General features: G+C 35.3%; 3 protein-coding genes, 1 long non-coding RNA gene and 1 other non-coding gene across 9 annotated transcripts; all 5 read right to left on the reverse strand.

Moving 5' to 3' along the window:
* Positions 1-1,590: 1,590 nt before the first annotated feature.
* On the reverse strand, positions 1,591-4,239 carry LOC136206417 (uncharacterized). The gene is made up of 3 exons (XM_065997454.1): positions 3,779-4,239; positions 2,853-3,000; positions 1,591-2,128 (listed from the first exon to the last, which is right to left on the reverse strand). Exons 1-3 carry the CDS (start codon positions 4,169-4,171, stop codon positions 1,899-1,901), a joined length of 771 nt encoding a protein of 256 aa, XP_065853526.1. The 5' UTR covers positions 4,172-4,239; the 3' UTR covers positions 1,591-1,898.
* Positions 4,240-6,884: 2,645 nt separating this feature from the next.
* Positions 6,885-11,253, reverse strand: LOC136206078 (magnesium-protoporphyrin IX monomethyl ester [oxidative] cyclase, chloroplastic). Its single transcript, XM_065996997.1, has 5 exons — positions 10,737-11,253; positions 9,274-9,338; positions 8,842-9,169; positions 8,377-8,475; positions 6,885-7,292 (listed from the first exon to the last, which is right to left on the reverse strand). The coding sequence occupies exons 1-5, from the start codon at positions 11,202-11,204 to the stop codon at positions 7,029-7,031; spliced, it is 1,224 nt and encodes a 407-aa protein (XP_065853069.1). The 5' UTR covers positions 11,205-11,253; the 3' UTR covers positions 6,885-7,028.
* A 1,635-nt stretch (positions 11,254-12,888) lies between these two features.
* Positions 12,889-16,685, reverse strand: LOC136205393 (uncharacterized). The gene is made up of 3 exons (XR_010675928.1): positions 16,349-16,685; positions 13,440-13,542; positions 12,889-13,117 (listed from the first exon to the last, which is right to left on the reverse strand). It is a non-coding gene; the product is annotated as an uncharacterized lncRNA (long non-coding RNA).
* Positions 16,686-21,914: 5,229 nt separating this feature from the next.
* LOC136205659 (protein argonaute 4A-like) lies at positions 21,915-32,816 on the reverse strand. 5 transcript variants are annotated; one of them, XM_065996346.1, is made up of 23 exons: positions 32,379-32,816; positions 28,726-28,972; positions 28,436-28,641; positions 28,138-28,353; positions 27,922-28,058; positions 27,742-27,839; positions 27,559-27,656; positions 27,254-27,419; positions 27,040-27,156; positions 26,483-26,590; positions 26,319-26,381; positions 26,136-26,249; positions 25,873-26,041; positions 25,634-25,749; positions 25,381-25,518; positions 25,084-25,211; positions 24,895-24,960; positions 24,390-24,453; positions 24,166-24,277; positions 24,004-24,077; positions 23,229-23,323; positions 23,115-23,146; positions 21,915-22,306 (listed from the first exon to the last, which is right to left on the reverse strand). In XM_065996346.1, exons 2-23 carry the CDS (start codon positions 28,963-28,965, stop codon positions 22,125-22,127), a joined length of 2,739 nt encoding a protein of 912 aa, XP_065852418.1. In that variant the 5' UTR covers positions 28,966-28,972; positions 32,379-32,816; the 3' UTR covers positions 21,915-22,124. The 5 variants fall into 5 exon arrangements, with proteins under 5 accessions (XP_065852418.1, XP_065852417.1, XP_065852419.1 ...); XM_065996345.1 differs by lacking the exon at positions 32,379-32,816 and adding an exon at positions 30,506-30,631; XM_065996347.1 differs by lacking the exon at positions 32,379-32,816 and adding an exon at positions 30,232-30,330.
* A 21,231-nt stretch (positions 32,817-54,047) lies between these two features.
* Positions 54,048-54,154, reverse strand: LOC136207599 (small nucleolar RNA R71). Its single transcript, XR_010676732.1, has one exon. It is a non-coding gene; the product is annotated as a small nucleolar RNA R71 (small nucleolar RNA).
* Between the last annotated feature and the right edge of the window lie 17,935 nt (positions 54,155-72,089).

Raw genomic sequence — 72,089 nt, forward strand, 5'->3', positions numbered from 1 at the left:
TATATGTGAGTTATATTGCTATGAACTGATTTCTTTTGTATACCTTAGTCAGACATGAATATGTGTATGCAGCATGATCATGTTTATGATTGATGTTCTGTTTATGGTTGAATAGGTATGAACTGATTTTGTTTGTATACCTTAGCCATACATGAGTATGTGTATGAAGCATGATCCTGTTTATGGTTGAATATGTATGAACTGATTTCATTTGTATACCTTAGTCAGACATGAGTATGTGTATGAAGCATGATCCTGTTTATGATTGATGTTCTGTTTAAGGTTGAATGGGTATGAACTGATTGGCCATGCCCGTATATTTTATATGTTCATTGAGTATGCGTATGAAGCATAATCCTACGAGTTATATTGGTATATGAACTGACTAAGCTTGTATGTTTGTTTGACATATATGTGAGTTATATTGCTATGAACTGATTTCGTTTGTATACCTCAATCAGACATGAGTATGTGTATGAAACACGATCTTGTTTATGGTTGAATAGGTATGAACTGATTGACCATGCTCTTGTACTTTATATGTTCATTGAGTATGTGTATGAAACATGATCCTACGAATTATAATGGTATATGAACTAACTAAGTATGGACATGCTCTGAATGAATGGCTCTATCAGCATTGCATAAATATGCCGCAACTTTACTCATGACCCTTTACAACTTCACTCATGACCTAGAGGGTAAAATTATATAAATCCCAACTAAAACTAATAGGACAGAAGTATAAAGGAGTGTTAAAATAGTACAAAACATTAAAAAAACGGAATGAGGGACAAAGCATGAAAATTAACAAAAGGGAATGAGAATGACGATCTAGAAACTTACATACCCACGCCTTAACTGATTAGTAATTCTCAAATTCTCAAATTCCAACTTAATATGAAATAAGGCGTCCCCACGCTTTAACTAATATTGACTTCTAGTTTACTTACGTTTTTTGTTTCATTTTTTTGTAATCAAATGAACATTTTATTAGATTGGATAATCTTTTTCAATAAAAAAATAGCACCTTTAAAGGTCTGTTTGTTTTACTTACTATTTGTTGTTTCTGTTTGCTGTTAGAAAATACTGTTTTTCCAAAAAGCATGGATTATCTGTTTTTGGTAAAAGACTATTTTTCAGGGATAAAATGCAAACAGGATGTCACTAACCAAACGTCCAAAACTTTCCCTTTTAAAATTGGAAAGGCGAACATGAACATGAAAATGAGCTACCAAACACCCCCTAATATTCGATTATATGATTCTCTTTTAATAATATATATATATATATATATATATATATATATATATATATATATGTGTGTGTGTGTGTTTGGGTAGAATAGGCAGAGGATATGGTAATTATTTATAGGGTAAAGATTAAAAATAACATTGTAATTATTAAGAGAGATCATTTTAATATGAAAATTCGCCTAACGTTAGATTTAAAGTTTCAAATGTTAGAGCTTTTTAATTGCTCCAAATCGTTCTATTTTGAGATAAATAGTTACGATAATAACTTTTGATAAAACGACTAAGTTTGTAAACTTCATAAAGTATATACTCATATTTGCAAACTTTTAAACCACGCTCATCACAATATTTATTTTTATATACTTTTCTCAACATAAAAATCTATAGAATTTCCTTTTTTTTTTTTAATTTCGTGTTACATTGTGTGAAATACAAACTATTTCCTCCGAGTTTTGTTGTTCCTTTGTTTCCAACTCTAAATGTACAGAATTGGAAACAACCGTGTTAACCTTGGAGACCGATCAGACTTTTTTTTATTGCAGCTCTCTCTGCCCTAATCGCTTTCAATGCAACGATTCCACCCACGACACAACCTTAAGTAATAAGTTTTTTCTGAGTCTGTAATGCATGTTACAATTTAAACTAGATTTCCAAAAGATGTTGATTAGTAGCCTGAAGAATGGGAAGCTTAACTCTAGGAGGATCAACAGAAGAGGAAGAGGAAGATGTTTGAGGGCAAAATACAATGTAAATGCGCATACCATTTACAGTATCAATTTCTAGACTGTACAAAACCTGTCCTGCTCCATATTCTCCAAGAAGTTGGTAAGATCTCTCTGATTGATCCATCGTCACGCATAAATCATCCGAACCTGCAATTCAACAAAATCAATCAATCCCAACTAAGTAAAGAAGTATTGACGGATTCAGAATTCACTGACAGAGAATGTTTCAATGGTTATGGGTGCTCAATTGAATTATTTTCCGTGTTTTTACCCTAAACTATCAAACCTATATACAAAGGTCGGCTAAATGCACCATCGGCGTATTTTTATGGTTGTCTTAAAATAGTAACTCAATTTCAATTTGTCCAAATAAAATCATTAAACTTAATTTTATCTTAATTAAGTCGCTCGGGCCTCTTCAAGAACAAAAAAACATTGAAAATATGACGTCTGTCAACTTTCATCACTCACTAAAACGACACGTAACTTCCACCTAGCTGGCTGAAACGATGTGTGGCTGCCATCTAACCGACACATGTCGTTTCGATCAGCTAGGTGGCCGTCACTTTTTATCTATATGTGGCATTTACGTGTCGTTGAAGTCAACAGTTGACTACTGTTTATGTGACAGCCACATCACTTTTCTGGTGTCTTTTTGTTCTTAAAATGACTTAATTCAAAATTAAACGATCTTATTGATACAAAATTAAGGTTTAGTGACTATTTTAACGGCTATGAAAATTTAGTGGCCAATAATGCATTTAAACTACAAAGGTCTAATGGAGTTTTTCGTTGCGATAAATGGATACTCGAGCCTCCATCCGACCCGTCAGTCAAAAAAGGATTTGAATCCCAGCAAAAAAGTACTTACAAGCAGCATGTTCAATCTGAGTTTGATAAATAAATTGAAGAACAGCTGAAATTTCCTGCTCAAATTGATGAAAAGGACCACTTTGGAAATCCAGCTTTCTAAGCTTACATACTCCTTCTCCTAGTTCCATCATTGCTCCTTTATGGTTCTGCATGTATATACAATAGGGTAGCAAATTAGCTATTCGGGTTAGTGTGTCGTAATTGTTGTGTTATGTTATCTACATATTCTAGGCAATTATGTATTATATAGAAGTATCAAAAGTGGTAATTGGTTAAACAAGTTATGTAAATCGGATTGTCTAGTGTGAGAAATTAACGCAGCATAAACATCACAAATGTGTTGATTCGCGCACGAATACCTATTACTCAATCTTCAAAATTAAAAGAATTCTTAAAAATACAAATTTAGTATTATGAAATATCAAAAGCACTTTATACATCTAAAATATTTCCTAAATAGCAAAAATGAAATCATAAACCATTTCTTACAGAATATGAAAACTCTTTAGAACATAAAACACTTTAGAAATAAATAAAAAAAAACATAAAAGAATGGTAAATTGCATTTTTTGGAAGCCTAGATTGAAGGTTGGGACAAATGTTACACCACGTATGTAATTTATCCGCATTTAATGTTATGTATTTTTCATTTTCCAAAATCTAATTATTGATTTACACTTATAAACAGAAATCCAAAAACTTAATTTCTAAATCTAATTATTGATTTACAGCTATGTTCAATCGCAAACATTTCTTATTAGTTTACAAGAGTTTCCTTTCGCACATCTGCTGGAAACGATAGAAACATTTCTTATCAGTTTCCAAGAGTTTCCTTTGACACATCTGCCGGAAACAGTGAAACGCATGTCAGAATGATTTTGCTTGCATCATAGATTTAAAGTATAAGCATTGCAGAGAACCAACCTGGTTGAAGAGATGATGAAATCCAACAGCACATTGCAAGATCCCATGAACAAGAGTTCTTGTAGGATCTTCTGATTTAATCCAAATAGATTCAAGAAAGTCATGGCACTTATAATATTCCCTCTTGTTAAAAAGAGCTACTGCTTCTTCAAAGCTATAATCTTCTTCTTCTTCTTCTTCATCTTCATCATCATCTTCTGCACTGTGATTGTATCTGTACGGAATGCGAAACCTAAAACTTGTTTGACTGCTCAGTTGCTGCTTCCATGGAGGTTTTAAACACTTGGTATTACTATTATTCAGGATGCTAAGCACATTAGGAGATTTCTGGTTTTGTGATTGGAGAAAGAGAGCAGGTGAATTTGAGGGAAGTAATTTTATGCTAAGTGCCATTATTCATGATACATGATAGATGATATGGTTTTTGAGAGAAGAAGATTTTCTGAATTTTCTTTGGATTTTATTTTCATTATTTGTGATAATGGTTTTTTCTTTTTATTATTCAATTTTTGTGGTCCTGGACTCCTAAAATCTCCATTGTGCTTCGTCTCATTTGCTTAATACATTCTGAACTTGTCCATTGTAGTAGATTGACTCTCTGAATTTTGCAAGTATCTGACCAGCTTCCTAGACTTGCTTATTTCGTATCACCGGCTTCCTAAACTTGTCCATAAAAATTGATTAACTCTCTGAACTTTACAAGCGTCTCACCAGCTTCTTAAACTTGCTTATTTTGTAACAACTAAATATAAAAATTATAATACTAACTCGGATTAAGGAGCAAAAAAACCCCTAACATTTTGGGTCTGGAGTAATGTTACCCCTAACTGCAATTTTACCCCTAACATTGGAAACTAATAGCAATTTTATCCCTAACATTGATAAATTGGGTTAATTTGACAAATAATTCATCAAACTGTATTCTCGGTCATGAATCTTGTCATCTACACTTCACATGTGCGTCATTTTATCAGTAACAAATCACAAACATATGTTGGGATGTGAAAAAAAAAATAAAAAAATATATACTGACTTTTGTACGAATTGGACAAAAAATTTTAAAAAATTCACCAAATTTATAAATTTGATCTTGGCTACTAATGTTAGGAGTAAAATTGCACCATTTTAGACATTAGGGGTAAAAATACTCCTGATCCAAAACCTTAGAGGTATTTTTGCACCTTAATCCGAGTTAGTATTATGATTTTTATATTTAGTTGTTACGGAATAAGCAAGTTTAGAGAGCTGGTGATATATTTGCAAAGTTCAGAGAGCTAGTGATACGAAATAAGCAAATTTAAGGAAGACACTTGTAAAATCCAGGGAATCAATATATTATCATGGAAAAGTTATGGGGTGATGTATTAGGCCTTTAAAATTATAGGAAAATGCATGGTGGATTCTTTAACTCTTTTTTTGTGCTGTGTTAAATGAAAAATTTGACCAATTCATTAAAAAAAATTAATACTTTCATACTTTAACTTGATTTTTTACCGTAATAAAAATAAATTAATTAGATATTATATAATGATAATAATATAAAATTAGGTTTCTTAAGACTCTTAAACCGTTACACTCTAAATATTTTTTGAATAAATTAACGTTCATTTAATTTTTAAGATAAATAATTTATTAGTCCTCATCTTTTTACGTAACACATTGTTTAGTCTTTCTATTTTGAAAAACACCTTATAAGGTCATTATCCTTTGTCACTGTTAACCCTTTGGTTCGTTTGTCTTTTTTTTTTTTTTAGATTTTTAACAAAACATATTTTAGCTTTCAAGACATCATAGTGCGATACAAAATGACTGTGTTAATCTATTATTTTTTTTATCTTTCTGTTTATGCCGAATATAACCGTTAAAAATCTAAAAAAATACAAAATGATGAAAAGGTTAATAGCTACAAAGAATATAGACTTTATAATATGTTTTTTAAAATAGAGGGGTTGAACAGAATGTTAGATAAAATCCTAATTTTTATAATAAAAAAATTATAGATATTATATAATAAAAATGGTGTTGATATTTACCGCCCCCATTTTGCTTTTACCGCCCTCATTTGGACAATTTTACCCTTTTAATAAAAAAATTTGAATTTTTTAAAAAAAAGGCCTAGGCGGATGTTTCACCCGCTCAAGCCATAGGCTGGGCAGATCCATCACCCGCCCAGACAATGGTTTGAGAGGGTGAAACATCCGCCCATGCCAATGGCTGTGCGAGTGTTTCGCCCGCTCAAGCCATTGGATGGGCGGGTCAGCCACTCGCCTAGGCCAAAATTGGGCCTAGGCACAAATTTAATATTTTTAGTGAGGAAAAATATTAAATCGTTCAATTTTTTGTTACGAAAAATATAAAATTCTCTAATTTTTTGTGACGAAAAATGTAAAATCGTCACGGAAAATATGCATTATGGTAATGATTTTTTTGAAAAAAAAATGTAAATTTTAATGTTTCCGACTCATAATCATCTATTTTCGGAGTTCGGGTTGTCACATATCAATTATTTTCATAATTTTAATTATTGTTATTCGGGTTTGTGATTTTAGAGAGAGAATTTTTAGTTTTTGATCAAAATTATAAGAAAAAAAAAAATCTAAATGTGAGCGGTAACTAGTAAAAAGGAGCAGTAACTAGCAATTCACAAAAAAAAAAAAGCGCCACTTTAAATTCAGGGCAGGTGCAGGACACCTGTTCGAACTTTCACCGAGTTGGTCCAAGAGAGGAATCTTTGACAGTATGGACACTAAAGTGGATACTGCAAAACATTATTTCTAACAGGTAAATAGTATGGTTCTTGGTTTTTTTCTATTGATTAAGTTTTTGATCTTTTATTTTATTTGGACGTATTATTTAATCTTGTTAAAATATGTTATTCATTCAAATTAAACTAACGTTTTTATAATCTTCCTATAACTACATTACACATAAAAAATTCCAACTGAAATGAATAACAAAGAGTTTTATATTCAAAGCGCAGTTTATTGTGAAAAAAATGAGTGCCTTATAATGCTTTTAGCATTTCTAAACATAGACACAAAATGGATACGAGCACAAATACAAACCCAGTTGAGATGTTTTGACATCAATATGATTTTCAAGTCAGTTGAATGAGAATCGAATATGATTTAGAGAAGCAGAAAAGAGTAATTTTACATCTCAATATTACACTTGTCATGAAAATGTTTTCATTTGATGATCCTACTAAAGCTGAAGAAGCAACAGAAATTATACAAACAAAAGTATAAAATCAGTAAACAAGTTTAGGTTCAAACTCAGCAAAATCAACAGAACCAGATTCAATAGGAGGCATCAAATAAGCAGCCAAGATTTCAGAAACCAAAGCAGCCACAAGTGGAATCCTCTTCAAGTTTTTCACAAATGAATTGTCTTCTGTCTCTCCTACAGCAAGTAGCTTCTCGTTAATGACTACCATTCTGTCCAACTTCCTCTTGAACTCTGGGTTCTCCACATCCAACACTGCTGGAAATATTCTTGCTGTTGTTCTGTTTGTCTGCAAATGCATATGTCAGAGTGTGTCAAACTATATACATATCCAAGTAAATCATTTGTAAATATTCACGGCAAAAAATGTCGCAAATTAATATAAGATTTATGATTGGACCTTAACTACAACTTGAGTTTTTAGTTCAAATGGTTCCATGACATGATATCAAAATACACTGTGAAGTGGGGGTCACAGATTAATATAAAATCTATGATTGGACTTTAACTATTAGCTTTAGCTTACATGGCTGATCATTTTGATTTTGGTGAACAGGGGTGCAGATAGGGGAGCCAGAGGGGCGGTCCCCAGATTAATATAAAATCTATAATTAGACTTTATCTATTAGCTTTAGCTTACACGGCTGAGCATTTTGATTTTGATGAACAGGGTGTCGACAGGGGAGCCAGAGGGGCGGCCCCCAGTCTCCTGAACCACCCTTATCAGAGGGGTGGTTCTGACTCCCCTGTTTCCATCAAATTGGGGATTGGGGTGCAAGATGCACCCCAAATTTATCTTCCGAGAAAAATGTCACTCGGAAAGCTGTAAATTTGAAAAAAGAAAATTGATCCAGAAAGGTGTCGTTAAATTACTCGGGGGGGGGGGGGGGGGGGGGAAAAAAACAATTTGACCCGTCGGTAAGGGTCAAAAATACCACTGTTATATTCGGGGAAGTGCAATTTTACTCTTGAAGTTTTAAAAGAATTTCATCTTTAAATCCATCTAATCAAAATTTGTTTGTAATTTGCACTTCAATACTGATTTTTGCTGCAATATTGCGGCAGAGAATGACGCAACAGAGATAGTTTAGTAATACTACTCCTTCAAATTCAAAAAGGTTGCATGGATAGAATGGTCCGAATATGTTTTTTATTTATGAAAGTGACTGTTACGTCAAAAAAATTGATTTTGCGATAAAAATTAGTGTCCTTTGCACTTCCCCAATTATGTTAGGGGTATTTTGACATTTCCCCTTCTCGAATAACACATGTCAGCATTAGAAATTAACACGAGCTATTCATTGACGTGTCACTTCCGAACTAATTTAACCAAAAATGTTAAATTGTGTACTAAATAATAACCAAAGTCTCACCTCAATAATGACATGCATGTCAAATTCTTTTGTATCCAAGCCAATGCCCTCATAGAAAGCTGTTCTCTGGCAATCATTGAGGTACATTGTCACATAAACCTGCAAGTTCAATAATACAGAATTATATTATATAAAAAAAAAAATAATAATACAGAGTTAGGTTCCGTTCTTTTTTATTGAAAAAAACTGAACTGAACTGAATGCTATTGAACTGAACTGAATTCTATTGAAACTGAAATAATGATATAATCCTTTAAAAATAGCAATAATTAAAATAAGAAACTTATAAAAATAATAATTATTATTACAAAAAATAATTATAATTATAGCATAAATTACAGAACTGAACTGATTACTTTACTAAATTGAACTGAATTGATACTGAAATTAAGTAACAAATAACAGGGCCCTAGACCCGTTATTGATTATAATAAGCTTGATATGCGGAATAAGAAATTAAATTACCGATAAACAGAAGAATCGAGACCACAATTTGGCCTTCCAATCATTGAGAAATTGGGGCTGAGCTTTCATCAAAGCAGAGAAGAAATCACCATGTCTGTTCTCATCTTGGCACCAATTCTCAAAGTACTTGAAAATGGGGTAACATTGATACTCAGGATTCTCCTTGAGGTGTCTGTAAATAGTTATGTATCTCCAGTACCCAATTTTCTCAGATAAGTAAGTAGCATAGAATATGAACTTTGGCTTGAAGAATGTGTATTTTCTAGCCTTTGTCAAGAACCCTAAATCCAGTGCATAATTGAAATCAGATAATCCCTTGTTCAAAAACCTGCCAACACGAAATGCGGGAACCTTAATGAAGAGGAGTTTCCGTGCAACGTAGATTAACAATTCGTTGAGACGAAAATGGAAAAGAGAGTGGTATATACATACCCAGCATGCCTAGCTTCATCTCTGGACATTAGAGAGAAAATCTCAGCTACCACTGGATTGGTTTTCTACACCAACAAAAGCAGCAATTCTACATTAGTACATTTTAATAATTTAATTTGGGTAAGAAATTTAAATAATTTCAATAATTCGATTATAAAAAAACTCATCACGTGGAAATTTATATATATATATCCATAAAAATTTGATGTGGAAAAGAATTTTTTTTTTTGAAAAATATAAAAATAAACATTGTGATTATGCACATTTGTAAAGATATCTATCTGATTTAAAACTTCATAAATAGATATGAAATTTCCTCTGCTTTTTCACTAAAACCATTAAACTGATTTTCTTAATAAATGTTCAAAACAAAATTATAATGATTTCAATCTCATATATCCGTCTTGACATATAAATAAATTTTAGGAGTACAGGCATATTTTGCCCTTTGGTATTCAAAAGAATTTTTAATTTTCCCAATGTTGAAGTATTTTAATAAGTGATATTTAACACATTTTGAATAAAAAGTTAATTAATTTGTTAAATCTAATTCTATAACAGAATTTTTAACACGTAATATATATATATATGGAAATTTAGAAAAAAAATTATATAAACTTAATACGTGGATAAGTAAGAAAAAAAATTCTCTTGTTTATCCACACATTAAATCATAGATAAAATAAAATAATTACTATAGCGTACTTATCAAAAATTGTGTCGCATAAAAGTTAACAAATCAATTAATTTAATAATTAGTTAAATATCGTCTGTGGAAATGGAAATAGGTCATTCATGAAGCAAATGAAAAGCAATTGAATATACAAAAGCCAAAAAGAGCTTAATCCTAAATTTTAAAGCAAAAAAAAAAAAATTCTCATGTTTGCTAACAATTGCAATGAAAAAGTAAATTTGCAAATGGAGGAAAAACTTTCAAACTTTTTAAACTATACGAACTTCTTTGTAAATACATAAAACCGCAATATTTTTTATACTTGTCCCTAATTTTTTTATATTTTGTTAATTTCGATCAAATACCATTTACTAGAAAAAAAAATTTAAATTCACGAAAAAGTAAACAGATAAAATTTGCGGTTTAGCCATTGCAAAACAACACTGCTTAAACAAAGTTATTCCTTGAAAAAATTGTTGTCTTCGCTATTTATCCAAAATTGATTTGTAGACCTTTGTAAAGTATCTAAAATACAAAATTCTAATTTTACAAATTAAATAAATTCTAAGTATTATTTGGTCCAAAAAATTTAACCCCAATATTCATAAATATAGACACCATGTTTGCAATCTTTTAAATCATGGGATTGTCTTCCCAGGGATTTATTTTTCAATTTTTGCCTAAAATTTATGACATTTCTCATAATTGGAGGATTATAAATGTAATTAAGCTAAAAAAAGCATAATTAGATTTGAATTATTTAAATAATCCCAATAATATTTAATTATACCTTAAGCCTCCTTCCAAGTTCTTTGTAGAGTAAAAAGCCAGAGAATTCAGCAGTACAAGACCTCTCCAAGAACTCAACAAAGATCTGTCTCAAAGGACCTTGCATCTTATCAGCAGCTTCTTTAAACTCCTTATTCCTCACAAAATGCGTCTGATTATAATCCGTTTTGAACTCCTGAAGCAGCGCCTCAAACTCCGACTGATTCAGCTTCTTGTTAATCTCCGTGTTAAAAAGCGTCTCCATCTCATCGAAATCCGTCGTGTAAAATCTCGGAGTCAAAAGGGTCTCTTTAATGTCTTTCTTGTTCCCCTTCTTGCTTGGCTTGGTAGCAGTAGTTTTTGTTGTTGGCTGAGAAGTTGCAGACATTTTAATGGTGGAGAATTTTGAAGTGGAAGAAGAAGAGAATGTTCTTGGGTTGTTTCTGAATTTGGGGGTTAGGGATTTTACTAAGGCCATTTCTGCTGCCATTGTTGCAGATTTGGAGGTCTGATTTGGAGGAGATGAGGTGAGAAGGAAAGGGGAGAAGAGGATTTGGGGTTTTATTTATGGGTTTAATTGCAATCTCATCCAATGAAATCTGTGAGATGAAATGGGAATTTGACACGTGGTGGGTTTTTATTGGGTGGAGTTGATTGCTTTGGAGTGGTTTGTGATAACTGATGATGTTGTTTTTTGGACAATCGCTTTGTGTTTGTGGTATGGCTTTAACTTCAATAGGTTCTTCTTATTTTTTTACAAAATGGATAAGTTATGAATTTGCTTATAATATATTTTGAGAAGTGTAGATAATACTTTTAACATTGAAAAAAAAAATAGAATTTCCCCAGGGTTGTTTATAGAAATAATTTATTAGTCTATATCTTTTATACGAGTCGGACCATGTTTACTTTGTTTTTGACAAAATAAGTCTTATTTTGTTTTTTCCACCATTGGATGATGATAAACTTTGACAAAGTAAGTTCATCCAATGACAGAAAAAACAAAGCAAGCATAGAAGGCACCTTTATACGTAATATGTGGTTTAGTTCTTTTATTTTGAAAAATATATTATCTTTTATCACGATTAACCTTTTAGTAATTTTGTCTATTTTTTTACGTTTTAAACCACACATATCTTAATTTTCAAAACAACCATATTGCGATACAAAATGACCATGTTACTTTATTATTTTCTGTCTGCCTATTTATACCAAATATAACAAATAAAAATCTAAAAAATAGACAGAATTACCAAAAGGTTAACAATGTCAAATGATAGAGATCTTATAATGCGTTTTTCAAAATATTAGGATTAATCATGTGTTAAATAATAATAAAACATAGGACTAAAAATTTATTTACCATTTTTTATATGTCGTTTTAGAATTATCAATTTATTCTTTTTTCTTATAAGACGTTTTGTATTATCAATGCACGTTAAACAAATTTTTCTTATCTATAATTAGAGAGGACTTTAATATTAATGGAAATAACTCTAATTAAATCAAAATAATTAAAAAATAAAGAGAATTTTTTCCTCTACTTTGGTCAACTCGGAATGCTGTCATTTTAAAAAAATGAACTCCCTCGATTCAATCTGCCTGGTTATGACTTCGTACCTACAAGAAATTTGATTTTTGGCAACGCAGCAAATCGTTGCTAAAAATATAATTCGCAACGACTTCTGCTCGTTATAATAAGCTTCGTTGCTAATAGTTTCTGCAACGACTTACCTGTCGTTGCCAAATATGTGCTTTTGGCAACAACATCCTTGTTGCGAAAAGTTTGACGTTGCCAAATCCGAAACATAAGCAAATAGATGAAATTTTTCTTTTGTAACAACGTATGACGTTGCTATATATGTTTGAATTTAGCAACAGAGATTGTCGTTGCGTTAAATATAAGGTTTTGCAACAGGTACTGGCGTTGCCATATATTTTGAGGTTTAGCAACAACTGCTGACATTGCCATATATTATAATGAACCGCAACATCATATGTTGTTGCCATATACTTTGAAATTTAGCAACCATTTTTATCGTTGCCATATATCCGGATGTTTGGAAACTAAATTGGAAAATAAAACGTAACATCTATATATACATATATAATATTTCTTTTTTCTTTTATATATCTATATAACACAAAACTAAAATGAAATACAATAATTATCATAAGTGGAAAGCTATTTAATATCCATAATTACTTGCCAATTCAACATATATTCTTCTTTACATAAACCATCATATCTAAATACATCAAAACTAATCATCAATGCATAGTATAATAACTTTCTTAGATAGCCGAAAGAGTATGAATTTCACAAAAATTGGCCTATTCTCTTAACCATGGATTCCTCTTTATGCTTCACTTTCGTTCAATACATCATCCTGAAACTCCCTCCTAAATAAGAAAAATAATAGAGGATAAACAAATATAAGAATAACAACCATGATAAAATAAAATGAACATTAGCTAACATATACATATACTAACCATGATTAAAAAATATAACTAGCATATATCTTTCAAGAAATGATCGTGAAATAGCAGTTGATAAAGTTAAACAACCTATATTCAAACTAATGCTAATATGATTAAATTAGCATGCTCGTTTCTCATAAAGTAGTGAATTTCTACAAGGACAAGGTTTGTTAATTTTAGCCTTAACATTATCTGTTGAAAAATAATTTAATTCTTATTCTTTAAGGGTTGGTGCACTTACAAGGACACCTTTAGATTGGTAGATATAGAATTCGTCTTTGGACACATAACTGGCATGAATCCACAGAGGTTTGGAGAGAGAACCGTCGAATCTTCTAGTTCGGCTGGAAAGCAGAAAATTAATTATTAATATATTTAAAACTTACAAACTAACGAGTCTCAATTTGGAAGTAGAAAATATTGCACATAAATCCATCAAGCTATTCAAGCAACTAAACTATAAGTTGCTCATGTACACTTAACAGATCTTAAATTTTTTCAACAGAAAATTTTACATACAATTCACTATATGTTTCTTTGGCATATCTGCATCCTTGAATTGAAAAGAAAACCAATAGATCCTATTTTAAATTATAATTCAGAAGAACCAACCAAATCAAAGCATGTAATACTATCAGATATCCCATCAGACATTTTTGGAATTATGGCTTTGCACCTAAGTCTGAATGAGGATAACACCATATACGGTGTCTCCTGTAACACCACTCTGAATTAGCATATAATGTAAAAGACGAAACATGGAAAATATTTATTAAGCTATTTAGAAAAAATCATAGGTCTGAGAAGAGCAATATTTCAAGTGTTTCACATTTTGTAATGGTTTTTGTGAAGATCCAAAGGAAAACCTGATCTGATGGCAAGTTCGTTTGATTTTATCTACAAAAGATCCTAAAAATGAGTATTTGCATCCGCGATACTTTAGAATTGGTCAATTAGATCCCCATCCTTTCCTTAAATGACTAATTAGCTCCATAGGTTAAAGTGAGCCTATGCTACACAATATATTAAATTCATAACATCTCCAGGATTAGGATCAAAATAAAGAAGGGCATATGTTATCAAGGAATTAGGTGTCAACATTACATAGAAGAGCCTAGAAAATGGAAAAGTTTAACCTCAATTGAATCGGGATGCAATTGACAAAAAGAAAATCATAGAACTGTAAAATCAATGAACTTACAAAAACTACCCCTTTAGTGCAAATAGAATTACCTAGACACAATAAGACCATAAAAAATCACAAGAAACCAAATGATTATTGAAATTGGTCAGGTTTTCATAAATTTGTATCACATGGAAATAGAAAACGTGGGATCCTCAAAATCCATCCAAATATGTCTTGAATTCCCAATAAATCCTATAATTCAACATCACAGGAATTCTTTATCCTATTCTATGCCTTTAATTGAAGTAGCTAACAGTTAATACTTAACAAATGAATTAAGAAATTATGCTAGTGTAGAAACAAAAGTGTGGAAGAGAAGACAAAAATCATTATTTAGGATAAATAATTTATTACTCCCCGTCTTTTTACCTAACACACTATTTAGTCCCCCTATTTTAAAAAACACATTATAAGATCCCTATCTTTTGTGAATATTAACAATTTGATCCTTCTGTCTAATTTTTTTTAGATTTTTAATCGAATATATCTTAGCTTTCAGGACAGCTATAGTAGATACAAAATGACCATGTTACTCTGTTATTTTCTGGCTATCTGTTTATGCCAAATATAACGGTTAAAAAGCTAAAAAAAATTAGACAGAATGATTAATGGGTTAATATTGACAAAAGATATGGATCTTATAATGTGTTTTTCAAAATAGAGAGACTAAATAGTGCATTGGGTAAAAAGGAAGGGACTAATAAATTATTACCCTATTATTTATGATATCATATTTTAGTTACTATCTAACTTATATGAGCATCTGGTCTTACACTAACCAAACAAGACAAGAATCATTATTTGATTTGGCAACTTGTTATTTGAAATATTCTAAGTTAAATTTACTCAAAATTGTATCCCTTATGTTGAATCTCCTGCATCACTTTTAACTTTCTTCTTATCTGCATCTCATTTTACACTCTTCCTCTTAAAACCTTTCAACATCTCTTTATCTTTCAACATCCGAAAAAGATAACCAGTCCAGAACATATTATGTTAACCAGCTCATGACTGGTAGACTAGTCTAGAACAGGTTACCACTTCTGTAATAGAGCTGATCAGGACCAGTTCTGTAAGGTGTTCTGGGCAGGTATACTAGCTCAGAATTGGTTAACCAGTTCTGCTTAATCACCAATTCGAAACTAGTATGTCAATTTCAAATGTCAAAATAGACACCAAACTAAACAATTTTAGGCTTAATATTAGGAATAATTTCCATCTTTAGGATTAACATAAAAGGCTTATTAACTAGGCAGAGAACAATAGAAACACATGCCTAAACAAAACACACATCACAAAATGCAAATTGTCCATCAACAATAATAGGGGAAAATAAAAATGTCAATAAAAATCAATTAAGATCGACCAGTCCATAATAGGTTACTAGATCTATTAAAGTCTAGAACATCTTTGTTTGCCTGTAATCAATTTCAAAGACAAACAAATTAGTAAGCCCTAATAGCATATGCATCTATAATAGAATGGGAAAATTACACAGAAATTCATATTTTAAAAACTATTTACAATTATGAAAATCGCTTTTATGTATTTTATCATTATATGATTTTAAATTTTAAAATATCAGAATATCATAATTTTATTTTTATTTTTGTCAAATTTTCAGTTATTCAGTTGCAGGAAATAAAAACAGTTTTAAAAAAACCACCAAATATAACATTTAAATAAATTTGTTTGACATTTAAATAAATTTGTTTAAGAGCCTGACACAGTTATAAATAATTTGTTAATTATGATCACTGTGTAATTTACCCTAATAGAATTCCTGAACACCAAATCTCAGTTAGGCATTTCGTCGAACACTTTCCTGGCAAAGCCCACAACTCCACAACCACTCAGTCAAGAAAATAGGAACACTAATTGAAAATCTTAGCACCTCCAACCACCAGACCCTCACAAAATCTTCCAATAATCCAGAAATTCAGCAACGCAGAGAGGAAACGTACCAGAAATTACAGGTTCACACCGGCAACAAGAGATGAGATCCGAATCTCACCGTCGACCAGGGAACAGCGGTAGCGAAGATGAAAATCAAACAAAGAACAGAACTCGACACGACCTGTTATTCAACAGCAAAACGAACTCGAACCGGAAATAAAAGACTCTCAAATCAACTTGAGACCAACCTTCACAGCAATGGAAGGACAAACTCTCACCGGTGAAGCACAGGCGGTGCAAGATTAGGGGCCGCGCATTTGCTGTAGCACGGGAGAGACGGCGCTGCTTAGGGCGGAAGAGACTCTCCAATTTTCCCTTTTCTTTTTTAAGAGATTAGCAAGGGTAAAAAGTATTACTAATAAAGTAAAAACAATATAATGAGAATAAGGAAGAGTAGAATTTAATGAAGTGGTAAAAAAGTATTAGAATGAATAAAATAAAATAAAATTGATTAAATAAATTGTTTTGTTATTAATACCAAATATATATATTATTTTCATTGAAATTATTGAGATTATGCTTTTAATAAGAATATTTTATTATTCTCGTTATATTTTTTCTCGTTAATATTTAATATTTTTGGTAGTTTTGCACCTTTGCCATTATTTTTATAGAAATTTAACATCAATTATGGAGGAATATAAAAAAAATTATGCAATAATAATCTAAGATTATTATTGTAAAAAATGATAATTTTCTATAACAAAATTGATGTTGTAAATGATAATATTTTTCCGTAATAAAACTATTGTTACAAAAACTAACTATACATAATGTAAAATATAAATTTTTAACTAAGTATTTTTATTATATAGTATTTTATAGTTCAAGTTGAATTATGTAACTATATTTTTATAATTTATTACGTGTATAATTAAACTTAAAATAGTAATAAAAAATTAATATAAAATAAATTTTAAATATCTATAACATATAAATAAAATAAAATAGTATTATATATTTTATAATTAAATTTTAAATTAAATTATGTTAAACATTTAATTTATTTTATATTATAAAAACAATATGTATTTATTTATTTTTAATTAGTTAGTATAATAATTTTCTTTCGCAACGACCTTTTGGTTGCCAAAGTATTTAATTTTTACGCAACAACATGTAGTGGTTGCTATAAATCTTCCATTTCTAGCAACCACATACAGTCGTTGCTGTAAATGCTTTCATTTACAGCAACGACACATAGTCGTTGCTGTAAATGAAAGCATTTATAACAACGACATGTAATCGTTGCTTTAAATATTTTCATTTACCGCAACAACAAATAGTCGTTGCTATAAAGACTGTTATTTACAGCAACGAAGCTATTGTTGCGAAAGTTACCTTTTTTCCATAAATGTAAGTAATTTACAGCAACAATCTTTAGTAACGACACAAAAATTATCGTTGCTAAAGTTCATTTTTAGCAACAACTTTTTCTGTTGTTGCTAAAGCTTGTTGCCAAAAAGCGATTTTCTTGTAGTTTGTATCAAAGAATTGAGCTTTCAAATCCCGAGATTGTGTTGATACAGCTCTTCTGATTGGCTGGTTCTTCAATCTTTGGATATTCCTATTCGCCCACCTCTTGCACCAAATATAGTTCGGGTTTGCTGGGTCCCCCCACCCCCCGCGATGGACTAAGGTCAATACTGACGGCTCGGCACTTGGTGCTCCGAGAAACGCAGGTGCTGGTGGTACTTTCAGAAATTCTCGAGGCTTTGCCAGAGATAGTTTCGCTTTCTCAATTTCTAACTCATATGCGCATGTTGCGGAATTGAAGGCAGTAATTTTTGCAGTGGACTTTGCTTGGGAGCGTTGCTGGTCAAACCTCTGGATTGAGGCAGACTCGGCCTATATAGTGCAGCTTTTGTCAAACCGATCCTTCCCTTGGGTAGTCAGGCAAGGTTGGCTCAAGTGTCTTTCTCAATGTGCTTTAATGGAAATTGCCGCAACACATATTTTTCATGAAGGCAACCGTACTGCTGATGCATTAGCTGGTTATGAAACTAGTTGTAGTAATATTATGTGGTGGAGCTCAGCTTCTGATTTTTTTTCTTTCGTTTCTGATAATATTTGTAATTTAGTTCATTTACGCTTTATATAACTCTCCCTTTAGGCCGTATTCTTTTTTATTATTTATTCATTTCGGGACTTGTTTCCACCTGGGTTCAAAAGTGCCAACCTAGTTGGGATGTCCGTCCCCGATACAGGATACCTCTCTATTTTTACTAAAAAAAAAAAAAGAGATAATCTTTGCCGAGAGGATAGAATTTTAGAAAGAAAAAAAAGTAAATTAGTATTTTTAAGGGATAAGGTATAAAAATACCCCTAACATTGACAGATAAGAGCAATAATACCCCTAACATTAAAAATTGTACAATTAAGAATCCAAGGTTGATAACTTAGTCCAATTTTACCCTCTCTAACAGATTTTATTTACAAAGTTAACTAAATGTCATTTATACCCCTATCCTCTTCGCAAAACTTAAATTAAATATGTCCAAAACCCTTTAAAGTGAATAATCAATTACAATATTGTGCTACAAATATATTATTATACATGGAAGTATGCGAAGGTCCTGGTTCAATCTCAAGAACAAGAAACAAAACATGGTCATGACTCCATATTATTGCAGCAGAAACACAATTTTACCAACATATATTTACATTAATCTTCTGGACAAAAAAACATGGTCATGAAGAGGTTTCCAGAAGGATGGAGAGGATGAGGGTATAATGGTATTTAGTTAATTTTAGTCACATGTAATTTTTGTGAATTGATATACACACTGACGGAAATATAAACAATGTAAATAAAATTTGTTAGAGAGGGTAAAATTGGACCAAGTTATCAACCTTAGGTCCTTAATTGTACCATTTTTTAACATTAGAGGTATTATTGCTCTTTACTGTGAACATTAGGGGTATTTTTTCACCTTATCTCTATTTTTAATAAGCTAATTAATATTTATTTTATTGATTTTAATGAAAAACCTTAAAGGGGTATATTAAAAAGCAAATAGAGTACTAGCTTTTATCATTAATGTTTTCAAGGGATAAGGGTCAAATCTGACGTTTTTTGGACGTCCAAATTTAACCTTAACATACGAAATGATATAAATTTAACTCTAATATTTTCAAGTAAGATCGGTTTGAAATTTAACTCTACGTTACCAAAAATTTGAAAATGCTAGTTTGACTACTATTTAATTGTCACGTCGAACCTTCCAAACAAATTTGTCGATAAACTGAAACAGTTTTGTACTTTTTGTTGATTATTTATAACTATATTAGTAATATAGTAAACATTCCAGACACTTTAACAAAATAAATTATGATTGAATTATATATGACAGATTTAGGCGGTGTTTGTTTCAGCTTTTCTAAACAGCATTTAGCATTTCACCACAAACCATAATAAATATAGTGTTTGATTATTTTCATACAACATCTTAGCTTTTTTTTATAGAAACAATAACACTTCTAGTTTTTCACGAAAAACTCTTTTTCAAAACTTTTCATGAACATTTGTTTGTATTTATTTACTGTTGACAAAATTATCATTCTTATTTTCAAAAAATACATTTTTTTCTCTAACGTTATCTCTATAATATTATTGCTAAAAGAACAAGATTTTATCTCATTTAATGAATTATTAGTTTTAATTATTATTTAGTTATTTAGACTATTTTTTATTAATTTGTGTATTTAATTATTATTTTTATAATTTATTTATTGACTAATTTAAAACATGACCCTATTAGATATTTATTTTACAAACATCAACAATCAATTTTAATTTTACCAAACACTAATAATTAATAACAAAAAGTTAACTCCAATAACAAACATCTAATAGCTGAACCAAACAGGCCTTTAAGAGCATCTTCAACATTAACTAGCTATATGGTTCTCTAAAATAATATAAAATATTAGAGTAGTCAAATTTAGCTAGCTAAATTTATGTTTAACTCCAACCATGTTAGCTATTTGACTCTCTTATTGATTATTTTATCATTAAAAGTGAATAAATTTAAAGAAAAAAAAAAAGAAAAAGTAGAAAAAAGAAACAAAGAAGAAAGAGAAAGAAGTAATAAAAAAAAAGGGTAATTAATTTATTAGTCTCTATATTTTGATAAAATACACTATTTAGTCCATGTATTTTTAAAAACACACGGTAAGGTCTCTAACCTTTTCTCGATGAACTGTTTAGTCCCTAAAAATAGTTAGCCAAATAAAAATAGTTAGCCAAATTTAGCTGGTGAAAATGGCTAGCTATATATTTTAGAGAGTCATGTCACCTTGTTGGAGTGCTCTCTCTCTAAATGGCTAGCAAAATTTGACAATTTAGAGAGTCATGTCACCGTATTGGAGATGCTTTAGTTGTTAGCATTTTATCATTTTTTTTATAACCGCGTTTGTAACGCAATATATATTTTAGACATAATTGATGTTTGGATGAGCCGATATTACAATTAAATAATAGTAAAACCAGTCTTTTTCAAATTTTCAGTAACATATAACAAATTGATCTTGCTTGAAAATGTAAAAGTTAAATTTACATCAATTGGTATGTTAGGACTAAATATGCAGTTCTTTGAAAACTTTAAGATTAAATTTAACTCTCAATGTATAACAATTTTGAATCTAAGCAATCAACCTTTGACTGTTTAAAATATGAAAATAAACTTAGTTCATATAAATTGACTTAAAAAAATTTAATTATAACCAACTTAAAATAACACTGTTTTGACCTGAGCTGGAAAAAAAAAAGTGGTAAAATGTAGACTTGCTTAGAGTTCAATTAACCGAACTACTAGCTCGATGAAAATGAAATTGTAAACGAGTCAAGCTGCTAATCAACTATAATCAAGCTGCTAAACAACTATAAAAGCTCGATTATATTTATTTCAATTTATAAACTCATGAGCTGAGCATTTAACTCGATAAAAGCTCAATTGTACTCGAGCTATAAATGAGTTCAATGGCAAAAACTGAGTTAAAAGTTTGCAAAACGACTTGATTATAGATTTTATGAACAAACTTTTATTTATAAATATTACAATCATGAAGCGAACAAACTTGAATAGATTATTTTATTATAACTGTATTCTATGAAAAATTGTAAAAGTGAGTTGAGTAGTTTCATTATGTAAAAGTGACGTGAAACTTTAATTTTATGTTCAGAAAAATTTCAAATAAAAAAATTCAAATGGACAAACAAATAAATACAAATGACAAACAGAATGTTGAGCTCAAGTTTATCCATTTCTTGACAAGTCATGAACTCGTCCATTTCTTGACAAGTCGAGCATGAGGAAATCAAAATTCGGCTCATAAAATCCCTAATAACAAGGCTGCAGCAGCCATTGATCTTTTCAGCTCACCGATTAAAAGACAATTAAAAGTTTATTTTTAACATACAAGCCACGAAGTTAGCAGATAACAAAATGAGATTCTTATAAGAATCTGATGTTGAGATCGAGCTCATCCATTTCTTGACGAGTCAATCACGAACAAGTCAAAGCTCAGCTCGATAACAGCCTTAATAACAAGGCTGCAGCAGTAAAAGGTAGATATTCTAATTGAAAGTCATTTTTAACACACACAAACCATGTCGATAGTAGATAACAAAACGAGGTTCTTTATAAGAACCTATTTATACACAAGCCAAGCCAGCAACAAAACATACTAATTAACAGTTTAAGTTAAAGTACCCCTAATAGATGGCAACATACACAACCAACTACAGCACTACTAATTCAAACAGAGCACTTGAAAAGCTGCTCAGCAGAAAAACATAGAACTTTTTACAGTCTTGTTCAGATCCGGTAGCTCCGGTACAGGGACTTGTCCAGCAAAAGTTATATCATCATGGCCATGGCTTGAAGTGGTCTCAGACATGTCTTCAAACTTCATGAACTGCGATATCTGACTCGCAGCCAAGTGAGCATAACGGATAGGCGCAACTGCACAACCAACTTAAACACTTCAGATGTTTGGTCTATCTATGTATTTCAAGTCTTTTGAAGTAACTATATAAGGGTTAAAACTTAAAAGCACCCAAGTAGTTTCATCGTGATCACAAAACTCCAATTTGTACCAAAATCAAATCTAACTAGCTATGGACAATTTCTCTTCAGCTGCGATGTCTGGCTCGCAGCCAAGTGAGCATAATGGATAGGCGCAACCAAGTAGTTTCATCATGATCAGAAAACTCCAATTTGTGCCCAAAAAAATATCAATTAATTTTAATTAGACTTCACAAAATCAAATCTAACTAGCTACGGATAATTTCTCACGGCTGCGATGTCTGACTGACAGCAACGTGAGCATAAAGGATAGGCGCAACTGGACAACCATTTTAAACACTTCAGATGTTTGGTCTATCTATGTATTTCATGTCTTTTGAAGTAACTATATAAGGGTAAAAGCACTCAAAAGGTATTTCATTACAATCACAAAACTCCAATTTGTGCCAAAAAAATATCCATGACATGATTAACTAATAAACATTGATATTCGAATCTAATCTAACTAGCTCTGGACAATTTCTCATCGGAGATGACACAATTAACTAGTAAACATTGATAGCCAAATTCAGCTAAATGTTTCTTATGTATCGAATATCAATGTTTATTAAGATGTTGAGTCGGCAAATTTGACTGGGAATTGACTGTGCTTTTAATCCAAAGTGTTTTCCGTCTTTTCTCGTTCAACTTTTAGTTCAACCTTCATATTATATGCATAAAAGATTACAAGGAAATTGTTCATTACCTACTGAAGGTGCAGATAAGCTTTTCTGGTACCTGCAGAAATCCAAGGAATTATGACAAGGAATGCAACCTTTCGTTTAAAATAATAATAATAATAAAAATCATTACAACTTACACATAGGAAAGGGAATGGACCAGTTCCTGTAGATCATCGGGAGAAAAGCCGATCTCATCTAACAGAACATGATAGTGTGTTGGCCTTGATGTTCCCTACATACAGATAAAAAGGAATGTCAGGCAGCCCATATTGAATAGTCTTTCATTAGTTTCGAAACAACTACTTTTTGCAATTCTAAAGCTCGCTAAGATGAACTAACTAGTAACTGTAAGGTCCTTAAAGATACAAATTTGGCCATTCCAATCAACCAAACAAGACGGAAACTTCTATATGCATTTTTAAGAGGGAGAATAAATCCAAGTAGTCAAAACGAATATGAGAAAGATAGTCTGGCAAAACCTAATTCACCAAATAGTTTGTCTTTATCCACGTGACAAGACTAACAAGACGCGGAAACACTACTGAAGAGGAGTTTCCATGCAACATAGTTTGTCTTTACCAAGCACCACATGACAAGAAGATAAAGGTAGTGATGCTCCTACCAGACAACATTGAACTTCAATAATACTGATGGGGCAAAATGAAAAAAAATTCTAGTCTACAATCTCAGCTTTTGACATGCAAACCCATTGAATTCCTAAAAGGGTTTCTTGAAAACTGTCTTTGCTTTCCGAAATTAGTGTCCTATGGTCACAATAGAAATCTATAAATTGCCAATTCATTACTCACGCAAACTAAACATCATAAGGAAAAAACTTGCATAAAAAATTACCAGTAAATAATACCTCTGATTTGTAAAGGTTAAAAGAACCAGTTAAAAGAATAAACTCACTATCATTCCCGCATGTGCGCACATGTAGAAATCATTGATCTGGGGGTGGCAAACACCATTATCTACAACAGTTCCTGCACATAGAATTATGAAACATCAGTGCATAAAAGTTGATTCCATTAGCATTTAATTAAATAATAAGAATGAATAGAGAATCTCAACCTGGGGGCACATTTTCAGGAGATCCTGCTTGGAAGAATTTGGTATGATGGTTCTTTTGCGCCACGATTAGAGTGAACTTTGGCGACCAGCTTTTGTCGAGGAACTCACAAGCCTAATGAGACATAATATTAGGAGCAAGCATCATTGAATTAGTGCAAATATTTTTCAGTGCCTGAAATAGAAAAGTTTGAATAATTGGAAGTAGTATTAGTTTCGGAAGCAACCTTAATTATTTGATCCAACTCAATGTTGAGGACTTGGTTAAACTGAGATTCACTGACTCCATCCCTTTTCAAGATTGGAAACACAACATGAAAAGAATAAGGCATAATTATTAATAGGGAAAGTGCAGGAATGCAAACACCATACACTTCTGAGATTGGAAAAGGTTTATAAGATACGGTTTTTAAGGGCCCTTTGAGGCCGCTTCACCTCTAATTCATATCTTTATATCTAACTAAAGCTTAAAATGAAGTTCATTTTAAAGATATATAATTTGAACATTTGCACAAAATTTGAACAATTGTTTGCATAATCGAAATTTGTCGCCAGTAAAACATCTCACAAAACTAATATATTTGTGCATTACAATTACAAATTGCCAGAACTGTAATACTTCAAACCACAAAATGCACAGAAGATAAGCAAAAAGGACAAATTGCCAGAACTGTAATAATTCAAACCACTGTTACGATCATAACAATGACAATTAAAGAAAAGGAGTTTAACCTGAATATGATTATCTGAGCTGGCTTTGTTTGACCAGAACTCCTATAGAAGTCTAACAATAATTCCCTGAAATTAAATGAAATAGCATCCTTTTAATATGGATCTGTGTTTACAGAAGCCCATTCAGCTAAAGAAATGGAAGCACTATAGGAATATATGTAATTTTAGGTAATGATCAGGCAATTTCACCTCACTATCCCGACATCTTCACCTTCTGTTTCTTTGAAGAGATTATCAATCATCTCAACCTTCGATGACTGAGTACGAACAGAAGCTCTATAACGAGATAACAATGGCCAATTCCTAGAACTGACCGCCTAAAAATATATAGAAAACAAGCACACAATAAATGTTAAAGATATTAGACAAAAGTAATCATTACATCACCAATGAAATAATGGTAATTGCTATGCACTCTATATAATTCCAAGATGAACTTGACATTTGAAGATAAGAAAAAAATTGAAGAAAGCAATATGTTAGTACCGCAGCAACTGATGGTGCATCAGAATGTCCTGGAGAACCATGGGAAACATCCATCCCAAATATTATTGTAGGAACTTTTGACACCAAAGGAATGCTACGTGCTTGCTCCTTGGCCAACATAGAATTTAAACCACCAAGCTGTTCAGAAGCATTAAAGAGGAGCTTCTTATTAAAAAAAAAAATGTAGTTGCAAACTATGTTGAAAAGACAGGAATAGTCTTTTGAGATGCTGAATGTTGATACGCAAACTTACCTTGGCGTTTATCTTCAAGAGAACATTTGTAAGATACGGCTCACTAAATTTGTTAGGTGTACCAAGACACTGATTGAAAATTCCAAATTCTGAAAGTGTCTTTTTCTTCCAAGGACCTTAAATCAAAATGAATAGTGTTAATCAGGGATAGTAGTAATATGCAGAAGCTATTTATGTTCTACAGCAACAATAATAAAAATATATCGCCACATACTAATATAATAAATATAATAACTAACCATATAAAATATTGTTTTTCCGCTCAGGAAGAAGACACAGAATAAAGCGAGGAGGGTGCTTTGGAAATTTTTGCTGCAATTGTGCAAACATCTTCTCAACTCGAATAGGAGGAGGAGCTTGTCGAAATTGAGGACTTTCTTCGAACGCGTGTTTTGGGGGACTTATCAGCTACAGGATTGCACAAGAATATTATAAAGTAATTATGTAAGGCGTTAAGATATCAATGAATATCAATTTGCACAAAAGACACTAAAAAACTTACAATCCCTTTCATTTCTCCAAATCGAGCCAAATCTCTGCACAAAGTGCGTACATCACAGCTTGCTGAAAAGTTTACTACCGCCCATTCTTCAATTTTAACTGGATCGGCAAATTTCTGTACAATAAGAAAACTTTAATCATTATTAAAGAGTTCAAGTGCAGAGGATAAAATCGTAAAAATCACCTTATGGTTAAAGCTCCATCGCCCATTTCTTGGCATGAGATCTTCCCCATTTCCTACTTTCAACTGATACCAAGAAAATTAAAATGATGCACTGATTGTAACAAAGGTTTCTTCACAAACTAAGTGAAGAGAAAAAAAAATGAAGGGAAGAATAGACTAGATACCTTTGGGGCAGATAGAACACGTCCTTCAATTTTAGTGAATTGGTTGTTGATGGAAATACCACAAGATCGCAGCAGAGGTTCTGTGCCGTAGTTGTTGCTTTTCATTACCTAGAGAGAGCACCATTCAGTCCTCAGTACTAATGGTATGATACAATTCATACTATAAGGGAAATTTGATAATTGATCCAATTTGGACAACGAAGCTGGAAATTTCAAAGGGAAAAAAGTTGTGCAAGGTATACAGTATGGGAAAAAAAAAAGTAATTAATATTTGATGTAACTAAATGACTTTATAGCTAGGGTAATTTAGGTGGAATGTGCAAGTTCATGCATGTGCAAATTTGATGGTTCATTTTATTAAAATTAATATTTTATAGCAGAAATGTTTAAAATTGGTGATCCTTTAGTACATACATCTACTTTCCAGTGCACTTAAATAATATATAACTGTTGATTGCCCACGACATCAAGAATCACTCAACGCATGACAAAGAACATGTTATATAAACAAATAAATAATCTTTATCAATAATATTAAGCAATGAGCAAAGACCTACATCAGTCAAGATCCTCATCTTTTCCGGAGGCTTTTGTCTTGAACTTTCAACCAACTTAGACCGCTGAAGAACAGATAGTGCCTTTGTGTAACGTTGCAATGGAAGTAGTGAACACAACTAGATAAAAATTCATGATGCAAACAAGCTTTAGATATCCTTACAAAATAATCACAGCCACAACCACATAATAAACATGAAAAGGAAAATCAAATACCTCAATAGGTAGATAACAAGGCCTTTTAGGCTTGCCCACATTGATGCATGGAAAATCACCCGAGTAACACAACGGAATTCCGAGATGAGTAACATAATATTCATAAACTGTTTTATCAACCATTTCAACTTCTCCATTCTCTTGTCCTCTCGATCTCATTGAGAAGCTACAATAACGAAAATGGTCATATATTTATGCAGCTGACATGAATAACTAGCAAAATATCATATAGAGGTTTGGCCATCTTGACATGATATTAATAGAAATTGGAAAAGGAAAAAAGAGGTCAGAGAATAATAAATTACATCTGGTCTCTGCAAATACTTTCACTCACACCAGTGATCCTGTGCTCTTTATTGTTGTTTTCCGTCTTTATTCTCAGATTTTTCATTGCACGTTTAGCCTGTCATTGAAAGCATACAGAAAAAGCTGTATGTTTACAAATGACCGTATCAGCAAAAGGACAACTTAAGAACAGAATCTTGTACCTTCGACCAGTCAAGCTGAAGAGGCGTTGATACTCGCTGGTTGGCTAGGAGAAAGTCAATCAGTGGCCCAGGCTGTATAATTGTTGTAGTTGACCCATCTGCAAATAATGATCCAAAAGCCAGTTATTCAGTCAAACATCAATCAAAAGGAAAATTTCCAAACAGCAAGATAAGAAGTACCCATATTAAGTGATAATCCGCCTTGTGTAACTCTAAAACTGGAATGAAATCCTCTGCAGCCCAGCACGCCGCCTTCCAGATTAACAAAGTTCTTAACATCATTGTGAAAGAATGACTGCCGAACAAGAAGGCAACCCCTGTGGAAAGATAATATAATATGGATTAGTGATAAGTAAATTTAGGCTAGAAGGAAATGCTAACGAAACTTGCACTCACTGTTTTGCTGCATGCTGCCTCAAAATAATGTCCAATACTCTAATGGCTTCTTGGGAATTTTCTGACTCTTGACCTTTCAAAGCAGCTTTAATAGCCTGCATAGGGATTTTGGTAGCAAAAGTGAGTTCCACTTTAAATGTTTTAGAGCGGAATGCTCGCTTCATTCGCTTTGTATCGTTATCATCAGGACTCCCATTGCCATTAGAATCATTTTTCCTGTAGACAAAAAAACCCACCAAATCACATTGGATACCTCCAGATAAGTTGGAAGAAATGTAAACCAAATTCATCCAGATACCTATTTGATGTCACATTATCGAGCAAAACAGTGAATTCCATTTTATTCTGTGGAAGGGAACCAACTGTAAACAAGCTCTTCTCCCCATCATATGCAAAATCCTTTCCAGAAAGATCTGAGCCATAAGTCTCATGAACTTTATCGATTAGTTTTCTTCCGACGCCCTTCGCATCAACAGGGCGACCATCCTCATAATACAAGGCAACCTAATGGGACAAAGAACAAAACTGTGAGCAGGAAAACTGGAGAGAATCCAGGAAGAAGGATGCAGACACACCAAGAATACTTACACTATATTGGTAAAAGAAGCCACTGTCACAAGTGACACCAACTTTGAAATGGTTACAGAGCAGTTGTATTCTCTGTCCTCTAGAACCATTGCCTCGCCTGGACATTGGAACACGGTTTGGTTTCAAAACCTTTTTAGCTGCTTCAGGAACATGGTCTGATGTAAGCTGAACGGGAACCAAGTCAGGTGGTATCACAGATGGAGGTGGAGGCAAGGCGTCCGGCTCTTCAGCAGATTCCATTATAACACTTGAGAAGCAGAAAAACCAAAGTATTAGTGAATATGACCAAAATCCATGCAAAAGTGAATGTTCAAATAAAGCACATTACATCAATAAAATAGAAGAACAGTTAAGAACAACAACAAAAAAAAAAAAAAAAAGAAGAAAGCTATGAAATTTGGTTCAATTAGTTAAGAACAACAATAATTCATCAGCAATTAAAATAAGAAGTAATTCTAGAATTATCATTTTATCCACCAAGCTTACGTTACCACTTGTATAGATAAAAATTTCTCAACAAATAGAGTTTAAAACGAATAAATCCTTCTAGAGTATGTGTCCTGCATTTCTCAACACATTGATACCGCATAACACATACACAAAATGCATGACACAGCTAATAGAAACAGTCAAGAGTTTTTTTAAAAAAATAAAAGAAAAAAAATATCCTACAAAACATCAGATGATTATCAAAAAGATACCTTGTATTTTCACATATATATACACACACACCAAACAGTAAATTAATGGATCGCTTGTAACTATATCATATATAAATAAACATGAACACAAAAAACGACATGCAAAAGGCATGACACATTGATACCGCATAACACATACATAAAATGCATGACACAGCTAATAGAAACAGTCAAGAGTCTTTTTAAAAAACTAAAAGAAAAAAAATATTATCCTACAAAATATCAGATGATTATCAAAAAGATACCTTGTATTTTCACATATATATTCACACACACCAAACAGTAAATTAATGGATCGCTTGTACCTATATCATATATAAATAAACATGAACACAAAAAACGACATGGAAAAGGCTACACATGACAAGCCACAGAATATCAAAAAATAAAATATATTACAAAGTGGAAGGGTATATCTGTAAATTCGTGAGCAATTGGCATCTCAAAAAAAGCCAGTTATCTGTAATTTAACTTTTTTTTAAACCAGAACAGAACAAAAATACTATCGTCACCACATTAATCTCCTAAAAACTGCAGATTTTATCCAAAGAAAAAGTCAGAACTCATCAATCATCTCAGCAAATCATAAGAACATGAAATGAAAATTTCAAATTCAACATTTTTCCATAAATTTTGAAAACTTTGCAGATTTGAACAAGAAAAAAAAAACTAATGCATGAAAATGGGGATGAAAATGGCGTCACTGGACGGAGGAGGAGAAAGACATACAGAAATTGAAGAGAAAACTTGTAAACAAGATCGTTAAGAAGAAGACTGAAACGAAAGCAGTAATGAGAGTGTTCACCTGAAAATCGGCAAGCAAAACCCTAGAAGGCCAGAGAAATCCCAGTGACAAACAAAGAAGAAGAAGAGCTAGGTAAATTAGGTTAAATGGAGTGGACACTCTGCTCTTCAGTCTTATAAATATAAGAACATGGGGGTAATGTTGGTCACAAGTTTATTTTTCAACTTTTCCCCAAAATTCATGACATTTCTCGTAATTGGAAGAATATAAATATAATTAAGCTAAAACAAAAGCATAATTAGATTTAAATTAATCCTAATAAATAATTAAATACCTTAAGCCTCCTTCCAAGCTCTTTGTAAAGTAAAAACCCAGAGAATTCAGCAGTACATAACACCGTAAAATCTGATTATCACACTCCATGAGCGTTGTAGTTTTTGTATTTCACGTGTTTCTTTAATTGCATTACATGTCAGCAATTTGGGGTTATGTTTTACAATTGGACAATTTTGAGGGGTAAGTTGTTACAATTGAAAGTTCAAGTAGGCAGTTCCAACATTTGGACAAGTTCAGGAGTTATTTGTGTATTAGGCTAAAATTTAATGAAAAATATATTTGCAAATGGAGGAAAATTGCAAACTTTTTAAACTACAAGAACTTCTTTGTAAATACATAACACAGCAAGATTTTTATACTTGTCCCTCAATTTTTTATAATTTGTTTTCAAGTAACAAAATTTTGATCATATACCATTTACTAGAAAAAGAGGGCGAGCCTTGGCGCAACGGTAAAACGTTGTTGCCGTGTGACCAGAGGTCACGGTTCGAGTCTTAGGAGCGGCCTCTTGCCAATTAAATTGGCAAGGGAAGGCTTGCCCCCAATACACCCTTGTGGTGGGACCCCTCCCCGGACCCTCGCTCAGCGGGGACGCGTAATGCGACCGGGCTGCCCTTTTTATACCATTTACTAGAAAAAAAATTAAAATTCATGAAAAAGTAAACACGTATATTGTACGGTTTGACCGATTTGCAAAGACAACACTCATAATTTAAAAGTTTGCAAACATTAATATATACTTTTTTGTACAATCAAAGTCATTTTTTTTTTTTTGATAACATGAACTTATATTAAACAACACAGGCCAAATCGTTTTGGATACAAAAAGCAATACAATCAGGGAAATCTTCAATAAGAATTTTCATAACAGTTAGAGAACGTGCCCAAGGTGCTAAACCATGTGCAGTAATGTTCGCTTCCCTTCTCTCAAACATAAACTCGATCGACATAAAAGAGTAAAGAAGATCGAGAATGTCATCACGAATAACACCCAACCAGTTTGTCAAACATTGATCTCCTTTAAGCAAATTAATAGCTGAAATTGAGTCAGATGCCACCACAATATTTTGGAACCCGCAATCACGAACCACACATAAAGAATTGTATATCGCTAAAAGCTCAGCATGTAGCGCCGAAATTGAGGATCCAAGAGGCCCACCACCAGATAACATCACATTTCCATAACAGTCTGGCACAACCATGCCAAAGGAATCGGAACAGGAAAGAATTGAAAAAGAGGCATCACAATTTAGTTTATACGAATTTGCACATGGAGGAATCCACATAGCTCGATCAATCTCAATCCGCCTAACACCATTCGCACCATTTAGCTCGATCAAAGTCATTTCTTAAAAATTGTTGTTGTAACTATTTATTCAGAACGAACTATTTGAAGCAATTAAAGCAATTAAAAAGATTGACTTTACAAATTATCCTAATTTTACAAATTGACTAAAAGGTAAACATTGTTTGGCCCAAAGATTCAGTAACATATTCTTTAACCGCAGAATTTCACAAAATATAAACACAGTTTGCCAACTTTTTGCCAACTTTTAAACCACGAAACTTTCGCAAAGCACAACATTTGTTTTTCAACTTTTGCCTAAAATTTATGACATTTCTCATAATAGGAAGAATGTAAATGTAATTAAAGAAGAAGGAGAGCTAGGTAAATTAGGTGAAATGGAGTGGACACTCTGCTCTTCAGTGTTATAAATATAAGAACATGGGGGTAATGTTGGTCACAAGTTTATTTTTCAACTTTTCCCCAAAATTAATGACATTTCTCGTAATTGGAAGAATATAAATATAATTAAGCTAAAACAAAAGCATAATTAGATTTAAATTAATCCTAATAAATAATTAAATACCTTAAGCCTCCTTCCAAGTTCTTTGTAGAGTAAAAACCCAGAGAATTCAGCAGTACAAGACCTCTCCAAGAACTCAACAAAGATCTGTCTCAAAGGACCTTGCATCTTATCAGCAGCTTCTTTAAACTCCTTATTCCTCACAAAATGCGTCTGATTATAATCAGTTTTGAACTCTTGAAGCAGCGCCTCAAACTCCGACTGCTTCAGCTTCTTATTAATCTCCGTGTTAAAAAGCGTCTCCATCTCATCGAAATCCGTTCGTGTAAAACCTCGGAGTCAAAAGCGTCTCTTTAATGTCTTTCTTGTTCCCCTTCTTGCTTGGTCTGGGACTAGTTTTTGTTGTTGGTGTTGCTGGCTGAGAAGTCGCATACATTTTGAAGAGGAAGAAGAAGAGAATGTTCAATTTGGGGGTTAGGGTTTGTACGTCATCTCCAACCTCCTACTCTATATTAACCCACTTTAAAACTTTTATTATTATTATATTTATTTTTTACATAATAATTTATTTAATGAACATAATATTTATATTCTTTATATCTATATCTATCGATACTATATATAATTATGAAAGCAGAGAGAAATGAAAAAAAGTGTTTTAAAGGTCTTTTTGATGAGTTATCAACGTAATAAAAAATCAGATTAAAAATATTTAATTAATTAAAAATAAATATTTAATTAATTAAAAATAACAAATTTATATTTATAATATATTAAATAATTACTAGCCTATTAATTAAAATAATAATAAAAAGCAAGAGTTACGGGAAGATGAAAAAACACAAAGCAAAGGAAATACAAAAGCCACAAATAAACTTCTATATAAAGCATGATAGATAGTATTCCACCACTATATCCATTAGTCACAATAGATAGTATTATGTTTCTGAAGGTAAATATTCGATTTTTTTCATATGTTGTAGTTATTTTGTTCTCAATTATGTTGTTGTTTTATTTTTATTAAATAATAGTTGTTATAGTTTCATCTTTCAAATTCATTTCTATTGTTAACCAGGTTTTATACCTCTCGCTATTTTATCCATGTTTTCTTTTTTATTTGTCTTTTTTTTCCAACTTGATAGCTTCAATTGAAGAAATCCGAGAGAAATAGAAGATGCATGAACAACTAAAACCGGAAAACACAAAAGTGTCAAAAATTATAAGAAATTCTTATGTTTCTCAATGTAATTATTCGATTTTTTTTCATATGTTGTAGTTATTTTTGTTCTCAATTGTATTGTTGTTTTATTTTTATTAAATAATAGTTGTTATAGTTCCATTTTTCAGAGATGAAATTCCATTTCTGTCGTTACCCAGGTTCCATACCTCTCGCTACCTTATCCATGTTTTCTTTTTTATTTGTTTTCTTTTTTTCAAAATTACTAAAATAAAGATTTTGTATATTTGCATTCTTTTATAGTATATATTCCTAGGTGTTATCGTTTTGATTTTTAACTCTAACTAAAATTTAGATTTTCGGCTTTTTATGAACTCAATTTTTAGTTTTAATTGAAGTTAGATTAATTTTTCTAATTCGAAACATGTTGAAATCCACTCATTTTTTTAGTTTGAGTTTGATAACACTAGTGAAACTTCTGATCGGATCACGTCCCTGTGAGGCGCCGTTGGGATCGGCCGGGGACACTCCGATGCCAAAGTCAGTAACAAATATGGAGAATAAACTGAATGGACAAAGCTTAGCGAAGAGTAAGTATGAGTGAATGTACCTTGATAGCCTAGACGTGGGCTATTTATAGTAGGTGGATTTGTAACTTCTAGGTAACTAGAGAGTCTCCATTAATGCTCATTTAATGGCGGTTACAAGTTACTCTTAACCTGGCGGGTTAAGACTATTAATGATTCATTTAATGATCATTATGGCCGAGTTGACGGTTAGCCGTTACTTAAGTAAATGGAGAGATTCGCCTTAGAGATCCGCCAGCGGATCTCTTAGAGCTAACCCAGGGGGATCCGCCAGGCGGCTTCCTATGCCACATGGCATACTTGAGGCGATTATCTCTTTTGGTCCTTGCGATAATATCCCGATGTTATCAGAAGCCCCCCTAAAATGCCTTTAAAGTCCTTTAGGGCTTTTAGACTTCTGCGCGCCGTCACACGTTTCCGCATTAATGAGCACTCTGTTCGAGGTTCTTTGATGGTTGACACGTGTAATCACACTGCCCTAGGAGCGTTTTAAAAAGCCGTCTTCTTTCTCCGGAGTTCTCTTTCTCCCTTGCTTTCCATTTTCTTCTGCTTTTCGGAGCTTTTTCTCAGAAACCTCAAGCTTCTGCGTTTCCATGTAAGTGTTCTTTATATCATTTTTTGAATGTTTAGAAGTTCATCTTCGTCTTCGGGGTCAACTTCAGAACTTTTTAATTTGCCATCTTCTCCTCGCATTGAAGTAGATTTTAGTTGGTCCTCGTCTTCGTCTTCGTCTTCGTCGGAGGATTCCCAATCTCTCGCCGGAGAAATTAATTCCGGTTTAGCTGAGTTCAATAACTCGGCGCGGAGCCATTATCGAACTCATTCTTCTGGAAATCCTTCTTTTCCTTCTAGTTTCGCTCCGGCCGGTGCTCGTAACCGGTTTCTGGGTTCAATGGCTTCTTCTTCCGTTCCTGTTAGGAAGAAGAAACCTCGAGCAGAATCCACTTCGTCTCGCATGAGTGCCGCGGATTTGGCGAACCTATCGGATCGCTTTCCGTGGATTAAAAACTACGAAACCCAACTCCCTGCTTCACATCAACGCCCTTCCAATCCGCCGACAGGCTTTTTTACTGTTTTTTGTAGTCATGTTGAGAGAGGGTTTCGCCTTCCTCTTCCCAAGATGTTGGCGGATATCCTCTCGTATTTTGACATCGCTGTCAGCCAACTACATCCTAATGGTTGGCTTGATATGGCCTTGGATTGTTATCTGGCGTCGAATTTAGGCGTAGCGTATAATGGCCGTGTCTTCAGAGCCCTTCATAAACCTTCTAAGAGGAAGTCAGAGTCCTATCTTACATTCGCCAAATTTGGTGTTTATTCGCCCTTCTACCACAAAATGTCTAACGTGCACAGCTGGGATGAGAGTTTCTTCTATGTGAGGATAAAGGAGGACGAGCCATTGGACTTTCCTTTAGTCTGGAACTCTCGTCCACTACACATGGCGGGAGACATGCGAATCTTAACGCTTGGTGATGAGACTGTGGCGGATCTCATGAAGCAAATTAAGGCGGATGCCTGGACCTATGAGGATGCCTTAGCCTTCATGATGAGCGACGTTCCTTTGATCCGCCGAGTGGAGGATCAACTTGTTTACTCGAAAATAACTCAATTTGATCAAGGTACCTTATTTATTTTTGGAGCTTTAATTTATTTTGATATCTTCTTTTGGCAGGGCTGCATCTAAGGCAAATCGTGCTCTTGCAGAGACGCGCAGGCAGTTTCGAGAAGAGGAAGCCCGCAAGAAAAATCAAGAGGCTATCCCTCAAACTGATACGGGCAAACGCCCTATGGAGACGACTGCTGACCCGCCACTAAAGAAGAGGCGGCCCAATACCGCTGGGAGTACCAAGATAATGGCGGATGCCATTAAATCTGCCAAGACTACTGAAAAAACGGTTCAGGTAATGCATCTCTTAATTCTTTTTCCTGCTCGTCGGATTTTGAAGTGGCGTATGGTCTTTCTTACTTGTGCAGACGGTGAAGCCCAGTACTGGCGAGTCTTGGTCCGCCAAGTTTGCTGGACGAACTTTCGAGGATGAATCACTTTTGAATAACCTGGACGAAGCTCTAGGACAAGTAGGAGAAGTACAAAGGGGCTATGACCAAATCCCCGGATCGATCCACGTCCAAAAGGGAAAATCGGAGCTTCTTTCAGTAAGTTTTTGGAAGAGTGTGATGATTTCTTTGTTTCTGCTTTTTGACTAACTTATTTTGCTTTTCTCAGCTGTACGCCCGCCTACGTACCTTGGAGAACGGGCTGCTTCGGGATTGGGCTACTGTTGAGAAGCTGGAGAAAGAGTTGGCAAATGCCAATTCTTCTTTTGTCGTCGCCAATGCCAACCTTGCTTCTGCTAATGCGAACTTGGCCTCTGCCACAGCTGCTTTGATTCTCCGAGACGAGGAGATATAGAAGCTAAAGGCAAAGATAGCCTCCGATGCTAAAAATCATGAAGATGCTCTCGGGGAGGCGGAATACACGGCACGCGAACAAGCATTCTTTTATGGAGAGATGCTTATGGCGTACTTCTCCTTAGCTCATCCCGGAATCGATTTCACAGATCCTGAGTTCGCCGTTCCTGAGCCGGAGGATGTAGCGAGGTTCAAGAAGATGCCTGATGCTAAGGGGTATCTCCGCGATTATGTAAGAAGATGGATGAAAGGAACCTTGCCTGAGGCTAAGCCTTCTACCATAGTTGTGGAGGATGATCCTCAGGAGATACCGTCTAAGGCTAATTCAGAACCAAAAGGGGACAAGGAGGTATCTCTTGGTGGCGAATCTACAACTGTGGAGAAAAAGGATCCTCTGGTGAGCCCTGCGGGTGAGGGAAGCGCAAAAGGGGATGCCCCTGCTATCATTTAGTTTTTGTTTGTATAAGTTTTTGTAAAAACCAGTATGATTCCAAACATTGTTATTTAATTCACTTTTACACTTTGTGCCCGATAGTGTTTTGAATGTGAATATGTTCAGGATTTTTGTTTAAAGTAGGTGGCCAGCCATACTTCACCGTATGAACCTTTGTAAAGGTTTGAAGCTGTTCTATTCCTCCTTAGAGGAAGTAAAGCTGCCCAGGGGTTCGTTTTGCCACCTATCTTTGAGGTGAAACGATCCGCCCGCAGGACTTGTAAGTCCTTCTTAGGGAAGGACAAGAGAGTGTAAAGACCTTGCGTCCAAGGATCGTTTTAACTCTATTGGTGACCATGATCTGCCAAGTGGCGGATCTGTTGTGATCGTGAGGAGCGTTGGATGCCTCCTTTTTATGACTGGAATATTGATATTGCAGTAGTGAATCATAAAAAAGAAAATGGATAATAAAACCAACAATCTTTATTAATGGAAGAAACACCTTATTACAGGAAATAGGTCTTTGCAAATGAGCCTCATTAAAAACCTTTAACAAGAAAAACCTCGTGGGAAAAAGCTTGTTAAAGAAAAAAGAGTACTCAAGACCATAGGTGTATTTCATTCTCTGACCAAGTGTTTATGTCGGCTCGAGAGATTCGCCATGTGTGGTAACGTATTGTCCTCCGCATCATCCTCATCCACTGCTATTGTGGTGCATTCCTCTTCTGTTTCCTTTTTAGATTGAGGGCGAATCATTAACGAAGCCGAATAAGTTTCTTGAGCCACTTTTTGACAACCTCTAACCATCACTCCCCCCTTGACCGTAGGAATGTAAAGTGTTAGATGGCGAATAGAGATAAGGGCTGCAACTTCGGAGATAAATGGTCGACCGAGGATAATATTGTAGGCCAATTGTCTATCTAGGACTGAGAACTCCAGATCTCCTTTCCAAACTTGATCATCCCCAGCAAGTTCGCACTCCAAAATAACTTGGCCTTTCGTCTGAATGGTATGACCAGTGACTCCCAGAATATCGACCATAGTTGGTTCCACTTGGACAGGATCAACTTTGAGTTTGATGAATGCTTCTCGAGTGATGACGTTACATGAACTTCCCGTATCAATCATCACCCGCCTAATTTCCCAGCCTTCAACTATCATTGTGACGACCAGTGCATCCGCATGGGGTGCAATCTCTAGACCTGCGTCTGAGAAAGGGCGATTTAACGATATCCTATCAAGGTTGATCATTTTTACCTTTTTTTATGTTGGCTGATAACCAGGTCCGCCAGCTATGACATTAATAGTGCCCTTTCCTTTCTTCTTTGAATCCTCCTTGGATCTATCATCGTCTTTTCCTTCCGTTTGGATGAACCGATCCGATTTACCTCTTTCAATGAGTCGTTCAATTTCTCGAGCTAACTCCCAGCAAGCATCCGTATCATGACCATTTTTCCTGTGATATTTGCAATAATTTTTAGGATCTTTGCCTTTATTGGTATACTCCCCCCCTTTTGGCTCGGGGTATGAAATGCTCCGTTTGTGCTGGCTGTTCTCGATCCACATAAGAACCTCACTTTTAGAAGCATTAAGAGGTGTGAAGGAAGTGACAAATATTGATTTGTTCCTGGAATCTCTTCGTTTGTTTCGAGGAGAATCCTGACGTTTGTCTCTGTCCCGATCTCGGTCTCGGGAGCGGGATTCGCCCCGATCCTTCTTTGGCGATGATGGTGAGCCTCGGCGAATATCATCTACCTCTATAAAATCTTTGCAACGTTCCATTAACTCCGCCATGCTGGTTGGTTTCTTGCGGATGAGGTCTTCTTGCAAACTTTTACAAGTAGTGTTTCTCACAAAGCATTCCACAGCCACGGAGATATCTACGTCAACAATCTGTATACACAATTGATTAAAAGTGTCTACATAGTCTCGGAGGGATTCATTCGCCTTTTGTTTTAACTCAAAAAGCTTTCCGGATTTCACCACTACAGGAATGCAACCGGCGAATTTAGCACAAAATTCCTTGCTCAATTGATCGAAGCTGTTTATTGAGCCTGGAGGTAGGGATTGAAACCACAAATAAGTCGGGCCTCCTAACGTGGTGACAAACATTTTGCAAAGCACAGGTTCGGTGGCTCGATTGAGTCTGGCCATGATTCTGTATTTTCGAACATGAGCCTCCGGGTTGTCTTTACCTGTATAAATTGCCAGATTAGGGATTTTAAACGCCCTTTCGGTTTCCTTTGCTTCAATCCAAGCCGCAAAAGGCGAATCCCTGTTGGCGAATGGATTATGCCTAGCATTTTCTTCATTCATTTGAAGCACTAGGGCTCTGACTCTGTCATCGAAATTCTCTGGCTCCGCCCTGGGACGATCTCTTCGTGGCGATCTGCTCGGAGAAGATGAAGAACTTGATTCAGACGATGAATCCGATGGCGAATGTCCTCCTCGCCCGCCTCCCCTTCCTCCTCCATTGCCTCCTCCCCCACTTCCTTTGTTTGGAGGATTCAGCTCGTTTCCTCCTTGTTGACCTCCTGTCAGAGTGTGTCCAACAGTTCCCGAAGATGGATGGGGTGGCGGTCCTCCTAAATGAGACGTTTTTTCTGGTCTACTACGCCTTTTACGACCAGTAGATGGAGGAGATCTGCCACGGCGTGAAGATTTCGTTCGCCGGGGTGAAGGAGATCTTGGCTGCTTATCTTTGTTCTTTCTGTGCTTTTTACGAATGGGCTCTTTAAATCCCCCAAGGGACGAATTCGTCCGTGGTCGTCTGGGTACATTCGGCCCATCAAGATTAAACCTTGGAACTTCTGATCCGCCAAGGGGGACCACGTCATTCCTATGGCTTCCTTCACCAGGAAACAGCTCCCTCATAACTGGTCATGATCCACTTGGCGCCGTGGTAGTTACCGTAGAGTCAACGTTATGAGCTTGAAGGAATGAAGAGCTACGAGCCCCTGGTCCCAGACCAAAGTTTAACGGAGGTAGAGACGAGACCACTGACGTAGAAACCGTACTACTATAAGGAATAGTTGTGAACGCTCGAAGGCGGTCTCCAATTTCAATCCCATATCGCGCCTCGATATCCAGAACACACATATCAAGGAAGGATGCTGGGGGCATATTTCCACCGATATTCATTGTGGGAGCGGTCGTACTCGTGTGCCCAGCACTGGATGGTGTGATTACTGGCGACTCGATCCCTGAGGAGGGATTTAGTATTTCATCATTCATGATGTTTCAATGTGACCGAAAAATCCTTTATTGGGTTAAGGATTCCACGATCACCGCACCAATTGATAACACTAGTGAAACTTCTGATCGGATCACGTCCCTGTGAGGCGCCGTTGGGATCGGCCGGGGACACTCCGATGCCAAAGTCAGTAACAAATATGGAGAATAAACTGAATGGACAAAGCTTAGCGAAGAGTAAGTATGAGTGAATGTACCTTGATAGCCTAGACGTGGGCTATTTATAGTAGGTGGATTTGTAACTTCTAGGTAACTAGAGAGTCTCCATTAATGCTCATTTAATGGCGGTTACAAGTTACTCTTAACCTGGCGGGTTAAGACTATTAATGATTCATTTAATGATCATTATGGCCGAGTTGACGGTTAGCCGTTACTTAAGTAAATGGAGAGATTCGCCTTAGAGATCCGCCAGCGGATCTCTTAGAGCTAACCCAGAGGGATCCGCCAGGCGGCTTCCTATGCCACATGGCATACTTGAGGCGATTATCTCTTTTGGTCCTTGCGATAATATCCCGATGTTATCAGAGTTTAGCTAATTGATATGGATTGTATTTTTTATTTTTATGCATTTTAGTATAAATAGATATAAAGTTTCACACGATAGTTGTTCATTGAAGTTTGAGACATATTACATAAAATATTAAAGAGATATTGGAATATTATACTTACAATGAAGTTTATTTCAATATAAATTATGTTATATTATTATTATCAAGAAGTTATTTTTTCTCAATTTTCTAGACAATGAGATTTTAAGCGTCTAATACGCTTGATAAGATGTTTATTCTTGAAGAATGTGGATTATGCTAGATACGAATTCAAAATCATGGTAAATAAAAATAAATTTTGATGCTCAAAATCCTAAAAATGTACATTAATTATGAATATTGAGATAATTGCTTTTACAACATTGGCTTATATAATTTTTAACTATTATATTATGGTTCGTACAAAATTGTTAGTATTTCAAGAGTTGTTAACAGATGAAAATTAAATATGATCATATGACAAATTATTGAAAAATATTAATTAAGAAAATATTATTATTTGAATCTCTTCAAATTCTCAAATGTTGAGCATGATGATTCTAATTAATATAAGGGTAAATTCCAAAAAAAAAAAAAATCTTGTGGTTTCATGTTTTTTCAAAAAAAAAAACCCTTATGGTTTGTTAATAAAAAAAAAAGGACTGTGGTTTGCGTCGTTACCCAAAAAAAGGAAAATGGTTTAACAGCGTTAAAGTGCTGACGTGACACAGGGATAAGGTTGAAAATCTTTTTAACTATTATATTATGGTTCGTACAAAATTGTTAGTATTTCAAGAGTTGTTAACAGATGAAAATTAAATATGATCATATGACAAATTATTGAAAAATATTAATTAAGAAAATATTATTATTTGAATCTCTTCAAATTCTCAAATGTTGAGCATGATGATTCTAATTAATATAAGGGTAAATTCCAAAAAAAAAAATCTTGTGGTTTCATGTTCTTTCAAAAAAAACCCTTGTGGTTTGTTAATAAAAAAAAGGACTGTGGTTTGCGTCGTTACCCAAAAAAAGGAAAATGGTTTAACAACGTTAAAGTGCTGACGTGACACGGGGATAAGATTGAAAATTCGAATTTTTTTATTTTTTTTTATTTTTTTCCCTATCTATCTCCTCCTTCTTCTTCTTCCTTCTCTCCTTCGTCATTCTTCTTCTTCTTCTCTCATTCTTCTTCCTTCCTCCTTCCTCCTTCTTCCTTCTTTCTTCTTCCTTTTTCTTTTTTTCCTCTATTCTTTTTTAATTTCGGACACTCTGAAATTTTCCAGATTTCAAAAATCTGGAAATTTCCAGATTTCTGGAAATGTCCATATGTCACCCCAGAAGAAGCAGTTGCTATTTATACAACAATTGTGCATTGGCTGGAGTCCATGAAGTTTTCCCCAATCCCATTTCCTCCTCTATCATACAAGCACGATACTAAGCTACTTATCCTTGCGTTGGAAAGGTTGAAGGAATCATACAGTGTAGCTGTGAGATTAAATCAACTACAGAGGGAAGAGTTGGGTCTTATTGAACATGCCTATGATAACCCACATGAAGCTCTGTTAAGGATCAAGCGTCACCTGCTTACTCAGCGTGCCTTTAAAGAAGTGAGTTACTAGTGACGATGATTCCACCTTGACGATTGTTTGACTACCTTGCAGTAGGATGTGAAATGATACTGATTTATCTGATTTTTTTTATGTAGGTCGGAATAGAGTTCATGGATTTGTATAGTTCCAGAAATCTGGAAAATTCCAGATTTCCGGAAACTTAAAAAAAAAAGAAAAAAAAAGAAGAATAAGGAGGAAGAAGAAGGAAAAGAAGAAGGAGGAGGAGGAGAGAAGAAGAGGAAGGAAGAAGAGGAAGATGAGAGAGAGAGGGAAAAAAATAAAAAAAATCTAATTTCCAACCTTACCCCTATGCCACGTCAGCACTTTAACGGTGTTAAGCCATTTTTCCGTTTGTTGGGTAACGGCGCAAACCACAGTTCTTTTTTTGTATTAACAAACCACAAGGGTTTTTTTTGGAAGAACATGAAACCACAAGGGTTGTTTTTGGAATTTACCCTTAATATAATTTTTTTTTTTTTGGTAAGAAGGGAAGAAAAAAAAACAAACAAACAAAAACCTAACCCGGGATCAGTCTAGGAAGACTGAACCCAATCCTATCCTCAAGAAGAGAAGGTAACAGAAAAGAAGGAGGAACGGAAAGGGTAGAAACACCTAACATCACCCCATGCCCAGCAGCTGCCAAGCGATCCGCCACGCGGTTTTGCTCCCTATAAATATGGGAGAAGGTAAGAGAATCGAAGGCAGGACGAAGCCTCAAGATGGCTTTAATGAGATTCTGACTCTTAAGACAAACAGCCTGTCAATCCGAAATCCTGTGGATAGCCTCCAAATTGTCAGACTCCACCGAAAGTCTTTTAACACCCATGCGAATGGCGAGTTTAATGCCAGACAAGATCCCCCAGAGCTCTGCAGTAAAGAGGAGCCCGTACCTAAGTTATGGGTAAACCCAGCCAGCCAGGCGCCACCAACATCCCGAAGAACTCCACTAGCAGCAATTCTGCCATTACTAAGGCAGGAGCCATCCGTATTCAACTTGACAACCCCTTCCCTGGGCTTCCTCCAACCAACTAACTGGACCTCTTTAACCGGGGAGGGGTGAACCAGGGGCTCTCCTTCAAAACTCTTTGTAATAACAGAGAGTTTTTTCGAGAAGTAAAACCGGAGGTCAGGAATAAAGACAGTCTTCTCAGCAAATAACTCTTCATTCCTCCATTTCCACATTTGGTGACAAATAATAGCGAAGAGAATAGCCCCGTGCTCCATACTGGCCAACAAATTCCCATTAACGCCTTCAGAGAACCAGTCAATATCAGAGAACCCCATAAAGGAAGGAAGGATGTGGTGAGGAAGGACCCCTTCCCAAACCTTTCTACTATTCAGGCAATCCCTCAAAGCATGGCACAAGGTTTCCACATGGCCGCTGCATCTGCTACAGGCACCAGATACAGCCAAGTGCCTTCTGTGTCTATCTGCATTCGTGAGGAGCCTGTCTTTGACTCCCAGCCATAGGAAACTCCTAATGCGGTAGGGGACTTTGAGGGCCCAAATGGACTTCCAAATTTCCAAAGGAGGATCAGCCCTATTAGGGGTAAAAGCTTCATAGGCCGATTTGCAAGAATAAGAACCATTATTAGTCAAGGCCCAACAGTGTCTGTCCTTATCCTCCTCCTGATTACTAATCTTCACACCTCTAATATTAAGGAGGGTCTCCAGGCTAAGAAAGGAGTCGAACTTAGACCAGATCCAGTCTCCCTCCGAGTCCACCACATCAGCAATTCTCCAGGAGAGGAGATCATTCGGCGGAGGGGCGATGCACACCTCAATCAACGGTTTGTCACCAATCCAGGTGTCATACCAGAAACTAATGGATCTCCCATTACCCACCTCCAAGCCAATCCCCATACAGAACTCAGCAAAAACAGCACTAAGCCCTTTCCAGAGGAAGGAACAGCTGACAACCCTCTCCTTCGGGCCACCAAAGATTCTATCTTTCCTATATTTGCCGCACAGAAGACGAACCCAAAGGGAGGAGGGGGATTGCCACATTCTCCAAAGAAGCTTCATTAACAGGACTTTATTATTGTCCTTAGCTTGCCTTATACCAAGACCCCCCCTGCTCTTAGGCTGGCAGGCTTCCTTCCAAGGGACCAGGTGAATCTTCCTCCCATCCCCAGACTCTCCCCACAGAAAACGCCGATTAATTTTATCAAGGTCGTTGAGGACCGGCTCAGGGAGCTTACAGGCTTGCATGATGTGATTTGGAGCAGCGCAGTTGATAGACTGGATTAAAGTAAGGCGACCTGCAAGGGAAAGAGAATTAGCTTTCCAGCTAGCACACAAACCGTTAGATTTGTCCAAAATGTCTTTAAAAGAGGCTTTGGACACCCTGTCACTATGAAGAGGGACCCCAAGGTATTTCCCAAACGATTGAGTCAGAGGAATGCCAGACATCTCACTCAGTCTTCTACACAAGCTATTATCCATATTCTTGAAACAAAGCATACGGGATTTATGGATGTTAATCTTCTGGCCAGAAGCCTCACAAAAGCAGTCGAGGATATCCATCACAGCCTTAATTTGTTCCTCATTACCCTCCACAAAAAGCATGACATCATCAGCAAAGAGTAAATGGGTAACAGGGGGGCAATGTCTGTTGATGGAAACAGGGTGGAGAGTCCCTTTGCTCACCGCCTCTTGGATCAGGTGAGACAATCTTTCCATGGCAATAACAAAAAGGAAGGGGCTCATAGGATCCCCTTGACGAATACCCCTGGATGGAGAGAACTCATCCGACATATCCCCATTTATCATAACCTGGAAAACAGGAGAGGAGATACACTTTCCAATCAAATTCCTCCAGTTCTCCGGGATACCAGCTTTGGCTAAACTATCCAGAAGAAAGCTCCAGTTCAACCTATCATAGGCTTTCTCCAGATCCAGCTTGAGAGCCACGATCCCTTTTTTGCCTTTCTTAATCTTCATAGAATGGACAACCTCCTGGGCAATAACAACGTTATCCATCAATTGTCTTCCAGGAACAAAGCTCCCTTGATTTTGGCTGATAATATCCGGAAGGATCTTCCGGATTCTATTAGCCACAATCTTAGTAATAGCTTTATACAAGACATTACAAAGACTGATGGGTCTCATCTGGAGAAAGGAAGAAGGCTTGGCAACCTTAGGAATCAAGACAATGAGGGTTTTATTAACCAAGATGATATCGTTCGAACCACCAAAGACACCTAACACAAAGCTGTATATACCCTCTTTAACAGTGTCCCAGTGTTTATGATAGAAACTAGCGGGGATACCATCAATACCAGGAGCCTTAGTGGAACCGATGCTGGAGAAGGCCAGATCAATCTCTTTAAGCTCAATGGGATGGAAAGCATTATTAATAGCATCCTCCCCCAAACGAGGAAAGGAAATGCCAGAGTGGGCACTCTCTAGGTCCACAGCTTCCTCTCTGAACAGGTCCTTGTAGAAATCAAGGGCAAGGCGCCGAATGTCCTCCTCCTTAAAAATCCACTCACCACTGGCGTCTTTAATAGCCTCGATCCTATTTCGCTGTCTCCTAATGATCGTTGAGAGGTGAAAAAACCTGGTATTCCGGTCCCCGTCTTGGATCCAAGCCTTCCTAGATTTCTGGAACCACAGAAGCTCTTCCTGTCTAAGCACAGCTTCCAACTCGTTCTGAAGAGCTCTTAGGTGACCATTCAGGCTATGATCAAAACGAACCTCCAAGCAACGCTGAACACCTTCCATTCTCCTCAAGAGTTTGTTCTTCCTCCTGATAATATGACCAAAAGTATTTTTATTCCAAACAGCCACATTCCTCCTGAATTCCTCAGTAGCGAGGAGAACATCAGAGTGGGGATGCCAATTGCTTTTAACGAAATCCTTAAACTCGGGGTGAGACTCCCAAGCCACCAGATACCTAAAAGGTCTATTACCTTTCAGCCGATTTCCTTTGACCAAATTAATGAGGATAGGGCAATGGTCTGAGTGACGGAAAGGGAGATTAAGTACCTTGACCTCAGGAAACCTATAAATCGCTGCAACATTAGCGTACACCTTATCCAACCTAACAAACACACTATTCCTTTTCCAGGTAAATTTGTGGCCAGCAGCACCCAGGTCCGAAAGCCCGCACATATCCATACTTTGCTTATGATTAAGACACCGGTTCACATAATGATTACCCCCTCCTCTCTGATCACTCAAGAGGGCAATGTCATTAAAATCCCCATTTACCCTTAATATAATTAATTTCATGTATTAATTATAAAACATTTTTTTATTGTACTGAGTGGTTACAATTGCGATTTAATTCTATTTAACTAAAATTAATTTATGGACTTAATACTTCATTAAGAAAAAATAAAATGTTTAATTAATGGACAAAAAATATTTCCACTCTCATCTTTATACGCTTATGTCACGACATTCTCTCTTATTTTTAAAAAAAAAAACGAGAGGAAGATGGTTCTCTCCTAATTATCTTTTTCGTCCCTTCCTTTTTTTCTCAATTATTTTGTTTGTTTTTCTTACTTACAAAATTCAAGAATATATAATTATTAGAAAATATTAATGAAGTCAAATAAGTGACATCTGCGAGTCTGGCTGATATTCTATATAGTGAAAGAATGAAGAACAAATTGATTTAATGTCTTGATAAGATATTACGAGATGAAAATAGGAGAAATCAGCATCTTAAACTGATTCAATTAGATATATTGGGTTATTGTAGCAGAATGAATAATTGAATTCGAATACTTGGTGATCATGAAATTCCATCAACCAAAATAATTATCATCAAGATGAATTTGTGACTAATTCTTACGAATTTTATTTTTTTTATATGTAACATATTGAATTTATAAAGTTTCTTCATATGCAACATTAGAAAAGTATTGATTGTAATAGTTTATATAATAATATATTGATGTTGCTTCCATTTTAACATAAATGGTAATTCTTTTGTATCGTAAATATAATATTTAATTTTAATTGTAGTTTAATTCAATTTTTGTTTAACCTATATTGTAATTCTTTTGTATCGTAAATATAATATTTAATTTTAATTATAGTTTAATTCAATTTTTGGTTTTTTTATTATATTCTAATATATTTCTTAATTAATATGTTATTTTATTATTATTGTTTCACAGAATATTTGGAATATGAAAATGTATTAAAATTCCTAAAAAGTACAAATCATTGAATTTTGTAAAAATAAATAAATCATTCATCTTTAGTTAAAATTCTGTAAAAAAAAAGTAGTCAATTATTTTTAAAATTAATTTAATTTGAATTATCATTAAAAAAATATATATTAATTTCAAATATACATAATATAAATTTTTTTCATAACATGATATAAAATTATTTAAAAGTAAATATATCAATTTATTTATTTATCTAAATTATATAAAAGTTTCATACCCCGTGCATCGTATGGGTTTTCGACTAGTTATTAATCAAAATACATTCATATTTTATAATTAAATGATAGTTATTATTATTTTTTTAAATTTACGCAATGCGCTTACAATTAAAGAAGAAAGAAAAATCCCCACCAAACCCGGATGTGATTCGAACCCATGACCTCCCAAGACATAGGTAAGCTCTCAACCACTAGGCTAAGGGTTAAAATCAATAATTAATAATTCATTTAATTATTATTATTATTAATTTGAAATATAATTTTATAAAATTTGAAAAAAGGGTTAAGGTACAAAAATACCCCTAACGTTTTGGTCCAGGAGCAATTTTACCCCTAACATCTAAAATCGTACAATTTTACTCCAACGTTGGAAGCCAAAAGCAATTTTACCCCTAACGTTAATAAATTGGATCAATTTGAAAAATAATTCATCAAGCTGTCTTTTCGATCATGAATCTCGTTATCTACACTTCATACGTGTGTCATTTTATCAGTAACAAATCACAAACATTCGTTGGGATGTGAAAAAAATAAATAAATAAAAAATATAGTATTTTTGTATGGATTAGAAAAAAAATTCAAAAAATCCACCGAATTTATAAATATTAATCTCAAATTCTATTATTAAATTATAAAAAAACATGAAATCCTTTTTTTAGAACGAATTATTATGCAATTGGCGCAGAATTTTGAACAAAAATATATGTGTTTTATAATAGCATCTGAAATTGACCCAATTATCAACATTAGGGGTAAAATTGATATTGGCTTCCAACGTTAGGGGTAAAATTGCACCATTTTAGACGTTAAGGGTAAAATTGCTCCTAACCCAAAACGTTAGGGGTATTAACCCTTTGAAAAAAATATAGGTTGCAAAATCGTATATTTCATCGGGATCTGAGAACCTGCTTTCTGAAACCCCGAGCCGAAATCTCCGGATTTGTCTTCTTTTTCATTAAACTTGAATGATAATTTTTCTGTTGGAAACTCTTCTGGACGGACTATTGGAATTAAAAAAGTGAATCCAAAAATGAAAAGTAATTCAGACTTGAGTGACGTTAAAAATCTTATAAAAGATGATAATTCTTAAATCATTAAAATATTAAAAGGCATAATGGAAGTGGAGAAAAAGAAACTTCAACTTCAAAAGAAAAGGTTTGACCAACGGGAACGTCGTTTAGTCATGCAAGAAAATAGTATATTGATTGAAGATCCAAATTCAATCCCGGATTCACTTTTACGTGCTCAGCTTCTACAAAGTAAAAATGATATTTATGTAAGAAGATTGGCGGTAACGCAAGATACTCAATCACAACACCACGTAACTCAGCTGATTTCGAATTTTCCGGGGTTTTCAACAATCTTGGTGGAAGTGGAAATGATTTAGGACCTTATTGAGTAGTATGTTGTCTTTGTTGTTTTTCTAGTTTGTTTTCGTTTTTTCTAATTCGTGTAATGTTTTTGTAATTCATGTAATGTTTTTTTAATTCGTGTAACGTTTTTATGATTCGTGTAATATTTAAATGTTTTTATAATTTATGTAGTATTTAGTGTTTTTATAATTATAATTTAATATTTAAATGTACAACACAATAAAAAATCAAATAACACTATAATTAAAAATTAAATAATACGAGATTAATATTTGAATAAAAACAAATATTTAAAACAAATATTATATAAAACAAAAAATTAACTTATTAAAATAATTAAATTTAAAAAAAAATAATAAACTATCATTATCTTGACTTGCTGCAAAGATGCAGCAAGGCAAGGTGGTAATGCTTATTTGCAGTACCACGAACCTTGCTGCATCTTTGCAGTAAGGTTATCCAACTCCATTGGAGCTGGATTTTCAATGGTACTCTATATTCAGAGTATCTTTGGAGATGCCCTCACTAAGGCCATTTTTGCTGCTATTGCTATAGATTTGGAGGAGATGAGGTTAGAATGAAAGGGAAGAATAGGATTTGGGTTTTATTTATTGGTTTAATTGCAATCAGATCCAATGAAATCTGTGAGATGAAATGGGAATTTGACACGTGGTGGGTTCTTATAGGGTGGAGTTGATTGCTTTGGTGTAGTTTGTGATAACTGATGATGTTGTTTCGGACAATAACTTTGTGTTTGTGGTCTGGCTTTAACTTCACTAGATTCTTCTTATTTTTCTACAAAGTGGATAAGTTACGATTTTGCTTTTTTTTTATAGGATAGAAAAGAAAAAACAAACAAAGAAAGACGTTTAACCCGGGATCAGCCTGGGAAAGCTGATCCCCACAAAATCATCCAAGATCAGAGATGAAATGAACATCGGAGGAGAAGAAAAGGTTGATGATGTAGATAAAATCGATCCGGAGGTTTTAATCGTAAACCAACAAAGATTTCAATCTTCTCAAGCTAGACTTGAAGGTTGAGTAAACCCAAAGGAATAATCCTTGCTCTCATAGGAGGCTGAAGTTAATAATATCAAAAGTTGAAGAACATTACAAAGATGAGAGTTTAAATACTCTATTGAAGGAAGAGGGAAAAGACCAAAAGCCCATGAATAGGGTTTTGGCCAAAACATAAGGACAAGGGTAAAATAGGACTAAATATAGTTCAAAGTAACAAGAAATATTAGGGTAATGACCAACAACACAAAAAGGGTGGCAGAAAATGGTCCCCTCAAGCTAAGAACTTGAAGGGAAAGTAATGTCCTATACGTACACGCCCCGCGTGGGCTTCGATACGCCCCGCGTGCTGATGCTACTGGGATTGGGACGTCTTTTGAGTACTCGGCACGCGTGGCGCCTCCGGATTCACGCCCCGCGTGTTGGTGCTCCTGAACTTGGTGGTTTCTGCGGATTGGTTCTACGCGGAGCGTCTTCGGGCGTACGCCACGCGTAGTCGGCTTCCTGCTCATTCATTGTTTCTAATCCTGGTTTTTCACCCTGCGTGATAGGATCTACGCCTCGCGTGTCTGAGGCCCTGGTCACTCCTTCGGTACAAGCTTCCTTCACGCCATGCGTCTTGTCGGGCACGCCCCGCGTGCCTAGGGTACTGGTCGTTTCTTCGGGAAAGGGCTCCTCCATGCCCCGCACCTGATCGGGTACGCCCCACATGTCTGGGTTATTGTCACTGCTCTCATTGGTCTGTCCGGGTTCGTGCCTAGAGAGAGGATGTCCTCATCATTCTCCCCTTCTTTGAAAGAGTTAGAATCCGTGTCTGTCGCCTTAGTTGGTAATGTTCCCTCCGGCTTACATAAGCTAAGATCCTGCACATTAAAAGAAGTAGACATCTTCCCAAGCCAGTTGGGAAGGGTTAGTTGGTAAGCATTGGCACTCATCTTCTTGGTGATTCGGTACGGGCCATATTTTCTTGGTCTTAATTTGCTACTAGGAGCGTGCATGAGTCGTTCCTTTCCCAAGTATACCATCACCTCATCCCCCACCTCAAACTGCACATCTCTTCGGTGCTCATCCACTTTGGCTTTGTCCCGACTATTCTTCTTCTCAATGATATCTCGAACCTCTTGGTGCATTTGGCGATAGTCATTGGCCAAGTTCTGAGCTGCCACACTCTTCTTCTCCCCCTTCGGAACCTCACCCAAATCAAGCGAATGGTTCGGGGCCTTGGTGTACACGACCTCGAAAGGTGACTTCCCGGTGGTTGAACTCACAGCGGAGTTATAGGCGAATTCGGCTTGGGCAAGCATATAATCCCACATCTTGGGCTTGTCTCGGCATTTACTCCTCAATAAGTTGCCTAAGGTTCGGTTGACCGCTTCGGTCTGACCGTCTGTCTGAGGGTGCGCGGTGGTGCTAAACTTCAAGGTAGTCCCGAGAATAGCCCAAAGAGTTCGCCAAAAATGGCTGAGAAACTTGGTGTCCCGGTCCGACACGATACTCTTTGGGACCCCATGCAATCTCACCACCTCACAAAAGAACAACTTAGCAATGGCAGCGGCGTCATTGGTCTTCCTACATGGGATGAAGTGAGCCATCTTTGAAAACCTGTCCACCACCATAAATATGGAATCCATACCCCGTTGAGTTCGTGGCAGCCCCAACACAAAATCCATGGAGAGGTCTGTTAAGCCCAAAATATACCTAAAATATCATTAACATTTACATCATTTTTATTACGAATTTGTGTTATTTATATCTGTTTAGATTACTTTTACTTTCGAATATCTTTCTTTCTTGCAAGGTACTTGAATATTTGGTAAAATCCAAATAGGAACGAAAAAGGATCTAAAACAGAAGAAAAACCCTTCAAAAGGAGTCAAAGACGACGTAAATCGAAAGCGCCAAGTCGAGGACACGAACGAAAGAAAGAAGTAAGAAAACCTGCCAGGCCGCGACAGTGGATCCCAGACCCGCGGCCGCGACACGCGTGGTATAACCTTTTCTCCCCTTCATCCGTCGCTCAGCTCAGTGCTACGTCATTCACGGCCGCGGATTACTATCCTCGGTAAGTGCAGAAATTCACCAAGAGCATTTAACACATGCTGAAAATCCAAGAAACGCGTTCGTTCAAGTGGATAAAGACGTTCTTTCACAACGGACACGACTCTTAACCAACGGATACATCACTTCAAACACAACCCTTCAACATCTATAAATAAAGAGTTGATGTTGAGAAAAAGTGTAATGAAATGCTATAATATAGATATAGAAATCAGAGCGTAGAACTTATGTCGAAGTTCTAAGTAAAAACATTTCGAGAATTAGAAATTAGATTCTGTACAAAACAAGATGAGGTACACATATTGTTTATAGTTTAATTACAACTCAGTAGCGTTTAGACATTGTTCCAGTTTTAGTTTGCATCATGGTAGTGGCCGATCGAATCCCTATTATGAAGTTACAGTGAGAAGATTGAGTAAAGTGTTCGCCCCCGAGCCTGACAACCTCCTAGGAAACCCAAGGAAGCGGAACCGATCAAGCCCTTCACTTGCACGCCCTCGAAGAACTCGATGCTCCTTGTTCTCTGTAAACTTGTATCAATTTACATTTCATCTAATAAAGTCCGTTCTATTCGACAAATCGTTATGCAGCACTTATGGTAACCAATCCAATATAAGTGAGGCTGGTGTTTTCATTAATATGCACTTGAATTCAAAATCATTACAAGGAAACTTTGTTGAACACTTAGGCAAATTATCATCTCGAAAGAGTGTTAATTTGAGTAAGGGCAACTATCCCGAAAGGGTTTTGTCGCGTTCAAAGCCAATTAATTAGAGGTTCCGTCATTTATTTCATCATCATAATAATACAAAGTTTAAGTTGTTTTCTTTGCTTAATGCAAATGAACAAATTCATTCCTTTTTCTAATAAGTTCTAAATATTCCTGTTTTGTAAAATTCATCCTTAAAATCAGAAGATCTTTCTAACAATCGATTTATTCTAAATATATAATCTTATTCCGGCATTTTCAAATACTCAAAGTTTTCAAATTCAATCAAATAAATTTCCTAAATTCAATTAATCCAATTTTCACTTTTTATTTACATTTTATAAATCTAACAAGTTCGAAATTAAAAATTCAAAAATAAGTTTTTCGTTAAAAAACGTATCTCTGTGGGATCAATATTTTTATTACTACAAGCGAAACCGTGCACTTGCGGAAATCGCTCAACAAGTTTTTGGCGCCGTTGCCGGGGATACGCCAAAATTTTTGACAAAATTTTTATTTTTCGCATTTTATTTTCGAATCTAGGTTTATACATTATTTTTATACAACTTTTATATTTTATTTATTTTCAGTTTTATAACATATTTGCTTTCAATTTTGTTTTGAAGGTAGTTTGGCTCGTGTTACAATTTCAAGTTGATGCGCAGTTCACGAAATTCGGGCACGCCACCAGATCCTTTTGATCCAGAAATTGAAAGAACACTTAAGAAAAACAAGAAAAACAACAAAAAAGACAAAACACCCTTAAAAACAAAAGTAGACCAGCCAGAAATTATGGCCGATCCACCGACACTTATGGATTATGCTAGGCCAGGAATGGCCGGTGTAACTAATAGTGTAGTTAGACCCCGTATAAACGCAAATCAATTTGAAATTAAGCCTGCTTTGCTTAATATGTTGCAAAACAACGTAACGTTTTACGGATTGCCTAACGAAAACCCTAATGCACATTTGACAAATTTCTTAGAAATTTGTGACACTTTTAAAATTACTGATGTAACAGCCGAAGCAATCAAACTTCGCCTCTTTCCTTTCACTTTGAAGGATAAGGCAAAAATTTGGTTAAATTCTATGCCTGCTGCAACATTTGAAACTTGGGACCAATTAGCCCTAGCATTTTTACAAAAATATTTTCCCTTAGCAAAAACCGCAAGAGTCATCAAAGAGTTGACATCTTTTACACAAAATGATAATGAAACTCTTTATGAAGCTTGGGAACGTTTTAAAGAACTTCAACGTTTATGCCCACACCACCAATTGCCAGATGCACTTTTAATGCAGACATTCTATAATGGATTAAATCCTACGACTAGAGGTTCATTAGATGCTATGTCTGGAGGGTTATTTATGAAGAAGACGTCCGCCCAAGCAAGAGAACTTTTGGAGGAAATGGCAATCAACAGCAGTATGTGGCCCGCAGAGCGTGGACATATACCAACGGCGAAACCATCATCCTCATGTACATCATCGGTTAAAGGTATAATGAATCTTGATCCTGTAGCAATGTTACAAGCCCAATTTTCTGCCTTATCGCACAAAATTGATAAATTTATGGCACCATGCGATCCTAATGATCCGATCCAGAGAGACATTGACTACGAAGGTATGAACGAGATAGAACAGGTAAATTTTGTCCAAGGACAAAACCAAACTACTAATCCTTATTCTAATACTTATAATCCTGGATGGAGAAATCATCCTAACTTTAACTGGAAAGATGGTAATAATAATAATAATGCAAATGCTAATCAATATCGTATAAACAATTATCAAAATCAAACAAGAGATACGATTAGCACTTTATATTCAAAAATCGACAAATTTATAGATGCTATGAATGGAAAGGTAAGTAATCAAGACGATGGTTTTAAACGGATCGAAAATAAATTCGATCAGCTTATCAAAAACCAATCATCTAGCATCCATAATTTGGAGGTTCAAATTGGACAACTTGCTAAATCAATTCCATCCCGCAAAGAGGGAAGTCTTCCCAGCCAAACGGAAGAAAATCCGAAAGAGCATGTTAAGGCTATCACTCTTCGATCGGGGAAAAACTATTTAGGTCCGGAAATGCCCGGAATTTCAACTTTACCTGGAAATGATTTACCAAAATCCAAAGAAGATACATTAAAACAAAAAGATACACCAATTGACTCTAATCCGAAACCCTTTGTACCAAAGCCACCTTTTCCACACAGGGTCCGAAATAAGGACCATGATAAACAACTGTTATCATTTTTGGACAAACTTAAAAATTTACATATAAATTTAACATTCATGGATGCGATTACGCAAATCCCTAACTATGGAAAATTCTTGAAAGATTTAATTTCAAAAAAGATTAGTTGGGAAGGAATTTCATCCATTTCTCTTTCTGAAGAATGTAGTTCGATAGTATCAAGCAAATTACCTACTAAACTCAAAGATCCCGGATGCTTTACCATTCTGTGTACATTGGGAAATATGGAATTCCCAAGTTGTCTTTGTGATTTAGGAGCTAGTATAAACTTGATGCCATTGTCTATTTTTGAAAAATTAGGTTTAGAAGAAGACGTCAAGCGTACCAATATGGTTTTGCAATTAGCGGATCAATCCACTAAAAGACCATATGGTATAATTGAAGACGTTTTGGTAAAAGTTGACAAATTTATTTTTCCTACTGATTTTGTTATCTTAGATTTTGCTTATGATGCTAATTGTCCGCTAATCTTTGGTAGACCATTCATGAACACGGGACGTGCTCTAGTTGATGTGTCGGAAGGAAAAGTAGTTTTACGAATAGGTGACGATAAGATCGAGTTCGATATGAATCAAGCGATGAAATATCCTATGGAGGATTTCGCTTGTATGAAGCTTGATTTAATTGAAGAATGTGTTAATGACATTGTTCAAAGAGAAGAAATAATAGAACCTGTAATGGGCGAAGAATTAGAAGATAAGGACCCAGAGCCTTTGATTCGAGAAGATGGACCAGTTCCGCCTTCAGTAATAGTTCCACCTAAATTAGAACTTAAAGAACTACCAAACCATATGAGATACACTTTCCTAGGCGGAAGTGACACTCTACCTATAATCATCTCTAACAAATTAACAGAAAATCAAGAAGAAAAATTGAAAGAAGTTGTTAGAAATAGAATAGGAAGTATGGGATGACAGATTTCAGATTTAAAAGGGATTAATCCTAGTATTGTAATGCATAGGATTCACTTAGAAGAAGATAAGCCACCTAAAGCGGATAGACAAAGACGTTTAAATCCGAACATGAAAGAAGTAGTCAAAAATGAGATTACTAAACTTTTAGACAATGGAATCATTTATCCTATTTCGGATAGTGAATGGGTTAGTCCAATCCATTGTGTACCCAAAAAGGGAGGTATAACTGTAGTAAGGAATGATGAAGGTGAATTAATACCTACGCGAACCACCACCGGTTGGAGGGTTTGTATAGATTATAGGAACCTAAATAAGGCAACTAGGAAAGATCATTTTCCTTTACCTTTCATCGATCAAATGATCGAAAGGATAGCCGGTCATGCATTTTATTGTTTTCTTGATGGTTATTCCGGATTCTTTCAAATATATATTTACCCGGATAACCAAGATAAAACAACCTTCACATGTCCTTATGGAACATTTGCATATAGAAGAATGCCTGTTGGTTTATGTAATGCACCAGCAACTTTTCAACATTGCATGACTGCAATTTTTAATGATTTCATCGAAGATATCATGGAAGTATTTATGGATGATTTTTCAGTTTATGGAGATTCTTTTGATGCATGTTTAAAAAACTTAGATAGAGTTCTTTCTAGATGCGAAGAAACGAATTTGGTATTAAATTGGGAAAAATGTCATTTCATGGTCGACGAAGGAATTGTTTTAGGTCATAAAATATCTGAAAAGGGATTAGAAGTGGATAGAGCAAAAACTTCAGTAATAGAAAAATTACCCCCACCAACAACTGTCAAGGGAGTAAGATCTTTTCTAGGACATGCAGGTTTTTACAGAAGATTTATAAAAAACTTTTCTGTGATTTCCAAACCACTTACTAATTTACTTATGAAGGATTCAACCTTCGACTTTAATGAAGATTGTATTAAAGCTTTTGAAACATTGAAAACAGCCTTAGTCAGTGCGCCCATAATTGCTAAACCCGATTGGGATTTGCCTTTTGAAATCATGTGTGATGCAAGTGACCTAGCAATAGGATGTGTTTTAGGTCAAAGAAAGGATAAAAAATTACATGTTATTTATTATGCAAGTCATACATTGTCCGGTGCACAGTTAAATTACACAACAACAGAAAAAGAGATGTTAGCCGTAGTATTTGCATGTGATAAGTTTAGGTCATACTTATTAGGATCTAAAGTTATTATTTATACAGATCATGCAGCTTTACGTTATCTGTTTGCTAAGAAAGATGCAAAACCGCGTCTGATTAGATGGGTTTTATTGTTACAAGAATTTGATATAGAAATTAGAGACAAAAAGGGAGTAGAAAACCTTATCGCCGATCATCTATCAAGACTAGAAGATGAAAACGGTCCTATAGGTGAAACTGTCGGTATACGAGATGATTTCCCCGATGAACATCTCTATCAAGTAGAAAGTATCATGTCACCATGGTATGCAGATTTTGCTAATTGTCTTGCAACTGATATCGTTCCGGAAGGATTATCTCCCCAACAGAGGAAGAAATTTTTATTCGATATTAAACAATATTTTTGGGAAGATCCTTTTCTATTTAAATCATGTGGTGACGGGATAATTAGGAGATGTGTTGGAGAAAATGAATATGAATCTATAATAACAGAATGTCATTCCAGCTCGTATGGAGGACATAATGGAGTTAATAAAACGGTAGCTAAAATATTAGAATGTGGTTTCTTTTGGCCTACAATGTTTAAGGACGTTGGTTCATTTATTACTCGTTGTGATAAATGCCAAAGAACGGGAAATTTAGGAAGGAAAGATGAGATGCCCCTCACAAACGTGTTGGAATTTGAAATCTTCGACATGTGGGGAATTGATTTCATGGGACCTTTTCCGCCTTCCAATGGTAAAACTTACATATTAGTAGCCGTTGATTATGTTTCGAAGTGGGTTGAAGCAATTGCAACCCCTATGAATGATTCTAAAGTAGTTATTACTTTTCTTGACGATATATTTTATAGATTCGGTTGTCCTAGGTACGTTGTTAGTGATGGCGGTACCCATTTCATAAATCGGAATTTCGATATGCTTATGAAAAAATATGGAGTACGCCACCGCGTGTCAACGCCATACCATCCTCAGTCGAATGGTCAGGCGGAGATCTCAAATAGAGAACTCAAATGGATTCTAGAGAAAACTGTTTCGTCATCAAGAAAAGATTGGTCACAAAAACTCAATAATGCGCTATGGGCATACCGTACTGCATTTAAATCACCAATAGGAATGACTCCGTACCGTTTGGTGTATGGAAAAGCATGTCATTTACCAGTTGAATTAGAACATAAAGCCTATTGGGCTATTAGAAAACTTAATTTTGATTTACAACAAGCACGAAAGAAACGTTTGCTCGATTTAAATGAGTTAGATGAGTTACGTCATCTAGCGTATGAAAATGCGAGGATTTATAAATAAAAAGTGAAAAAATGGCACGATGCCAAGATTAAAGTCAAACACTTTAATGTTGGAGATAAGGTGCTGTTATTCAATTCACGGCTTCGTATATTTCCGGAAAAAACTTAAGTCTAGATGGGACGGACCGTATTTAGTCGTCAAAACGTTCGACTATGGTTCTTTGGAACTTGAGGAAACTAATGGTAAGCGTTTCAAAGTTAACGGTAATCGATGTAAAATCTATTACGAAAATATTTCCGAAATAGGAACTAGTTTCGTAACAAGATTTCCTGACATTTAAATCATTTCATTTTTCTTTTATTATTTTTATTTTTATTTTTATTTTTGTTTTTGTTTTGTTTTAGATTATATCATTTTAGAATTTTAGATATAGAAATATATATTCGAGTCATGATTAATTTTTAGGAATTTCATAAAAATTAGAAAATTCAGTGATTCCCAGTTGAGAATTTCAGATTCTCAGTTGAGAATTCACATATATGAAATTCTTAATGAGGTAGAAATATTTCTGGACTTATAGAGAATTTCAAATTCTCAGTTGAGAATTTAGGCATGGCTAGAAGTCAGGAAAATTTCTGGACTTGTAGAGGATTTCAGATTCTCAGTTGAGAATTCTGATTGAAAATTGAAGGGAAAATTTTCTGAACTTACCGAGGATGAGGATTCTCGGTAGAGGATCAGGAGTTTAGAGTTTTGACAACTGATTTTTGCAGGAAAATCAGCGTGTCGCGACCGCGGGTCAGCATCCTCGGTCGCGACACGGGGGAAATTTTACCCAGATTGAACCTTTTCTCAGCAGTTGTAACTATTCAGAATGAAACACTAAGTTTTTCTCATTTCTAAAAGGTTTGTTTCATGCCTTTTCACTTCGAAACAACACCTCTTTTCGTCCTAGGATCTTATATATAGGTACTAGAGGTCCAGTTTTCTGTCACTTTCTTTTTCATCTCTATCAGAACTATCTCTGATTTTCTTACCATTCATAAAATCCAAACACTAAGTTCAGAACTTTTCTTCCTTACTCTTTCCAAAAATCATGGCTTCCTCAAACACTTCATCTAAGAAAGTTATTGCTTCACGCAATAAACATGTGGATATATCAGAGCGTTATGGATGTAACTTTCCCATCTTCAATCACGATGAGGGAAGGCGCTTCCTGAAACTTCGATACACTTTCTTTGTCGGAATGTTGTACATGGACGACTTTCTTAATGATCAATTAGGAATTAAGGAAGATATGAGTCGTTACATGGAGCGACTAGGATGGACCAGATTTGTCGATATGAAGTTTCCTATAATTGGAGACTGGGTGTTAGAGTTTTTCTGCACTGTGCGTTTTGTTAACAAGCGTCGTGTGCATCTCAGTTTTCGTTGGGATGGCAAAACTTTCACTTTTGGATATCCTGAATTGCATGCTTGGTTTGGTTTTCCTTTGAAGGATGCTACCAAACGCCATCATGGAAGAGATATGACGTCCACTGATATTTGGCGAATGCTCACCGGTATCTGGCCTTTCCACCCAAAACTTGCCTATAATAAGTCTTTCTATTCCAACTCTATACTATATTTGCATAAGTTTCTGAGTCACAGCCTGTTCGGTCGCACGTTCAGTAGTGTCGTCCAAGAATCTGATCTTTATGTCCTTGGCGATATATTTCAAGGCAATGTGGTTGATTCTTCAAAAATTCTGATGGAGGGTCTTGTTGCCGCATCTAGATCCAAGGCTAAGAAGGTTGGGTTCGGGAATATTATATGTGGAATAATTCTAGGGACCAAGGGAAGTATTTCTGTTCCTTGGAGTGATGCTGAATCTTTCCCGATGCTAGACTATGAATTTTTAGAATTTGAAGGTCTAGTGAAGCGAGTTTTTCGATCAGGACCAAATTTTCTTTCTGCACAAGAACGTCAAGCCTTCGTGCAGTTGAAAATAGAACGATATAGGGCTAAGAAAATCCCGATTGAAGGGGACGAATTTTTAGCATAGCTTGTGTTTTGTTTGTTTGTAAATATATGTTAATAAATAAAAATTTCTCTTTTGCATTATACTTTGTTTTTTATTATATGGTTACATTTTAATTTCATAAATTTAGACCAATGAATCAATTAAATGCAAACTTAATCATTTCATTAACTAATTAATTGATTAATAATTAAATTTCAAGTTCCTAACATAAGATTCATTTAACTTAACTTAATGAATGCACATAAATGTTTCAATTAATTTTAGTTCCAACCCTTTCATATTTCTAATTTTAACATTCATTAATTAAAGCATTTTCATTTATTATTTTTTTCATTAATAAGGATAAACCTTTGGTTTTCCTTATCATTTAATGATTTTCATTTATGTTTTAAGTACAGATTTCATTTTTCAAGAAGTTCAGGATATAATTTATCAAGAAAATGCACGAAATGAAGTAAATAAGCTGAATTTGGGTAGCCACGAGGTGATCCGCGACCGCGGATGCGCTTCCACGGTAACATCAGAAAAATTCTAGAAAATTTCAGACACAAGATTCGCTGCCCAGCGCGATTCGCGGCCGCGAATGTTGGATTCTCGGTAACTTCAGATTTTTCTTCTCAAATTTCCGAGGATATGTTGGTTGAAAAACGCGATCCGCGACCGCAGATATACATCCACGACCGCGACACGCGTAATTCAGGCACTCCAGGTCCGGTATTCGACCTATTTTTCCATTCTTCCTATACCTTTTCCTTTTCTATTTAACCTATACCTATTCTTCTTCCTATTCATCCTCTATTTACACCTTTTCCTATTCAACCTCTAACTATATTAATTACTCTTCCTATTTCAACTCTACCTATTCCAATTCCTATTCCTACTCTAACTATTTACCTTGTTATTCAAACCCTATATATACCTATTACCTACACAAACCTTACATCACCTCCAAATTTAACCAATCCCCTACTCTTACCTCTTCCCAATACCTTACTTTTCCTTTTCCCAATTTCATCATTACCCTTTTCAATCACCTTTCAACCTCAAGAATCCACAACACTTATACTTCATCTTCAACCTCAAGCTTTTCTCTCTTTTCATCTTTTTCATCTTTTTCTCTAAAACCCTAACATTCATAACACATAAACACCATAACCATGCCTAGAGCAAAGCGTGTTGGACACAAGCCAGCTGTCACTGAGGCTAATCGCCTTAGGATTAGTTGCGGAGCTTATTTCGACATTCATTCTGAAGAAGAAGTTGGACGTTTCAAGCACTTTTCACACGCCAATCGTAAGTTCATGGATATGCACTTTCTTGACTTCGATTCGGTAAGAAAGTTGAACTTCTCTACACAAATTACTGCTTTTATTGAAACTTTGGGATGGGAAACTTTTGCTTCTATGCGTTTTCCACAAATTCAAGAGTATGTGGTTGAATTTTTGGTTACTTTAACAATGAACAAGAAGAGGACTGAAATTTCTTTTCGGAATAAGGGTATTACCTATACCGTTGATTATGAGGCTATGGGTAACATGTTTGGTTTCCCTACTAGTGACTTTTATGATAAGCCTCGGGATTTTGATAATAACTCTTTTTGGCAAACTCTGTCTGACCAAACTTCTTTTGATTCTAAGAACACTTCGAGCAAGTTAATTAAGAATAATTGTGTGTTCTTCTTTCACAAGTATTTGAGCTTTTCACTTTTTGGTCGTCTTGAGAGTTCCAAGATTCAAGTCCGGGATTTGTTTGTCTGGGATTGTTTGTTCAAGGGTTTGCGGGTGGATAGCATTGGCATGCTTTTTGATAATTTGTATCGTGCTTCGAGGGCTCACACCACTCAAGTCCCTCTCGGTAATTTGATCACCGCTATTGTTTTGGGAGCACGGGATGAATTGACTACTTTTGATATGTCCACCTACCATGGATATGTTCCGGTTTTGGACATTACGGCACTTGAGCGGGCTCATTTATTGGTTTCTGCGACTCCTCCTGTTTTTATTTCGTATGCTACCCGTATTGCACATCTTCGTGGCACTATGGGTGGAGGTGCTTCTAGTTCTCCTAATGTAGGTATCGACGAAGAAGGAGCGGAGGACGGTGGAGACGCTGCACCACAAGCCCAAGCATCCCAAGACACTGATCCGGTGGATTTAAGGCGGATTTTGAACCAAATCAACGCAAATAATCGACAAATGAATTTGCGAATTGATGATTTGGTGGAGAACAATATGGTGATGAATGACAACCTCAATACTTTGAGGCGTGCGCACCGTTCAACTCGGCATCGGATGCTTTCATTTTTCCGACGCCGAAATGTGGAAACTTCACCAACACCTCCGGATTCCCCGCCACATGCTTAGGTTTTATCTTTTATTTTTATCTTATCTTATTTCAATTTCAGTTTCGTACATTTTTATATTTATTATGTTTCGTACAATTTCTAATTTCACTTTAATTTTATGATGAATGTTTTTGCTATATATTTCGTTTATTTCCGTTTGTTTTATCTTTAGTGTTTTATCTCCATTTTTGCCCCCTTGAGGACATGGTCCAATTTAAGTGTGGGAGGAGATATATACATATATCATTTTATGCAAACGAATGAATGAATGTATGCAAATGAATGAATGAATGTATGCATCGCTTGTTTTTCAAAATACAAATGCAACGTATATTGCAACACTTTTAAATAAATTGCAACAAATGAAAAAACTTAACATTTTTTTTTTATGAAATATCATTTTTAAATTTATAAATATCATAAGTTAAAATTTTTATGATTATTTTTAGGTTATCATTATCGATAGAAATAAATATTTCTATACGGGTAATATTTTTCAAAATATATTTTTCACAAATCTTCGACACGATTTTAAGTAAAATTGTCTCGAGTGAATGTATTTAAGTAAAAAATTCTTTATTTTTAATCTCTATTTCATATCATGAAATTCATGATACAATAAATCTTATTTTAAATTTTCAATTAGGTTTATAGGCATTAAATTGAACTAACAAATTTTTTTAGCTCGGTTTTGATTTTGTCTTACATTAACACCAATTGAAGTTTTTAAGGAAACTATAGCCATAATACATGTTGAATTTTAAGTCAATATAGGATGAATGTGCTAATTTTCTTTTTCCCAAGTTATAATCAATAAATCGTATTCTTAACTTTTGGCCACGATTGAGACCAACCTTATCATTTTGGAGAATTCGATATTATTTTGGGGATGGATTGGCTGTGTAAATATGAAGCTAAAGTTGATTGTTGTTCAAAGGAAGTTGTGTTACATTTTACTTCAGAGTCAACTGTGTTATTTGTTGGGGAGAGAAAGGTTGTGCCGTCTTGTTTAATATCTGCAATTCAAGCAATCAGATGGATTAGAAGTGGGTGTGAGGCATATTTAGCTCATGTTGTGGATACTAGGGAGGATGGAGGCAAATTGGAGAATATTCCAGTGGTGAGAGATTTTGCAGATGTATTCGTAGATGAACTACCAGGATTACCACCTCATAGGGAGATTGATTTTCCTATTGAGACCATGCCAGGAGTATCTCCTATATCAATTTCTCCATATAGAATGGCTCCAATGGAATTACAAGAATTGAAGAAACAAATAGAAGAACTACTTGAGAAGGGGTTTATACGACCTAGTACTTCACCGTAGGGAGCACCTGTATTATTTGTGAAGAAGAAAGATGGAAGTATGCGATTGTGTATTGATTACAGACAATTAAACAGAATGACAGTGAAAAACAAGTATCCATTGCCTCGGATTGACGATTTGCTAGATCAGCTTAGAGGAGCTCATCATTTTTCAAAGATTGATCTACGATCGGGCTATTGGCAGTTGAGAGTTGCAGAAGCTGACATACCTAAAACTGCTTTTCGTACAAGGTATGGTCATTTTGAGTTTCTTGTGATGCCTTTTGGCTTGACTAATGCTCCTGCAGCTTTCATGGCATTAATGAACAAGACTTTTCAGCCATATCTAGATAAGTTTATTGTGGTGTTCATTGATGATATCCTAGTGTACTCAAGAACTGTGGGTGAGCATGAACAACATTTGAGAATTGTTTTGAAAATTTTAAGAGATAATCAGATGTATGCAAAGCTGAGCAAATGTGAATTTTGGATGGATGAAGTTGTATTCCTTGGTCATGTGGTGTCAGGTGAAGGGGTTCAACCCGACCCTTCCAAAATTAAAGCTATTGATGAATGGGAACCGCCAAAGAACGTTACAGAGCTTAGGAGTTTGCTTGGGTTAGCTGGTTATTACAGGAGATTTGTAGAGGGTTTTTCTCTAATTGCAGGTCCATTAACTAAATTGCTGAGAAAGGGAGTTGTATTCCAGTGGAATGATAAATGTCACCAAAGCTTCGAGGAACTAAAGAAGAGATTGACTTCCACACCAGTGTTAGTGTTACCTTCTGAAGGTGGTGGCTTTGTTGTTTATACAGATGCCTCGGGACAAGGTTTGGGATGTGTTCTAATGCAAAATGGGAAAGTCATTGCATATGCTTCTAGGCAACTGAGACCTCATGAGATGAATTACCCCACACACGACTTAGAGTTGGCAGCAGTCATCCATGCATTGAAGGTATGGAGACATTACCTATATGGGGAGACATTTCAGATTCTCACAGATCACAAGAGTTTGAAGTACATCTTTACACAAAAGGAGTTGAACCTAAGACAAAGGAGATGGATTGAGCTATTAAAAGATTATGATTGTACAATAGATTACCATCCAGGAAAAGCTAATGTGGTTGCAGATGCTTTGAGTAGAAAGAGTGTTGATATTATGGCTAGTATGAAGAGTTATAGTTTGAATTCACTAGTGGAGATGCGAGCCATGGATGTGCAGTTGGAAGTAAATGAAGTAACAGGTTTGATGGCTACACTACGGATAAAACCAGATTTGAAAGAAAGGATCCAAGAAGCACAGTGGCATGATCCTTATTTACAGAAAATGAGAGATCGTGTATAACAAGGTAAGAGACTTGATATTTCTGTGGAAGATGATGGGACTATGATGTTAGGAAGTCGATTATGTGTTGCAGATGTAGCAGATTTAAGATCAGAAATTTTACAGGAAGCACATAATTCTCCTTATGCTATGCACCCAGGAATGACAAAGATGTACAGAAATTTGAGACCTTTTTACTGGTGACCTACAATGAAGAAAGATGTATCTGATTTTGTTTCCAAATGTTTGACATGTCAACAGGTTAAAGCTGAGCATCAAGCTCCCGTGGGAAAACTAAAACCTTTAACCATACCAGAGTGGAAATGGGAGAGGATCACTATGGATTTTGTGATGGGATTACCAAGAACAAGGCGTAAAAACGATAGTATATGGGTGATAGTAGATAGACTTACGAAATCTGCTCACTTTCTACCAGTTCAACAGACAGACTCGATGGATAAATTGGCTAGACTTTATGTGGAACAAATTGTGAGATTGCATGGAGTACCTATATCTACTGTTTCAGATCGTGATCCTAGATTCACATCTAGATTTTGGGGCAGTTTGCAACACTCCTTGGGAACAAAATTGCATTTCAGTACAGCTTTTCATCCACAGACAGATGGACAATCAGAAAGAACTATTCAGACCTTAGAGGATATGATGAGAGCTTGTGTTCTTAATTTCCAAGGTGAGTGGGATATACATTTACCTCTTATGGAGTTTGCTTATAATAATGGTTATCATTCGAGTATAGGCATGGCACCTTATGAGGCATTATATGGAAGACCGTGTAGAAGCCCTATATGTTGGGATGTTGAAGGAACGAGGCAATTGGAAGGACCTGAGTTAGTCCAGGAAACGGTTGAGAAGATCAATGTCATAAAGAAGTATTTAAAAGCTGCACAGGAACGTCAGAAAGCTTATGTGGATCAGCACCGAAGGGAGATGGAATATAAAGTTGGAGATAAAGTGTTTTTAAAAATATCCCCATGGAAAGGAATAGTTCGTTTTGGTAGAAGAGGGAAGTTGAATCCAAGATACATTGGGCCTTATGAGATCATTGAGAGAGTTGGACCATTGGCTTATAGGTTAGCTTTACCACCAGAATTGTCTTTAATACATGATGTATTTCATGTGTCAGTATTAAGAAGATATAGATCAGACCCAAGTCATATGATTCCTGAACCTGAGATTGCAATAGTGAACACAGACTTGACTATTCGTGAGCAACCTTTAGAGATTTTGGGACGAGAAATGAAACGACTCAGAAACCGTGAAATTCCGATGGTTAAGGTGAGATGGAGTCATAATCAAACACTTGATGAGGCAACTTGGGAGGTGGAAGAAAATATGAGGACACAATATCCTTACCTATTTGAAGCTTCTGGTAAGTGAATTTCGGGGACGAAATTCTTTAAGGGGGGAAGAAATGTAACATCCCTAAAACCCTAGCATATACATCTTTCCACATTCATATATGTTTTCATGATTGAATACATACATTTTAGATTCATCGCATTGTCATTAGAAGTTTCATATGCATAATGCGATTACCGTGCGAATAGTAGACGATTAGTGTATCGTTAAGATGTAACGATTGGTTAATTGAGTTAGGACTTAAATGAATGAATGAATGAATTCATATGTCCTAAATTGATTAAGTTACACTTTAGGAGGGCTGAATTTGAGGTTTGTGAGCAAGCACGAGGTGTCACCACAATATTAAGACAAAATACACCTCTTCATTTGCCAAATGATGTGCACAACTCATTCTTTATCTATTCCAGCCACAATTTCGACCAAAGCTTCAGCAAAACCTTCCTTGTTCATACCCTAAACCTCTCCAAATAAAACTCTTCCAATTTCTTCCATTTTCGAGTCAAACAAGTTAAGTTAGGAAGCATACTAGGTGATAGACACAACTTGAAGGTTAGTATGTTGTTTTAGCTTGTTTTCTATGAGTTTGAGATTATGAAATACCTAGGTATGATGATAGGAGTTGTTGTGGATGAGTTATTATTGAGTTTGTTGAGTTTTGGTGTTGTTTGAAGTGGTTATAGGCTGTCCAAATGAAAGATATGTATCAAGTGCCCTAAACATAAATCTAGGGTACTGCTTTCCATCATTTTGGAGCATGTTTTTCATATTGATATTTTTCGAATTTGAAGATACATAAAGAATAAACTATGTTCCTATATGTGTTATGAAACCCTCTGTAAAATATGGGACTTAATTCCATGTATAGAGGAAGAAAACCTAGATGGATCATGACTGCCTCGAAATTGAATGTCATATGAGGCAGCCATGTTGATGTAGAATTTTGAGGACCTTAGAATCATAATTTGAGAAATGTTATTCATACAAAAGTGTTCCTAACTACTTGAAGTATATGTCTGTAAATGTTTTTGGCAATCCATTGTGTTTAGTGTGAGATAGGTTGAGTGCATTATGGTAGATGCAAATCTGGATAGTCTGTTTCTTGGCTGGAAACAGGACAGAATCATTTTGCATGCCATATATTGTGTAGAAGTGATATTAATGTGAATTTTGGATATGTTCTACCCATATATGTCTAGTTTCAGTAGGTTCAAGAATCAGGGAATTTGGATTCATATAGAGAAATTTATGACAGAATGTGTGCAAGTAGGTCATGTGAGGATCTAAGACAAAAGGATTAGATTGCATGAACTTTGTGGCATTAGTGTCTTGTAAATCATATAGAATTCCTTAGTTTATATTTTCATTAAGTTTATGTTAAGGCTAATTGTATAAATGTTATGTGACATTAGGAGGGCAAGGTGCAACTGAACGCACACCCGATCGTGTTGAATAGATCGAACCAAGTGCGACGGTAAGCATATTGCTTATATATGTGTATGAATGTATTGTGCCTTGTGACTTGCTGAGTGTGAGATGTGGTTGAATTTGATGTGAATGATGTGGATAATGTTTGAGTGTTTGTGATACGCTATGATTGATAAGAAAGTGATATGATTGAGTATGTTGCAGTGTTATGAGTAAATACGACATGTTGAGCCTTGTGCACATACTAGAACTGGATAATGGTTGGATTATAAATGAATATAAGCTTGCTTAGATGGATATGTGAAATGGTCCAAGTTGAGAGTGCTATCCGAATATTGTGAGCCGGAAGCACATGTGTTGAGATATATGAGTACATGAATTGAGTGTAACTCCTCCGTAGCACAGATGATTGTATTCTGAATTTAGTGAGCCGGAATACAGATTGGGCCCAAAGACCATTTTATATATATTGTCTAAGTATAGCAAGGCCTTTCTAAAATAAGTATTACTATAATAAATGAAACAGGTGAATAAATTCTAACTTGGTACTGATGATATATTTTGATTTGTGCTCTTTACATTACTTTTGTATATACATATATGCGTAATATGTTTATTGAGTAGGCAGCTCACCCCTTGCCAACAGATTTTACAGGTTAGGTGGAGTTCTTCTTGCTTAAGGTTGCACCAGCAGTGTCAGTCCATTCTCATCTAGGCATTTTAGAGTCTTGTGATGTACTTTTGTTTTGTAAATCCTCTATGCAGGATAATGACTTAAACGTGTATTGTAAATGCTTTCTCTTATGTATAATATGTAAAGTTTATATGAGATTGAAGTTTATATGATTGAGTATTGAAAGCATGTCTATAACTGATATTGTGTGAGATATCATGTGATCCAAGTGAGGGGGTTACATTTAGTGGTAGCAGAGCGGGTCTACTTTCCTAGGGATTTGGTTGTGTATGACTTGTTTTGGATTCCTAGGTTAAGACCACATAATCATATTTTCTTATGCTAAAGCATGTTGACATGGTCATGTTTCATGTAGGGTTATGGAGTCTGATGGTGAGAATGGACAATCCGGTAATGTGTCTAGTCATGGTTCGGTTGGTCATGTTCATGAGTCTGGGGGCTCAGAACATATAGGAGCTTCAGGATATACAGGTTATCCGCAGGGTTACAACCAGTTTGAAGAAATGATGGGAATCTATTTGGCTCAAGGTCAGCCTCAACCACGTGTTCAAGCTCGTCGAGATGCGCCAATCTTTGATAAAATTTTTGAAAGGCTTAAAAAGATGGGTGCAACAGAGTTTGAGGGTAGCACAGATCCTGATATAGCTGATAAATGGTGGGCCAAGATTGAAGATGTACTTGAGAACACAGAGTGTCGTCTGGACTCAATGGTCAAATATGTTTCTAATCTTTTCACTGGTGAAGCTTTAGAATGGTGGAGATCTATAAAAAGGACAAGAATTAGAACTGAAATAACATGGGATATTTTCAAGAAGTTGTTCACTAATAAGTACATGTCAATGATATACAAAGATAGGAAACAAACAGAGTTTTTGACCCTTATGCAGGAGGATATGTCTGTGGCTGAATACGAGCTTAAGTTTAACACCTTAGCCAAATATGCACCTGCAAATGTGGCTACAGAAGAAGCAAAATGTCGTAGGTTTGAACATGGTCTACACCCAGATGTTAGAATGGGGATTCATGCACATGAAACGAGCTTTAGATTGTTAGTAGAATCTGCACTCAGAGCTGAGGATATTGTGAAAGATAGAGAACAACTTTTTGTAACCAAAAGGGCTAGATTTGATACAGAGGGTCAGTCTAGCAGGCCAACAAAGAGAGGTGGATTCTCAGTTTCTTCTAGAGGCTATTCTCAACAATTTAGAGGTGGTAGTAGTAGTATCCATCATGGTGGGACTAGATCACGGGGCGGATTTGGAGATGTTTTGAGTAGTGCTCCATATGTGGGTAGTAACAGATTTTCAGGTGGTCGGTTTAATAGTGGGTATAGAGGAGGAGCGAGAACAACATCTTTTCCAGCTTGTCAGACATGTGGACGGGTACACAGAGATGAGTGTTGGGGACCTTCCCTGGTTTGTGGCAGATGTGGCCGATCTCACATAGGAGAGTGTTATGGTTCATTTAAGAAGGGCACATGTTTTGAGTGTGGAGAAACAGGCCATTATCGTAACAATTGTCCCTTATTAGTTGATAGAGGAGAGAGAGTTCAACCTCAGTCTAATATAGGAGGTGGTGCAGCTGGAATGGATAGAGGCAGAGGCAGAGGTCGAGGGGGTAGACATGATGCTCCTATGGGTGGACAGACATAAAATTTACCATGAAATAGAGCCTTCAATATGACGAGGGGTGAAGCTCAAATAGCACCAGAGGTTATATCCGGTACAATTTCTATCCTTGATACCTTAGCTTTTGTTTTGATTGACCCTGGATCCACTCATTCATACATAACACCTGAGTTTATATTGAAAATAAATGGGAAGGTAGAACCATTAGGATATGATGTGGGAGTTATCCTACCAGTTGGGAATAATGTTATTGTAAATCAGGTTCTGAGAGATTGTCCTATAAAAGTGAGGGGAAGTGAGTTCCCTATAGATTTAGTAGTTATGGGGTTTAGAGAATTTGATATTATTTTGGGGATGGATTGGCTGTGTAAATATGAAGCTAAAGTTGATTGTTGTTCAAAGGAAGTTGTGTTATATTTTACTTCAGAGTCAACTGTGTTATTTGTTGGGGAGAGAAAGGTTGTGCCGTCTTGTTTAATATCTGCAATTCAAGCAATCAGATGGATTAGAAGTGGGTGTGAGGCATATTTAGCTCATGTTGTGGATACTAGGGAGGATGGAGGCAAATTGGAGAATATTCCAGTGGTGAGAGATTTTGCAGATGTATTCGTAGATGAACTACCAGGATTACCACCTCATAGGGAGATTGATTTTCCTATTGAGACCATGCCAGGAGTATCTCCTATATCAATTGCTCCATATAGAATGGCTCCAATGGAATTACAAGAATTGAAGAAACAAATAGAAGAACTACTTGAGAAGGGGTTTATACGACCTAGTACTTCACCGTGGGGAGCACCTGTATTATTTGTGAAGAAGAAAGATGGAAGTATGCGATTGTGTATTGATTACAGACAATTAAACAGAATGACAGTGAAAAACAAGTATCCATTGCCTTGGATTGACGATTTGCTAGATCAGCTTAGAGGAGCTCATCATTTTTCAAAGATTGATCTACGATCGGGCTATTGGCAGTTGAGAGTTGCAGAAGCTGACATACCTAAAACTGCTTTTCGTACAAGGTATGGTCATTTTGAGTTTCTTGTGATGCCTTTTGGCTTGACTAATGCTCCTGCAGCTTTCATGGCATTAATGAACAAGACTTTTCAGCCATATCTAGATAAGTTTGTTGTGGTGTTCATTGATGATATCCTAGTGTACTCAAGAACTGTGGGTGAGCATGAACAACATTTGAGAATTGTTTTGAAAATTTTAAGAGATAATCAGATGTATGCAAAGCTGAGCAAATGTGAATTTTGGATGGATGAAGTTGTATTCCTTGGTCATGTGGTGTCAGGTGAAGGGGTTCAACCCGACCCTTCCAAAATTAAAGCTATTGATGAATGGGAACCGCCAAAGAACGTTACAGAGCTTAGGAGTTTGCTTGGGTTAGCTGGTTATTACAGGAGATTTGTAGAGGGTTTTTCTCTAATTGCAGGTCCATTAACTAAATTGCTGAGAAAGGGAGTTGTATTCCAGTGGAATGATAAATGTCACCAAAGC

The sequence above is a fragment of the Euphorbia lathyris genome, chromosome 9, assembly GCF_963576675.1.
Source record: "Euphorbia lathyris chromosome 9, ddEupLath1.1, whole genome shotgun sequence".
Classification (NCBI taxonomy): domain Eukaryota; kingdom Viridiplantae; phylum Streptophyta; class Magnoliopsida; order Malpighiales; family Euphorbiaceae; genus Euphorbia; species Euphorbia lathyris.

Excerpts from the sequence above, each read along its gene's own strand:
- LOC136206078 (XM_065996997.1), bottom strand. The coding sequence starts at position 11,204 with ATGGCAGCAGAAATGGCCTTAGTAAAATCCCTAACCCCCAAATTCAGA. Across the intron at positions 9,170-9,273 it reads GATGAAGCTAGGCATGCTGG|GTTTTTGAACAAGGGATTAT; the intron begins GTATGTATATAC and ends TCGTGTTGGCAG. Across the intron at positions 7,293-8,376 it reads ACATGCATGTCATTATTGAG|ACAAACAGAACAACAGCAAG; the intron begins GTGAGACTTTGG and ends ATGCATTTGCAG.
- LOC136205659 (XM_065996345.1), bottom strand. The coding sequence starts at position 30,594 with ATGGAGTGTGATAATCAGATTTTACGGTGTTATGTACTGCTGAATTCT. Across the intron at positions 28,059-28,137 it reads AGGCAGCATGCAGCAAAACA|GGGTTGCCTTCTTGTTCGGC; the intron begins GTGAGTGCAAGT and ends ATCTTTCCACAG. Across the intron at positions 25,519-25,633 it reads TCTTGAAGATAAACGCCAAG|CTTGGTGGTTTAAATTCTAT; the intron begins GTAAGTTTGCGT and ends GCTTCTGAACAG.
- LOC136206417 (XM_065997454.1), bottom strand. The coding sequence starts at position 4,171 with ATGGCACTTAGCATAAAATTACTTCCCTCAAATTCACCTGCTCTCTTT. Across the intron at positions 3,001-3,778 it reads TTCATCATCTCTTCAACCAG|AACCATAAAGGAGCAATGAT; the intron begins GTTGGTTCTCTG and ends ATATACATGCAG. Across the intron at positions 2,129-2,852 it reads TCAGATTGAACATGCTGCTT|GTTCGGATGATTTATGCGTG; the intron begins GTAAGTACTTTT and ends GTTGAATTGCAG.